Source organism: Podarcis muralis, chromosome 15 (assembly GCF_964188315.1).
Source record: "Podarcis muralis chromosome 15, rPodMur119.hap1.1, whole genome shotgun sequence".
In the NCBI taxonomy this organism is placed as follows: domain Eukaryota; kingdom Metazoa; phylum Chordata; class Lepidosauria; order Squamata; family Lacertidae; genus Podarcis; species Podarcis muralis.
In genome coordinates this window covers 6,156,584-6,228,672 of record NC_135669.1, presented here as the reverse complement: position 1 = coordinate 6,228,672, position 72,089 = coordinate 6,156,584, and positions in this window count along the sequence as shown.

Sequence of the window (72,089 nt, the reverse complement as noted above, 5' to 3'; positions counted from 1 at the left end):
GCTCCCCACAAAGAATCCTAGGAACTGCAGTGTATCCATCACAGAGCTAAAAGTCCCAGAACCTCTAAACTACAGTTTCCAGGGTCCTTTGGACAAAGTAATGTGCTTTCAATGTACTTTCAATGCATGATGTGTATGTACCTTGCATCCATTGAAAATTCCCACCATCACCACCTGTTCCAATGCTGTATTCCAGACTATCTTGATGGTTGAATTTAAGGACTCTCGGGAAAGGCAGCCTGCTACAGTAAATACCACTGAAGGGTTCTCAATGGAACAGACAAGATGAAAAGGATTTTCACATTCCAAACAAAAAGAACTGAAGAGGCCTTCTGCAATGGCAGTGTCTGATGTAGTTTAAACCCAGTCTGAAATATTTACGACAGAGAATGCTTAATAGTGGACCAAACAGATATTTGGAGAAAGGGAGGGCCACATAATGAATGCTAAAAAATATTTTGCAATGTGCCGTAACATAAACAGGCCAGGATAAATGGAGCAAAGCCATTCTGAGCCATCATGCACTCATTAAAATGAATGATTCACTAATTTCTTGTGCTACGCTAGGTTGGTACCATGACCTGTGGGATACATGGGGCAAGTGGATGTTTTTGCAGCCAACAACATGCTGTGCAACGTCCATAGAGCTATGTGCACAGAAATTAAACTCATTCAAAAGCATATTTGCCAGTTATTTTTCATCCTCAGTATCCACTGTGTGCAATATCGGTGATCATATGTAAAGTTAAATGTACAGATTATACAGGAACATGGGATGCTTTCTTATACAGAGTCAGACCAGTGGCCCATCTAATTCAATATTGCCTATACTGACTGGGAATTCTCCAGGATTTCAGACACGGGTTTATTCCATCCCTACCTGAAGACGCTGGACACCGAAACTGGCACATTCTCCATTCAAAGCAGATGTTCTGCCACTTTGCTGTGGTCCTTCTTGGCATTGTTGGCTTGCACTGCCTGGACCGGTTGTGCAGGTCCAGGAGAGCTTGGAGAACTGCAGCAGGTCAGGGTGGAAAATGCTGGATTTATTGGACATTGCAAGGCAGCTTCATATGTTCAGGTGATGGAGTCACCACTTGATGGTGGCATATGAATTCCCCCTCAGTGTCATGGCTGGTCCAGAGGCAGAACATGAGTGTCAGGGGCTGCATAAAAGCGCAGCAGGACAAAAACAACCACTTTAATGCTCAGTCAGAGTCTGAACCACACAGGTAGCCATTTCTAGCCCTAGGCCTGGCCAGGAGAATTCAATGGCCAGCCTCAGCGGGCAGGATCAGCTCACAGTCTGCAACTTTTTGCACCACCAAAAATATATTCCAAGAGATAATTATCATAACTCACCACTAAGGATGGGGGAATTTGTAAATTTCAGTTTCTCATTTCTCCAATCTTAAGTTCAACTCTTCTTATTTCAACATCAGTTTGCAGTTTTAAAAAAGTTATCCTGAAAATTCATCAGCATTTTAGTGTAAAAGGTAAAGGGACGCCTGACCATTAGGTCCAGTCGTGACCGACTCTGAGGTTGCGGCGCTCATCTCACTTTATTGGCCAAGGGAGCCGGCATACAGCTTCCAGGTCATGTGGCCAGCATGACTAAGCCACTTCTGGCGAACCAGAGCAGTGCACGGAAACGCCGTTTACCTTCCCATCGGTGCAGTACCTATTTATCTACTTGCACTTTGACATGCTTTCGAACTGCTAGGTTGGCAGGAGCAGGCACCGAGCAATGGGAGCTCACCCCGTTGCGGGGATTTGAACCACCGACCTTCTGATTGGCAAGTCCTAGGCTCTGTGGTTTAACCCATAGTGCCACCCTAATATATAAATGTATGCATGAAGTTTGTTATACACATTTTTGCAATTCTAATATAATGCATTTTTGTATGTTATTTTCACCAATATATATGCTTTTTTGTATACCAGGCTTGAATCTATGTATTTCTGTACAGATTACTCAGCTGAATAACCGAATTTCAAAATTCAAAGGAGTGCAAATTTTGAAAGATGACTTCAGAATTGAATTTCTCCCTCATTCCTAATTCCAAGCAGCCCTTGTCATAACTCAGCATATGGGGCCACCACATAGAGAACAGAAGATGCCTGGTACTGCCAGCAGTTCCAGACACTTGTCACCCACCTTTTAAACAACAAACTCTGACTTTTAACCAAGATCCCTAATTGAAATTTCGTTGTACAGCCAATTGCCTGAATGTCACCAAAGCAAAGGTCAGCAATGTGGCGCCTTCCCAATTTTCTGGAATACAGCTCCCACCATCCCCTGCTGTTGTCCTTGCCAGCTGAGGCTGATAGAACTTGCAGCCCAAAACATCTGGAGGGCACTACATTGCACAAGAGGGACAAGCTTGTGAACAAATGGAATCCAAATTACCTCTCACTATTCTATAAACTAACAGATGTCTAAAAAACAAACACAAAAAGCCAGCTTTCGTTATCCTCTCTTTTAGATTTCTCCCAATTCCCAAACTAAAACTTAAGGAAACCAAGCTTTGAACAAGCTGTGATAATGCCCTTAACAATCTCAAATACATGCCACCTTTTTTTCAAATTGGTTCGTACAAGGAAAGGGATTTACCAGCACCATCCAGGTGGTTTGAATCATCAGTATTCAGAAGAAGCACATCCTGAATCAACTCCAGATGTAACTAGAGGGCATGAGTATAACAACAGCATTTATGTGAATTTACTTCACCAGAGGCTTAACACACGCACAAGCGCACACACCAAGAGGTATCAGGGAATCAAACCCTCCTCTGAAAATGAGATTAGGCAAGTATGCCTCTATGTGATTAGACATGGAAATGTCCTAGGTGCCCTTCCTCTTAGGAAGGAGAAGAAATGCTAGCTATATGCCCTGGAGTAGTGATGCAGTTCCACACATTGTGTCATCTAGGTTCACAGGAGTTCAAAACACAAGAACGAATCAACATGATCACAAGCTGGAAGAGGAGAATGTGATGCTTTTGAATGAGAAGTACATTATGACTGTGGGGGACTGCAGTCAATATATTTCAAAACAATTGGACGCTGTGTGGCCAGAATATACCTCACACACGGCCCAGAACCTGCTGCACATAAAGCACAGTACTTGACTGGATAGATGGGACAGAAGCAGCTGAATATGGAAATGTGGCAGTTTCACAGTCTGGGGGTGCCGTCACTGGAGGTAAGTGCAGCCAGCCCAAGACATTTTGGCACTCAAGGCGAATCACAAAATGGTGTCCTACCACCTCACCAGGGAAGAAGAGATGAATAAAGATCTACATTAGGAGCAAGGATAGAATACAGATCTACATTGGGATCTGATGCCCCAGTGGATCCTGCCACCCTGAAGTGTTACAATGAGTATACAAAGCCCTTGGGACCAGTCTACCAGGGAGATCACCTTTCCCTATGTCTGATGCGTGTTGCAACAGCAAAAAAAGCTAATGCATCAACAGAAGTATCGTGTCCAGATCAAAGGAAGTAATAGCACTCTATTCTGCCTTGGTATGGTGGCATAGCATGGCATAGCGTGAGGGAGGCCACGGGGCAGTTGCCCCAGGTACAAAATTGTTAGTGGTGCAAATTTTCAACTCCTGATGCGGCCTCAACACAGTTGTGTGCTTCTGTTGCTGGGCTCCATTGAAAACAGCTTCTCCATGAGAACTAGGAAGTGACCATTTCCAGACAACAGAACAACTCATCTTTGTGGCTGCAATCTTCTCAGTGATGTGAACACTGTTAGGTACAGCGGTACCTTGGGTTAAGAACTTAATTCGTTCTGGAGGTCCGTTCTTAACCTGAAACTGTTCTTAACCTGAGGTACCACTTTAGCTAATGGGGCCTCCTGCTGCCACCACGCTGTTGCCGCGCAATTTCTGTTCTCATCCTGAAGCAAAGTTCTTAACCCGAAGTACTACTTCTGGGTTAGCGGAGTCTGTAACCTGAAGCGCCTGTAACCCGAGGTACCACTTTAGTTGAATGCCTCCCCCAGGTCTGCATGGCTCTGAGCACTGGCAACCAATGCTATGCCACTGCCTTGGTCAGATTACACATGGAGCACTGAGTCTAATTCTGGGCACCACAATTTAAAAAGAATATTGACAAGCTGGAATGGGGTGACCAAGATGATCAAATGTCTGGAAACCAAACCAAGCCAGCTGAGAGAATTTGACCATGTTTAGCTTGGAAAAGAGGAGACTGAGAGGAGATATGATAGCTATCTTCAAATATCTTAAGGGCTCTTACATGGAAGGTACAGCAAGCTTTTTCTCGAACCAATGGCTTCAAGTTACAAGAAAGGTGATTGTGATTAAAGTTCAGGAATAACTTTTTGACAGCAAGAGCTGTTTGATAGTAGAACAGACTCCCTTTGGAGGCTGTGGATTCCCCTTTCTTGGAAGTTTTAAAGCAGAGGTTGGATGGCCATCTGTCAGGGATGCTTTAGCTGAGATTCCTGCATTGCAGGGGGCTGGACTAGATGACCCAGTGGGTCCCTTCCAACTCTACAATTCTATTATTTTATGATTCTGTTTGTTCCCAATCAATCTCTTCAAATGACAAGAACTACCATTGTTACAGTTTCCACATAATACTTGTTCTTCATTTGTATGAAATTGATATATTGGTGTGGCAGCACATACACTTTGGAACTCCCTGATATCAGACAGCCACCTTCACTGTACTTTATTGGTGCCTGCTAAAAATATTTTGGTTTATACAAGCTGACTCAGATATGTAGACTGTTGACATGTGCTTTGATCTGTTTTAGTTTATTGTTGACTTTATTTTCTTAATGTTTTAAATAGCTGGTGTTAATTGTTCTCACTGATAATTTTATTGTTTTACTCTGTTTGTAAATTACTTTAAAGGGGTTTAATTAAACAAACAAACATGCAAAAAAAATCCTTCTTCATCTCCAGGTCCTTTTCAAAGGATCATCAGCTCATGTCCATGGGGCAGTGAGTGGAGGTCTAGATGCTTCCTGGATGTTATGGGAAGACTCCAAGGGCACCATTGCACCCAGAGACTCCACGTTCTGACAGGCAGTGATCAGCTGCCGCACACAGGCATCCACAATCCAATCTGTTTTGTTATTTTTTTTCCTTAAAAAGATTTCTACATTCTCTGAGCCTTTCGCATATATATGAATAGATCTATTGGACAACAGAGCTGAATGAATCTTGTGTGTTCAGAAATGACTGGTGATGTCCTGGCCTTCCATGAATTCCACCACAATTAATGGGCCAAGGTGTTTGCTGGAAATTAGATACGTACTTGGATATCATGCTCTGTCAGGCCCTCTCTAAAGAATCTCTGGTTAGCAATATTCTCTATTCTCAGTGTACGCATTACTATCCTCTGTTCGAGTTCACTAATAGGATGCTTCCTGTTTAATTTTCTGGGTAATAAAAGCATTTAAAGCATATTAATGTAGTCAGACTTAATTCACTCCATCTTTTTCTCCCCCTACCCATTCTTTGCAATCATTTTTTTTCAGTGTTCTTCTAGTAGTTCGCTATTATTTTGTAAATGAATGAGTTCATTACATTTAGTTTCAGATTTAATTGTTCCTTATTGGAAATGTCAGCTTTCACAGTTCATTAATAAGAGTTCACAGGATTTTTTTTTTTTTAAGGAAAAAACAGCGAGGGAGGTGTAAACATTGTCAGAGATGTGTGGAAGGCAATTAGGAAGCTGCAGTGAAGGTCATATGATTATAAGCACCATCTAAAACTCAAGTTGCTTCTGCATCATACAATCATGCAAATTTTAGATTCAGGTAGGTAGCCGTGTTGGTCTGACGTAGTTGAAATAAATAAAAAATCGTCCAGTAGTACTTTAGAGACCAACTAAGTTTGTTCTGGGTATAGACTTTCCTGTGCATGCACACTTCTTCAGATACACTGAAAGAGAAGTCACCAGGCCCTTATATATATAGTGGGGAGGTTGGGGTGGAGGTTTTCCCAGCAGGGTAGTAGGAGATGGGTTATTGACTCAATGGGTATGGTAAACCTGTTGACGACTGTTAACAACTGCAATTAGTCCTACAGGAAAAAGCAAGGGATAGTATGCAGATGACCAAAAATAGCTTTAGCCTTTGTAATGAGACAAGAATCCAATATCTCTGTTCAGACCAGGTCTCTCCATAGTTTTCAGTTTAGTAATAAGCTGTAATTCAAAAACTGCTCTTTCAAGTCTATTCCAGAAATTCTTTTGTCATAAGACAGCTGCTTTGAGATCCCGTATTGAATGTCCTGGGAGATTTGCAAATATGCAAATTTTAGGTCAGATTTGTAGGTAGATGGAGTATTGGGAGCACAGATTGGATTCCTTTGAGGTAGAGACTCAGTCTAAACCTCCCAGGACTCAAGTTTCATGAAAAGAGATATACAAAGATACAGCGAGGCAGAGATGAGGGGCCATGTTCAACTAAACAATTGCACTAGTGTGAGTCAATGCAACAAGTCCCACTTGTGCAATGGGACTCCCCACTCTGCTCCTCTACTTGTACCTCCCAGGCCTCTCCTCCAAATCAGCTCAGGGTGGGGATCGCGAGAAACCCCAGAGCAGTGTGTGTCAGAGGAGAGGGGAGGTAATTCCATTAGGGAAGCTGAAATGCTTGTGCTGTACAAATAGTGTGACACTAAATTACACCTGGGGAGCTGTAGTCAACTAAGTTTTACATAGTGCAGACCCACTGAAATTAATGGAGTCAAAATAGCCACATCCATATTTCCAAGGAAATTACACTGAGTTGGACTAGCATTAAATATTACTTATTATTTTTTTATTTCTATTCCACTTCTCATTACCTTGGTCTCAAAGTGGCTTACAGAAGCAAAATAATAATTACAAAATGAATTATACCTCAACAATTTAAACCCTCCGAAAAAATGCAAAACCCCAGAGATACATTCATGATGAAAAGCCCTCCTGTAACAAAATGGTTTTAACCAGGCACCTGAAACTCAGCAAGAATGGTACCTGTCTGAGCTGGGCCAACAACACAGAAGGAATGACTTCTTGTTGACATTAGTTATGCTTCTGGTCCACCAGTAATAAAGCTTCTCCACATGGTCCCCGAATACAGGCCAAGGAGCTTCCAGGAATAGGTCTGCAAGCCTTAAAATTCAAAGTGTTTAGAATAGAGATGACACTTCCAGAAGGAGGGATAATATAGAGAAAAGAATTCTAATCTAGTATATTCAGCGGTGCACCAGAACCTGTCCTCTAATGTCCCAGTTTTCTTTCTTTTTTTTCTGCTTCATTTGCAGGACGTGAACATTGTTAGAATTCCTACTCCATGATTTCAGTCATGGGATTGTTGTCTATCACATGATGGTGTATGTTTTCATTCCACAGAGTGGGAAGTGACAGAGACAGGATGTTTGTGTCCCTGTGTTCCATGGAGTAGGACTATTGTCCTTTGTTCTTTTTCTCTTTGCTGTCTGATGCTAGAGAGATAGGGAGCCATGTTGCAGTGCTCCGTGTGTGTTTATATGTATGTAATTAAAGTAGATTAGCCAAAATGCTGAGTTGCTGAGGTCTGTTACGCAAGTTGCGCAAACTCTGCAGATCCCTAAGTGTGCCGGTGTCGGTTGGCATCGGTCGCTGTGATGTTCGGGCAGAAGAAAGCTTTTGAAGCTCCCGAATGATCGACCAGGAGGGAGGAAACATGCCGGTCGGGCATGTGTCTCTGCCATGGTCCTACTCGAGTGTAGGCTGAGCTCCTGACAAACATATATTTAGAATTTCATTTATCTTACTGTTACTAGGTGGGTGAGGGTGATGTGCTCATTTTTCTTTCCATTCTCCAGCTGCAGCAGAGGCACCGACTTGGGCCCCAGACTGTGGGTGCCCAGCATATGTACAACATGACATTATGGCATCACTCGCACCATCATGTGCGCTTGACAAGATATCATGATGTCACTCACGCATCATGTGTGCGCGATGCTGGGTCCTGTGCTCAGCCACCACCCAATGCCGCCACCTTAACTCTACTATGTCTTTGCTGCTGCCATGGCGACTGGGCCAGGGTCTCTGTCTCTGCTGCAGGGCCTCCGTTGGGGCCAAATGCAACCATGGAGGTTCTTCCAGATGTTCTCCCGGCTTTTGTGGTGTGCCTGCAGCCGTGGTGGACCTCAGTGGAGGTTACTGCAGAAGCATCAGAGGTGCGGGCAGCGGACGTATTCGCCTGGTTGCCGCAGTGGCGGTGGGAATGGGGAGGGAAGGAGACTGAGTGCACATCTTGGAAGGAGGCCTCTTCTGCTCCTTCAACATTACAGTGGACGCTCGGGTTGCAAATGTGATCCATGCAGGAAGCACGCCCGCAACCCGCAGCGCCCACAACCCACAGTGCTGTGTCTGCGCATGCGGGGTTGCAATTCAGCGCTTCTGCACATGCGCCAAGCGTGATTTAGTGCTTATGCACAAGCGCCGAAACCCAGAAGTAACCCATTCCGATACTTCCGGGTTCAGCGTGATGTGCAACCCGAAATTGCGCAACCCGAAGCATCTATAATCTAAGGTATGACTGTATTGGCTTGATCCAGCAGGCTCTTTTTATACAGTGGTGCCCCGCAAGACGAATGCCTCGCAAGACGAAAAACTCGCTAGACGAAAGGGTTTTCCATTTTTTGAGTCGTTCCGCTGAGGCAAGGAAGAAGGGCTACCCCTATGCTATCCATATAATCAGTTATCAGAAACCAATATATTCAATATATATCCATATATGCTTACACAAATCAAGGATTACAGTACTTTATAATCCATATTGAATCAAAAGGGAAGCTGTGCCTTAGCTAACTGCAAACTGCTTGAAACAGCAAAGTTAGGAACCGACCTTTCCCCTAAAACATCTGTGTACCCCGGACAAAGGGGAAAGACATGAATCAGAGATTCTGGTACAAATTCCCCTCAGATACAGGCTAAATTAATCCACAGAACAGGAAGAGCAAAACCACAAAATGTCCAAGCTCCCTGTCCTGTCATAACTAGGGGAAAGGTTAGACAGAGCGTCACTGCAAGCATCGGAAAGCAGAACTAGAATCCGGTGCTTGACCAAGGGTCGGGTAGCGTGACAACAGCTTGCTGATTGGCTAATCTCGCTGACAATATTGTGAGTCCCTCATGATTGTCTCATGATCTATGATTTGCTGTGATTTACTCAGGTATAAAGACCTCTGGATTTCTGTCAATCGGGGTCCCAGTTCTTTGGAAGATATTCCAACTGGGTCCTTATTGCCTGGCAATAAACCTCACCTTCTTATTCTCCAATTGCTGTCTCTGGCTGATCCTTATTTTAAACTCTTGGCGAGTACCCACTTGCTTCACCGCAAGACGAATTTCCCTTTGGGCTTGCTTCGCAAGACGAAACATCTTGCGAGTTCTTGCGAGTTTGTTTCCTTTTTCTTAAAGCTGCTAAGCCGCTAAGCCGTTAATAGCCGCTAAGCCGCTAAGCCGCTAATAGCCGTGCTTCACAAGACGAAAAAAGCGCAAGACGAAGAGACTCACGGAACAGATTAATTTCATCTTGCGAGGCACCACTGTATTTTGTTTGTGATCATCCAGGTAATGCAATGAATATTGCAATGAATAACAGTTGTACAGTTAAGAGGTTGTAAGTGGGGCGGGCATTTGTTATATATGAAGAAAGATTGATCTCCCCCCCTTGATTGTCATCCCCCCCCCCCCCCGGGTTTGGGGCAGCTGCTGCAATCACCTCTCTCTTTTACTCTCCCTACTGGCTCTCGATCATGTGAATCACAGCTAAAGAAGCATGAGTTTTCCTAGGTGCCTGACAATTGTCGGACAGTCTTAAGAATCCTTCCTTCCCCAAACTCCTTGCTCTTGGTACCTTATAAGTGTTTCATATGCCACGAACAAGAAAAATTGAAAGAGAGCCACCTCCCTCCCTGCTTCTACCATGACAGCTGCTGCTGCAATGCAAGAAGGTAAAGATGTGTGGGAAGAAGAAAATCTTATCTGGCAAGGAATAAAACCCAAGTTGGAGAAGAACTCTCAGAGCCGTAAGCAAGTATTACAAACCTCCACAGTTCGTCTTCCAAGGCAGGCAACCTCATTTATAGACAGTATAATGCTCTATATATCTGCTGAAAATGTAAAAAAATAAAATAAAAATTAACAAGGCAACCCAGACCTATGATTTAGTTATCTATATTTGGTTTAAAAGTTGTATTGATTCTATGTGTGTTTTATTGATGCTTACCTTAGGCCTATGTGCTTTTTAAATAGTTTTGCAGATATTTAAAGTGTTTTATTGACAATTATCTTAGGCCTATGTGCTTTTTAATAGTTTTGTGGATTTTAGATGTGTTTTATAAATAATTTTATTGTGTACACTGCTTATTGAGGGTTATTATTAATCAGCATGCTAATCTTTCTAAATAAAAATAAACATAACCATGGGCAGCCTCCCTAGGGTCAGGATATACTCTATTCTGTTCTTTTGTAAGATTCCTGCTTACAAAAAGCTCAAGTCAATTAATATGGTATTCAGAACTGCATCTCTAAGCATGCCCCAAATCAGTTAATGGCGTCAGCTGCCTAGTCTGATGCATGCTGACTACACAGGTGCAAAACGGCGTATAATCTCAGAACTCATCTTGTTTTTAATTGTGGCTGTAGCAATAATTATGGAACTATGGGGTTCAACTAACAATAAAAATGAATATTTGGAGTATGGGAAATTCATATCACATGCCAGTTAATTTCAAAATGTGTCAGCATTGCTAGTTTGAAATCTAATACAGCCGTACCTTGGATCCCTAACGCCCTGGAACTCGAACTTTTTGGCTCCTGAACTCTGCAAAACCAGAAGTGATAGCTCCAGTTTGTGAACGTTCTTTTGGAACCTGAATGTCCGACAGGGCTTCCTTGGCTTCTGATTGGCTGCAGGAGCTTCCTATAGCCAATCAGAAGCCATGATTGGGTTTTTGAACATTTTGGAAGTTGAACTGACTTCTGGAACGGATTCCGTTTGACTTCCAAGGTATGACTGTATGTGAATGTAACTTCAAACAATCCAACTTTATTTGGAGAATTTGCTACACTTCTCCTTTTTGTTCACAATGCTGTGTCATAAAAAGTGGCTTGCTGTAATACATAAAAAAGTGGTCCTGAAAGGGTATGGCGCACCACCCTGGTATGGCAAGAGGGTGGCAAGTGTGACAGGGAGATTCAAGGACAATCAAAGAAACATTTAAACATTTCAGTATAGCATAGCATGGCATCAAAACAATTTTTAATTGCAGCCTATTGATAAATATCTTTTCAAAATCAAACACTGTTAGGAGATGTTTCTTTTTGTTTCACAATGCATTTCTTAAAAATTAAAACAAATTGGCATGAGCCAAGTTTTTATTCTGTGGCATGAGCAAGTTTTTATTCTGAAAGTGTCGCCAGAGGAAAAATGTTTGAGAACCACTGGTCCAAAGCAAGCCCACAGCAGAGAATTAAAAGCAAACAGCAGCAAAATCTGTTCATCTCTACTTATCATGCCCGTAATGTTGGTGTGCACTATGTAGAATTTAATGGTGGTCACTCTGCTGTCATGGAAATGATGATCAGATATTTGGTGAAATAATGAGATGGCTAATTATCACACTTGACTTTAATCTTTCCCTTCCCTGGATTCTTGGAGAGAGTGTTGTGCACATCTCATCAAAATACCGTGCTAGTTACTTGAAAGGTCAAAAGACTCTTGTATTGCGGGTTGTAATTGCAGGTAATATATTGAATAAAATTATTCCAACATCATCTTAACTCAGTGCCCCGGTGTTGCTATTAACCTGATTATTTTGAGTCTGTGTTGTGATTACAAATAGCTCTAAGGGATGCTCCCAAAATTCTACTCATTCAGATATATCCCCATATTTCAGAATTCTAAATTGACAGATCTTGCTTTTGAAGAGCTACCCATGTTTTGGAATGAAACCCTCTTTTGCTTGGCTCCCCCCCTCCTGGTTTTTTTTTTAGGGGCGGGGGTTGGGGGATGCATGTTTGATATCCTTATGGCTAGAACATGATGCCCCCAAGTTCTACCATGTGCAAGAATGCACATTAGTAGAACACAGCACAAATATAACCATGTGCAATTGTACACATGAACATGTCAAAATTGCCTCTTTGCAATGTTTTGATTACACATATTTTTAATACAGAAGAGAGGGGATGGATACAAATACACTCAAGAAAATGAAGCACTATAGTAAACTATTTGACATGAGCCAACAGTGTGACGCGGCAGCTAAAAAAGCCAATGCAATTCTGGGCTGCATCAATAGGAGTATAGCATCTAGATCAAGGGAAGTAATAATGCCACTGTATTCTGCTCTGGACAGACCTCACCTGGAGTACTGTGTCCAGTTCTGGGCACCACAGTTCAAGAAGGACACTGACAAACTGGAACGTGTCCAGAGGAGGGCAACCAAAATGGTCAAAGGCCTGGAAACGATGCCTTATGAGGAACAGCTAAGGGAGCTGGGCATGTTTAGCCTGGAGAAGAGGAGGTTAAGGGGTGATATGATAGCCATGTTCAAATATATAAAAGGATGTCATATAGAGGAGGGAGAAAGGTTGTTTTCTGCTGCTCCAGAGAAGCGGACACGGAGCAATGGATCCAAACTACAAGAAAGAAGATTCCACCTAAACATTAGGGAGAACTTCCTGACAGTAAGAGCTGTTCGACAGTGGAATTTGCTGCCAAGGAATGTGGTGGAGTCTCCGTCTTTGGAGGTCTTTAAGCAGAGGCTTGACAACCATATGTCAGGAATGCTCTGATGGTGTTTCCTGCTTGGCAGGGGGCTGGACTCGATGGCCCTTGTGGTCTATTCCAACTCTATGATTCTATGATTCTATTTACTATGCATTTATTTGTAGTACTTAATTATGCTCCTTTCAGAGCAAATTCATCCCAAGGCAGTTTCATACAAATTCAAGATAATGTAACTTCCTACACATAGCAGAGGTTCTCAGTTGGAGCTCTCTTGACATGATGAAGCGGTGCCTAAGTGCCTCTGTTTCTTCCTCTGATGTCCTATGTGGGCTCCTGGTCCGGTATAAATTTCAAAAGCTCTCGTAAGCCTAGGGAAGAAAACTCTGCCAATTTTTGTTCTCTTGCTTTCTCATTTTTCCAGTCTTAAATTCAGTTCTCCACATTTTGCAACAATGTTCTATTTTTCAAAAAAACTTTGTGAAAATTCATAAGCGTTTTCATGTATGCAGTTTTGACAAATGTGCACCTTTTGCAAGCAATTTCCCCTAACATACTGGATGTTTGTATATTATTTTACTAACATCATCATTTTTATGCACACTTTCCCCTAAAATGTGCATTTTTGTAAATGGTCAGTTGGAGAATAATTTGCATTGCAGATTATTATGCCTGTATAACTGACAGTGCAAAACGTGGCTAATTGCAAATTTTGAAAGAAACCCATTTTTTCAGTTCGCATATCGTTCCTGAAAGTGCAAATCTGATAGATGTAGCTTTCAATGTGTAGTGAACTGAATTTCTTCCCCATACCTATCTAAGACCTATTTACATTATATTAAGATGTATTAGGGGGAAATGCTTGCAAAAAAAAAAATGCATATTAGGCAAATTCCTTACAGAATGTGTATATTAGGAGAAGGGCTTCTGATATGCTGATGATTTCTTGTGAGGACTTTTTTAAAAAGCAAGCTAAGGCAGAAACGTAGAGAACCAAACTTAATATCCATTCATGCCTAATCACTACCATTGATTCCACCGTAGTACACCACTGCCATTCATTCATTAAGCAGGAAAGCTTCATGCTTGATTCCACCTTGAGTTGTTCAACAAATTCTTTCAGTGATGTGTGAGAAAGCACTGATGTCTTTGTTTCTGCTTGTTTGTCCTTATTTTAAATAGGAAAGTTGAAATCCCACCCCTAGCTCCCGGCTGCCAAGACTATTTACAACTTCCATTAACTTGGTAGTAGATAGTGCACATAAATCTCTTTGGCTTAAAGAATCATTGAAGTGATCAACAAAGGTGGTCATTAGGTTGGCTTTTAGGAAAAGAGGGAAGCTAATGAGGAATGCGTTGTGTTAGCTAACACTTTTAGCCGGTAAATGACAGGAGCAAGGAACATGCCTTTTGGCAGTTGGAGTAATAACCACGGATGCAAAGCTGGTGGGTATTTCAGAAACTACTTAAGCTGCAGATACTATATGCACATAGGTTTATTTTATTGTAATCAGATGGGGTTACATCTGAGTAGAGGATTGCTCTATGTGACATCAGTGGTCCTCTGATCAAGGCTGCTTCTCTGGCCACTTTCCACTACAGTCGTACTTTAGAAGTTGAACAGAATCCATCCCGGAAGTCCGTTCAACTTCCGAAATGTTCGACTTCCAATACGCAGCTTCTGATTGGCTGCAGGAAGCTGCGGAAGCCCCGTTGGACATTCGGCTTCCAAAAGAACGTTTGAAAACTAGAACACTCACTTCCAGTTTTTGATCATTCAGGAGCCAGAATGTTTGACTCCCAAGGCGTTTGGGAGCCAAGGTACGACTGTACATTTAAACTAGAGCCCTGTGCAAGTTGCATCAAGTGTGCCAGAGTGAGGATGAGCACTTCAAACTCTGCCCCCCCTCCATTACCATTCATGTTTTGAGAGGGGGAATGACTTTAGAAGTGGGGAGCCTCCTGTGTTCATGGAGAATATCCATATGATTTAAAGCACTGATTTTCCTCCATGAATGCAGGAATTGCTTCTCCCCTCTCCAGCTCATGAAGGGTGAGGTGGGTGGTGGTAGGGAAAGGCAAATGTCCCCATTTCTTTTTTCAGTTTTCAATTCAGTTCTCCCCACTTCCACATCAGTTTGCGTTCTTTTTAATGAGTCCTCATGGAATTTCATAGCTATTCTGGTGTAAATTTATCCCATAGGCACATCTTTGTATGCAATTTTGCCTAACATACACATTTTTGCAAAGTGATTTTCCAAAATATAATGCATTTTTGCATGCTATTTTACTAATATATGCATGATGCGGGTGGCGCTGTGGGTTAAACCACAAAGCCTAGGACTTGCTGATCAGAAGGTCGGGGGTTCGAATCCCCGCGACGGGGTGAGCTCCCGTTGCTCGGTCCCTGTTCCTTCCAACCTAGCAGTTTGAAAGCACGTCAAAGTGCAAGTAGATAAATAGGTACCGCTCCGGCGGGAAGGTAAACGGCATTTCCGTGCGCTCTCTGGTTCGCCAGAAGCGGCTTAGTCATGCTGGCCACATGACCTGGAAGCTGTACGCCGGCTCCCTCAGCCAATAAAGCAAGATGAGTGCCGCAACCCCAAAGTCGGCCACGACTGGACCTAATGGCCAGGGGTCCCTTTACCTTTACCTTATGCATGCTTATGCACACTTGAACTATGTCTATGTATTTTGTAGACATTACTCAGATGGAGAGGTGCACTGCAAAATCCAGAAATGTTTTGAACAATGGTTGTGCTTTAGTCTGCGTACTGTTTCAGATGTGTTTCATCACATCAGATCAGCTGATGGTGCAGCTCAACTCCTATATGCACAGGACTCTGTGTGTAGCAGTAGTTTTGTCCATCTTCCCTTTTCCGATTGACCCAATTTACAATGTCTAGCAGCCCTTCTCAGATGCTCCAACGCTAGGCCTGCTACATATACCTTTATAAAGGGTTGCCATATTTCAAAAAGTGAAAATCCGGACATAAAAATTATTGAGCTTTTATGTTGGGCTGCCATACATACAGATTCTCCCAGACATTTCCATGATTTCTGCAAAGATGTTGTTTACAGGGGCTGAATACCAGCTATGTCTGGATGTATGACAATCCTGTTGTTGTTTAGATGTTTAGTTGTGTCCGACTCTTCATGACCCCATGGACCAGAGCATGCCAGGCACTCCTGTCTTCCACTGTTTCCCACAGTTTGATCAAACTCATGTTAGTAGCATGCCCTTGTCATGGTGAAGGGGCTTGAATAACTCAGAGAAGCTACAAGCTATGCCATGCAGGGCTACCCAAGATGGACATGTCATAGTGGAGAGTTTGGACTAAATGTGATCCACCTGGAGCAGGAACTGGCAAGCCACTCCAGAACCCCTGCCAAGAAAACTCCATGGACAAAAGCAACAGGCATGGCAATCCTACCTTTACCTTAAACTTAGCGAACACAGTGCATTGCCAGCCACTGTGTGGTGTGCAGATGGAGCAAACATATTTGAGAGATGAAGTGATATGCTTCAGTGAAAGTCTTGCATACCAATAACTGACCTTGAACATTTACACAAAATAGTATCCAAAAAGTAAAAATAATTTGGATTCATCTAGTTGCCAGAGAAGTCATTAACTGGTGCACATTGCAGAGAAAATGAAATGCTTTTGATAATTCCCTTTCTATTCAGAGGGAAAAACGCATTTAAAAATGTATGAAATTGCCAGCCGCAGATGTTAGTTACCTTTGAACCCTTAGCCCCAACATTCCCATTTCAGTGAACAGGTGTTTATTAATTCTACTAACCTCCTCCTTTCCAGAATTGGTGGCAATATGAGCAACATTCAGGAACAAATGTGCTCTGCTTCAATTCCCACATGGGTTATTTTAAAAAAGAAGAAGTTTTGAGTGAGCTATCTGTGAATGCTGTTCTGCTCGGAAGCACATTCTCAGCTAAAGTCTGCCTGAAAGCTGCATTGCACAGAGGCTAAGTATTAAAAACTTCCCCCAAAAGTGAAAATTTATCAGCCTGCTTGCTTTCCCATTAGGTCTGGTCTAGCATCTGCACTCTGGAGCACATGCCAGGGCCCACTGTCCCAAGGCCATGAGCCAGTTGCTGGACAGATAGTAGCCACCACCTCAAATTTCCCACAGTGCCTCTAGGGCCCAGACTAGAGCATCATTCAATGTATCATTGCTCTTGGGAAATTTAAAATTGCAGACCTAACTTTCACCACCGCCAGGCAATGGGGTGCAAAGTTTCAGATTGCAAAGGGGAGTTTCAGGGCTGTGGACAATGGTACAAGACCTACCCAGATTCAAGAGCCTTGAGTTGCACAAGGAAATTGGAGGTGAGGAACTAAGCCAGATGTCTGCACTGGAGAGCAAGTCTAGATCAAAGGATTTGCCAAATGATAAAGGAATGTGCCAGAGAGAGGAAGAATTTGAACAAGGCTAAACTGGAACTGGAAGGCATCTTATAATCCTTCTTATTCAGGAGGATGTTGCTCCAACACTGGTGTTACACACACAGGCAGAGGCTCTTACTTGTAAGTAAGAAACAGATTTCTGTTCAGGCAAGTAACAGATCAGGCTGGGCAGCAGATATTGTGCTCAGGACTCATGATTCAGTGCAAGATGTTCCAACAAGGGAAGTGAAGGTATACCAACAAGTTTTCCCGCCTCTGCTGCCAGGCTCTTAAAGCTGAACTTGCAGCACTCTCTTGCCTTGTGGAAATAGATCACAAGCACACACTTCATCAGGGCAAGCGAGTCTGCAAAGGTGGTACATTAGGTGACAAGACTGCATCCTCCAGTTCGTGCTCCTTTTCAGTTGCTTCTGCCGTCATTTCAGTCACCATACTTGGCCGTTCAAAGCCCCCCCAAGCCTCCACTGAGGCTCTCCAGGAAGGCTAGAGGGAAGAGTAGGCATTCCTGTTCTCCATTCCACTGTGACTGAAGACAGGGTGGAAAGCACAAAACCTCCCTGCTTCAACTCAAGCTCATACAATTCAGCACTCCACTTTGTTTCTTCCTCCTCTGTCACAGCCCGCCAACCCAAGCCCACCTTAGGGCCCATGACCGATATAATAGCCAGCCTGGATAGATAGAGCCATTCCAGGGCCTGGAGGTTCTTCCCTGCCTAGGTTCATGAGACCACCTTTAGTTCAGTGGCTTAGCACTGAGCCAAACATAGATCCCAAGACTCTCACTTTGAGTCCCAGAAGCTTCTGACACCAATATGCAGGGGGGAGGGGAAGGAAGGGGGTGTGGGGTGTGTGGTTCACCCCGGGTGTCATCCTTGAGGGGGGTGACAAAATGGCACACCACAGGGGTCGGCAATTACCGCGGGGCCTGGCCTGCAGTGCACCCGAGCCACACATCTCTCCTGGGAGTGATGCAGTGGTTCAGGGCCCCACACTGCCCAAAATGGCAGCATGGGGCTTGCGTCTGCCAGGCGGACTCCGTGGGCAGGTCCCCACACTGCCCCCCTGGGCGGATCACCACAGCACCTCTGTGCGGCACCCCCATGGGCAGCTTGCCCACCTCCGCCACTCCAGGCGCAGGAGCACCTAGCAACACCCCTGCCAATATGCACCATGTCCCCAGAGTCTAACAGCAATCAAGATTCTGAGTCAGAGGCTGGAGAGGCTCCAGTTAAGGAGTAAGAGATGTGTGGGGCTATAAGCCTGATGCTGGAGATCAGGGAAGTACTGAGCCTGAGGCTAGTGAACCATGACTACCCCAGAAAAACCTCTCACGGAGACCAAATGCTCATGGGCACCTTCCCCTGAGGAACGAAATGCTTCCCACAAGATCTCACCAGTCCAACAGTGGAGGGAGCTCACCAACTGAGATTGTATGAAACATGAGGAATGCCAGAGACTTGCCCTTTAAGGGGGCAGAGACTGGGAGAGGCAGTCTGGTGGTAGAAACTTAAAAAGTCTTCTCTGCTCTCAACCTCTGTCTGAGGAAGTTGCTCATTCAGAGCTACCTCTGGGCCTGCCACTTCTGACCTGCCTTGCTCTGGGGGTTCTGGCATCAAACCCGACCACAGCAATGTAGGAGGGAACCCATAGAGGGCATTTGGCTAGTGACCCCCCCTCCCCAACACAAAACCTGGATAGAGGCAGCCTCTTTCACATACACCCTCCCCAGTCATCCATTAAAGATCTATAATAGCAATGATGCTAAAATTCTAAAATCAAAGGTCATGGGGAGTAAGCCTGTTTTTTCAGACAGTGTAGCTGCAAATAGTAATTTGGAATAAATTTGGAATAATAATAATTTGGAATAATAATAATTTGGAATAATTTGGAATAAATACTTTGCACATTTACTTTTCACAATATGTGACTGGGAACAGTGGTGAACTGGTGGGAGAGTTGAACAAATCCTAGTACAATATATCATGAGATGAAGACTGCACGCACACGTTATATATTGTACTAGGATATATTGTACTAGGATTATATGAACACTGAGATACTGGTTTTTTCCTACCTGGTAAAGTGCTTTATTCCACAGTGTTTTATTCCAAAAATAAGAGCTCATTGCAGATTGGTTCTGCATTACCCCACACTGTGTCCATCTGAAAATGGATCCAGACAGTTCTAGCAATGGGGGCTGTATCCACACCTGCCCAATGACATTGTGGGTAGGTATAGACTACGTTCACAATTACCACTTCGTTCACTTGGGGCATGTGCAGGAAAAGGGGGTCACATAATTAAGGGGATGGTTTTCAACCACAAGTCGAGAAATGCCACCCATTCTTGTGGATAGCAGGATCTAGAATCAATCTGGATTGAAAACAGCATGTTGAGGTTGCATGATTCCATATTGGGGGGAAACTATCATACTTTCCCATCTATTAGACGCCCCCATGTATAAGACCCCCGCATTTGGGGGGACTCCATTTTAAGAAAATGAGGGGAGATGGCCCAAAGTTGTTGAGCCTCTCTCCCACGCAACTGTGGGCAGGAAACACTCCCTAGATCATTTCCAGTGTGCAGGTAGGAAGTGTTTCCCTCGTACAGCAGCATCAAGAGAAGTTGCGCTCCAGCCAGCCAGCTGGTTGGCCGGATGGCAACTTCCCCCATGCCGCTGCGTGCAAGAAACGATCCAGGGAGTGCTTCCAGCGCGCAGCAGCATCGGGGGAAGCTCAGCACCCCCAGATCACTCCCCACTCGCTGTGGCATCGGGAGAAGCTGCCTGCCACTAGCCAACACCCCCAGATCGCTCCCTGCGCACAGTGGCATCTCCCCCCATGCCACTATCCATGTACTGGATGACCCCAGTTTTTTTACATGATTTTTGTGTCAAAAAACCTTGTCCAATACACGGAAAAATACTTTGTAATACTTTGTGTTACAAATGGATGAGCGTGCCAAATCCTGATTTGAAAGGTCCAAAGGATCATCTCAAATTAGAGTGAGATATTTCAAACTGAGACTGTTCATATGCCAAATTCATTCAATTCATACTCTGCCCTCAACATTTCCTTAGTTCACTGTCAGTTCCTGACCTCCCCAATCCGCCAATGAATGAATCCTTTAAGTGCTCTGAGTAACGACTGTTGTCACTACTATACTTAGCTCTGTATTGCATGTTCTCCTCTTGGATATTAAATAAATTTTAGCTAGTAAAGACACTTTTGCCAGAAAAAGGGAGTCATTTGCTTCTGCAGAGATGTAGATAGTTGCCCTGTCACTCACAGAAAGCAGCCAGATTCTGAAGACCACTTTAATATTTCAGAATGAAGATGCATGACTGGATTCATGCTTTCATTTTTCTTCCTCCCAGCACTTAATGCTGTTTCAAAAAAAAAAAATCTTTTGCATTTTTTTACCCTCTCGTAACAATTAATGAAACTAGAAATTGTGCTCATAATTATGAAAGGGGAGAGAAACAAAATGGTGAAAACCTCATAGGTGGGGTGCAGGGTTTCTGGTATAATTACTGTACTTTCTTTGATTTTACTGAGCATCTTGCCAGTGGTCTGAACTCTGCAACTGTCTTGTGTTTCAGTTAAAGCACAGGGTGAAATATCATAAAGCAACTCCTTCTATGGGACTTTTTCCAGGAAGTAGTGGGGAGACTGCAAATAGCTGGAAAATTATTTTACTGGGCATGGGATGGAGAGGAAACACCATCCTTGACCACCTCAGTAAGTAAAGTGAGTAAAGTAAGCTCAAAAACCTGCATTGATTGAAATTATAACAAAAATACTTAGGGACCTTGAGAATGAAACGAAAAAATTGTATCACAGCAGAAGTTACTGGAATATTTGTTTATTTATTCTATATGCCACCTTGCCTCCAAGAAGCTCAGGGTGGCAGGGGCGGAGGAAGGGTGTGTGATGGGGACAGTGGGGCGGTCCGCCCCAGGTGCCACCACTGAGGGAGGGGGTGACAAAATACCGGGCAGCACTCACTGCGGGGCTTTGCTTTACAGTGTCTGGATTCCATCTCTCTCTCTCTCTCTCTCTCTCTCTCTCTCTCTCTCTCTCTCTCTCTCTCTCTCTGTGTGTGTGTGTGTTTGTGTGTGTGAGAGAGAACCTCCAATTCCCACCATGCCCTATGCTCAGCTTTGTGTTCTAACAGCACATTGCAGGAAATGCAGATTACATTGGTTGTCTCACAGTTCCTGCTGCTGCATCAGTATCTTTACTGTTTTTTGCTTCTATATTCTTCACCATATGCACCACATCATCCAATTGTGTTCAACAACAGAACGCAGAAACATGGCATCATGTTATATGTCCACTCAAACATTTAGTGATGCCATCAAGCAATGGAATATGGAAAAAGTATACCAAAACTTGCAATTCTGGGATCATGACAAGATAGAAAACATCATAACAATTTCAATAAAGTAGTGAAAATAAACCACACAGAACTATTTCAGTGCTGTGTTAAGTAATTCAGTTTTTGCTGATTACTCCTGGTACAGGTGACATGGCTTCATGAAACCATAGATACATGCCCATTGTTATTTCTTGCTTATACTGTATCATTGAAAAGAGTTTTAGTATGCTGCTTATGCTTTGGAGGTGTTAATTATTTCACAAGGCAATAAAATACTCTGTTTTTTTATCCTTCTTTCAAGCTGTTTGGGAATAAAGCATATGTAAAGGTAAGAAGACAACTATGTTTCATCTCAAGCTATAGCCATGAAAATGATGATCACATCTCAATTGGAGCTGTCCAGCTTGTGCTTTGTAGCCTCTGATTATTCTGGAAAATATACAGAATGGTTTCTCTGTTTTGAAACCATGTTAGCCTCCTATCACAGATCTGAGCAAGGGGAGGCATAAGAGATTAAAGGGGGGGGCACGAACAATTATGGAGTACACTTGTCTTGTAAATGAGGAGCCTCTGTAGGGAATATAAGGACTCAGCTATACAGCTGCAAATAAAACGTTTTAAGTGTGTTTTAAGTGCAATATCCAATGTGACACTAGACAGTGATGATGAGCATTATGAAAAATTCAATGTATTTTTAAAAAACGCTTTTTAAAAAGGCAGTTTCACTACAGTTTTTATATGTGTGTAGATTTCAACTAAGATGATTCCATGACACAACAGTAACTTCAGGCTTAAAAATAAACTTATGAAGATGACATGGGGAAAAGGAGAATTGTGACTGGTGCTTCAAGCAACTTGGAAGAGATGGCATTCTCCTTCTCCATGTTAGCCTTACAACAGCCCTGCACGGTAGGTTAGGCTGAGAGAAACTGGGTGCCTGTTTCAGAGCATCAAAATGCCCTCCACCCCCACTGCCATCACCCATCAGCTTTATATGCATAACAGGGATAATTAGATTTGACCCTCTCCTCTATCCAGTCCACTCTTCCACAAACAAAATGGAAAAGTTATGCCTATGCAAACTGCAAAGCCCCCGTCCTCAGTGGTCTGCAAACCCTACTGATCAGTTGACCGATGAGGCTTTTGAAGCCTGATGCTAAGCAGGTAGGTGAAACCCTGATACCATTATCACTTTACCTCCATTTCATGCAAACTTTGCAGACTAAGCTCTGTGCCAGATATGGGGAATCCAATATCCTCCAGGTGTTGCTGGACTACACTTCCTATTAACCCTTGTCAGCTTGGTTAATGATCGAAGATGATTCAATTGCAGTCCAAGTCACAGCTCCCCCATTCCTGTGCTGCTCATGCAGCTGACCACAAGGGCCAATCTCTGCCCTACTTAACAGCCTGTTGTTGTTTAGTCATTTAGTCGTGTCCGACTCTTCATGACCCCATGGACCAGAGCATGCCAGGCTCTCCTGTCTTCCACAGTTTGGTCAAACTCATGCTGGTAGCTTCGAGAACACTGTCCAACCATCTCGTCCTCTGTCATCCCCTTCTCCTTGTGCCCTCCATCTTTCCCAATATCAGGGTCTTTTCCAGGGAGTCTTCTCTTCTCACTTAACAGCCTAGTCCACCTGGTTCATGGCTGCCTGGATCCTGACCCATCTTTAGGGCTGCGGAGTGGCCTGGGGGATGCAAGTGCACTTGGCAACAAAACAGCAAATGTGACACCTGTCCATATCCTGCCCATTGCGAAAAATGCCCACCCCGTCCCCATCAGTGTGCACAACTGATCTGCTAACAATGCAAACAGAAAACTACTGTCAAAGATAAACAAATGTAGAATCCTATAAACAGCCCGTGCTGAACCAATTATCCCCAAAGAAAATGTAACTGTACAGTCAGCTTATTACAGGTGCTTGTATACTCTGACAATGACAAAGTAAAGGGCTTGCCTTCGAGATGTTCACATCTATAACTGCTTGCCAGGAGAAAAGGAGGGGGGGGGAGGAACACACATTTTGCATAACAAGCTGGTTTGTCTTCTGAGGATAGAAAGCACCCAGGCCTTACGTTATGTTAAAATAACAAAACAAAACAAAACAAAACGGTGTAAGTGTAGGAAGACTGAATTTTAACAAAGCAAGTGTCTGCAAATGTTATTCATGACTTCCTTGATACAGTGATATTAAAGTGCTAACTTATTTCCTGTTCTTGATTTCAAAAACACAACCCATTTTACACTAGAAATTATTTCTTGTTTCATGCAAAAACAGTGAATACAGGAGGAGTGGGGTCACTTACAGCTGGCAATCCCAGGTGCATTTTCTCAATGTCTGAGACAAAAACAAAACAAAAACAACACTATAAAAATCTGATATACAGATCAATAGCATTGCAACAACACTTCCCTTGCAGGCTCATTCTGTAGCCCATAAGAGTGGTAAAATAACAAAACAGGACACCAGGTGTTGGTTGAAAAGCAGGACAAATCTTAGACTGAAGCAGTCTGATGGAATGGCATTCCATTAGGGTTGGCAAGCATCCAAACCCTCTCCATGGGAATCACACAGCTTTGAACCCAGTCGTGGTGCAAAGCAAGCATCCACTGGCCAATTGGGGTGAGGATTCTACCATGCAGAAGCCCCAACCCAGGCTCAGGGCATGCCATGGCTAATCCTCCTCTCACTCCCCTGCCCAATCCCATTCTGCCACAAGGAAGGACCATACTGTGGTCGGTCTCCTGCCAACTCCACCTACCTCTGCAGGTAATCCAGGAGGCCTGAGCAAAGATCTTCCAGCCAGGCATCATTCCCACTATCTGAGACATGCACTCTGTCTGGAGGAAAGAGACCTATGCTCTCAAACCTGATCAGGCAGTGACCACCCTGGAGAACCACAAAGCACACCACCACTTTGTTATTTTGCCATTGAGCCACATCCACATTGTGGGGGTCCTGATAGCACTGCAGCCATGATAACCAAGCAAGGCACACGTGTATTTGACCACTGCTCAGGCAGGCTAGGTCCCCCTTGACAGGATTTGTGCCCTTATGGGAGCACAGGTTGTTTTCTCCCAGGTCGATTACTAGCAAATCAGGGGCCCTGCTGTGCTGGAGGTGCAACTGTGTTGGAGACTGGCTAATAATTATCCAATATGGTGGGATTCAGGGAGGGTTTTTACAATAGAAGTCTTCAATAGACCTTTATTTGAGGTCTTATACTTGCCTCCTTTAGTCACACTGGAACCTTGCCTTGTTTTAAGGAGGCATTGATGCTCCTTTCACCCATTCAGCTAGTCCCCCACTAGCCCTTTTGATGAAACACGAAGGGCAAGGGTCTAGCACGCAAATGATAGCTCTCACTTTTCCAAGGATCCTGTTCACATCCTTGGGCTATACAAATGGAAAAGTACCCATTAACACACGGGACAAGTAGAGACCAATGTTACACCCACCAGACTTGTATCAACTATAGTGTCCATGTCAGAACAGAGATTTAGTTGGGGTTGTTAAGTAGTCTAAATTCTCCTCATGTGGGCCAGAGTATAAGAGATCTCTGGCCACTCAGAACAGCTCTGCTGGACAGCTCCTCGCTGATGCAATGAAGGCGGGGGGGGGGGAGATTTCTTCACTGCCCACATTGCCACATAATAGGCCTTCAAAGGGACTCTAGCCTGTGTTCAGTCTTACTCATTCTGAATTTTCTGCCAAAACCACTCTAGTCACCATCTCACATGTTTCATCATCAATAGCTCACAGAGAACCAGGGGGCTGGTTTGGCTCCATTTCATGAGACGGGACACTCAGGAGCAATCATGTCCACTGCCCTGGTCATTTGTCCTTCCAGAGATCTACCAGGGCCTTGACATAATTGCCTGTTGAGGCAACAGGAAACTCCCCAAGAGCCATCAGGAAACCATTCCAATCCATCAGCCTCTTGGGGATAGACTATCTTAATCCTTCCCCCACCCATTCAGAGACTATGAGTTCCAGTAAGAATGGGGTAGCTGATCAGCAGGGTGGACAGTACACCAACAGACTCCCTATTCTGTCCTGGTATCTTCTCATACCCACACTCAGACCCAGCAGGCTGTGGGAGAGGGCATGTACATGTCACACACACCCTGTACCTGCAAACTGCAAATTTGATCCTAGGTGCAGGCAGTCTTCTGTCAAAGCCCTTGTGCCACCCTAAAGTGCTCCTCTTTGGTGCTTCCCCCACCACAGCCCAGCTTTTATACCACCAATCCAGCTAGATGACCCAGTACAGGTAGAGGTGGAGCAACAGGTGTTGCTGGGGACTGCTCAGTCAGGGCTTCAATTCTGCAAGGAGGCAAAAAGGTCTGGCATCCCACTAGGAAGCAGGCAACCACAAACAGGTTCCTGGGTTATGCCTTTCCCTCAGGGGTGCTGGGAACAACTCCAGGAAGGTCAAATACCTTGTGAGCCCACCAACATGACAGGAGTCCAGCCAATGCTCAGTGCACCAGTGGACCCAGAAGTACACACTGAACTCCACACTGAAGCTTACAGCTGATTAAAACAGGCTCCAAAGAAGCAGCCCTGTGAATTCCACAACTGGGGTACAAACCTTGAGAAGGCACTTATTTCTGGCCAATATCAACCCTGGCCAATATCAGTCTTTGTTGGTGGTGGCACTCAGAGAAGGGCTTCTAATGAAGACCTTAAGGCAGGGATGGGGAACCTGAAGCCCTCCAGCACAGCCAGGGGTGATGGGTATTGTAGTCCAACAACAGCTGAATGGCCACAAGTCCTCCACCCCAGTCTTAATGGATATAGAAGGAGACGAGTATCTCTGAGTATTCAGACATTCACAAATTTCTCTGTGAATGGGAATGTATCAGTTTGCCACATTTCATACATTCACTGTAATATATCACATTTTCATTATCCATATCTTATTGTGAGTTCACTACTAGTACTTTGTGTTTGTTAAGCCAAGGTTGCAAATGCTGCCCACTTCCCCAACTGGTTGTGTCAAACAGAACTAATGCAGGACTTCAATTGCCTCAATTTCCATTTTCCAACAGCTATCAAAGCAAACTTTGCATTCTTATTTTTATTTTGGTCAAGAAAAAGAGTTGGCCGGGGGCGGGGGTGGAGAGACTTGCAACTTGAATGACAAAAAATTATAGGGAATTTCTAAATGCACATGAATGCTATCAAAGAAACAAATGGAGGTTATGACATTGCCCAAGCATGCTTCATTTGACGGGTGAAAACTACCAGCTTTAAGTTTCATCTCAGTCCTTGGGCAAAGCAAAGCAAATTTCTTGTCAGGAGCCAATGTTTCTCCACTTGCAATCATCTGCCGAAAGTCAAAAGTTAAGTTCCATCCAGTCTGTATTTAATATGCACTGGAATTATTGTGTTTGATATATATATCAACTTTAAATCTGTTTCAACACAACCTTGAATGCCTTTCTGGCAGTATATCACTTCATCAGCCTAGTTTAACTAGAGCTGCTTTTTTTCCTATTTTTTTATGGCCTCCATAAAATCTAGGAATGGAACACTTCGATTTTTCTAGCAGTAATTTTTATTACTTTCAGCCCCCTTTTTAAGTACTTGTCAGAGAGATACAGTACTTTGTACGGAGTATATTTTTCCAGCTTTGCATTATATTTTTATTTCAATTTATTTTAGATAGAATGTGCAACATACATCTAAATAATACCTGTGGTATTTCATACAAACCTGTTATAGATGTAATTATAATGGATATAAACCTACTTTGTCCATCAGTATTCCTATATTTCATTTGCCTGCATCAGCCGCACAGTCACTTTCAACAGGGTCTTTCAAGGATAACTCAAGTCGCAACTTAAATGTTGCTCATAAAATTGTATTACACTATGAGAAGAGTGAAAAAGAAAGAAAGAGTATATTACAATCTTTGCTTTTAAAAAAACCCGGTTTAAAATTTCTTGTTCCTTTCCTAGCACATATTCTTGAAAGCTATTGATATTTATTTATTTATAAAAGTATTCATATACCGCTGTCTCATGTGAAATATAAAGGTGGCGTACCTCAATATACGCAAGCACAATCAAACATAAAGCAGCACATAAAACAATAAAAATAGTCATTAAAATGACTGGTAAATCTTAAGAAAACTTCAACTTAATAGGCTTTGGGCATAAAAAGATCTTCAAGAGATGCCTGAAAGTTAACAGTGAGGATGCCTGCCAAAGAGTTCTCCGTGGAATGGGATCAGCAACTTCAAGCTAAGGTCAGTTGAACCTCTGTAACATGTGGGGCAACTAGCAGTGCTTTTCTAGATTATCTCAATGGATTGATCAGCTATGTAATGACTCAGATTGTCCTTAAGGTATCCTGGATCCCATTATTAAGGGATTGGTTTATTATACATATGAGGAAGTTGAACTTGGCCCTGGTACACCATATATACAGCGGACGCTGCAGGTTGCGAATGTGATCTGTGCGGGAGTCACGTTTGCAACCTGCAGCATCTGCAAGACGCAGTGCCGTGTCTGCGCACGCATGGGTTGTGATTCGGTGCTTCTGCCATTGCGCAAAGTGCAAGTTAGTGGTTTTGCGAATGTGCGAGCACCGAAACCTGGAAGTAACCCGTTCCAGTACTTCCGGGTTTTGGCGCATCCATAACCCGAAAACGCGCAACCTGAAGCGTCTGTAACCTGAGGTATGACTGTATTTACATGCTGTTGGCTGTCTGGCCCCACCAAGAGTCTATCCTTTAGCTGCACATTACATATCATTTTGTCTCATTTGGAGGAGGGGGAAATGGAACCAGCTTATCTGAAGGACTACTCCCTTTCATATAAAGTTATCCACACATTGTGATCAGAGGCAGATTTAGAGCAGCATGACTAGTTAACCCGCACATGGCACTGAGCCGAGGGGCGCATTCCTGCCTCCCCTGCAAGCTTAATGTGCTTTCTTCAGCAATGAGGCCTGAGGGCTTTGATAGAGTCTTAGAGTCCTCCTGACTCCTTCCCAAAACCTAGTTAGCACTTGCCCAGCTTTGGGAAGAAGATGGGAAAGCTCTAGTGTCCTGCCAGAGCCATTGCATCTCCTTCCCAAAGGCCAGTGCCTCTCTTACCTGACTTTGGGAAGGTGGCGGAGGACTGGGTGGAGGGTGGAGTTTGCACAGGGCACCATATTACCAAGGTCCACGCCTGCTGTGACCATCAGGTGATGTACATCCCATTGCCTTCAGAGTGGAAGATGAGGATAAAGGATTGGGCCTTCTCTGTCACAGGGCTGAATCTAATTGTTTCATTGCCAAAGAAAGTCTGGCAGGCTCTTCTCACACTGTACATGTAGGGAGGAGGTAAAAATGGCCATGGTTACATTAAAAAAAGCCTTAGAAAAATAGTTTAAGTTATTCCATGCTTTGAGACATTAGCTGGGGTGCTGCTGTTCATTTATTGTTTCAGTGATTGTTTAAAATTGTTATTGTTCATCATTCTTTTTTGTTATTTTTAATGTTTTGTTAGCCTTTCCGATGGACACTTCTTAGGTCTGAAGACACACTGATGATGATGGAATCACAGAGTCATAGAATTGTAGAACTGTAGAGTTGAAAGGGACCCCGAGGGCCATCTAGTCCAACTTCCTACAAAATTACACATTACAGATTTATTATTAATTAATTAATTAGATTTTTATACTGCCCTATACCCGCAGGTCTCAGGGTGGTTCACAGGACAAGAGGGCGGTTCACTGGACCATGCATGGAAGGAGTGTCTACAGTTCCTACTTTCACCCCCCCCCCTTACTGCAGCATCCCACTTTTCAGTTTTTTCCAAGATGATAAGGAACCATTGGTGAGCAATCTTTGGGTTCAGTCAGTCAACCAACTACAAATCTACCTAACGATTACCTCATCCAGTACACATTTTACCAGAAGATCATGGGAGACTTTGTCAAAAGCCTGACTGAAATCAAGATACACTATGTCCACTGCATTCCTCTGATCCACCAAGCTTGTAACTCTACCAAAAAAAGAAATGACTTGGCATGACTTGTTTTTTGAGTAATCAGAGCATCCTTTTCTAAGTGCTTGCAGATTGGCAGTTAAATTATCTGTTCTTTCCTGGTATCAATGTCAAGCCCGCTAGTCAGTAATTACCTGGGTCTCCTTTCCCCCTCTTTTTGAAGACGGGAACAATATTTGTCTGCCTCCAGGTCACAGGGACCTCACCTGTTCTCCAGGAATTCTCACAATTATATATAGGGGCTCTGAGATTACATATGCAAGCTCCTTTAGCACCTTGGGTGCAGATCATCAGTCCCTGGTGTTCCCTTACCACCTCTTTTCCTATCTTGGGATGCAACTCAATCCTTGCATCATTTATTCTGTTATCACCAAGTTGGACACTGCTTTGCTTTTGAGTGAAGACAGAGGCAAAGTAGGTGTTGAGCAGGTCTGTTTTCTGTCTTGTCACACAATAGCATTTCTCCATCTTCTCCATGCAAAGGACCTACTAACTGCTTGTTCTTCATCTGACTTCAACGATAGCTGAATAACCCCCCCCAAAATAATAATAATAATAATAATAATCCTGAGTTCATTCTGAGCTTTGGACCAGCTGACCTTCTCCCTGCAAATCTTCCTTTGTGATTTCTCCTTCCTTCCATTTCTTAGACTTGCCCTCCTTACATGATCATGATAAGTTGCATCCAGTACTGATTTTTGTCTTGGCGGGAATCGCTTCCACCCACATGATTGAGGGCACTCAATCCCTTCTACCCACTATAATCTTCTGTGCCATATCATTCTTAATTCTTATCTCTCAGTAACAGCTTTTCAGGGGTGGGGGTACAATTGCGACTGGGGCAACCAAAATGGTTGAACTTTTTTTGGGAGAGGCATTTTTAGGATGATAACCCTATATCCGAGGAGGGCAGGTGGGAGAAACAGTGGCTCCCATGCCCTGCAGACCCAATGTCTCCTGGTGCCCCCCCCCCGGCCTTCCTACACTACTGTGGGGGATGGGGTTATGTGGTTAAGAGAAGAATTGATGTGTAGATCATATTGCTGCATAGGCAACAGGAATTAGTAGGTACGTGATAGGATAAATGTGTGGCTAAGTGCAAGCTAAGATGTTCGTCCAACAAGGGAAATCCCCACAACACAACTTCATTTTGAAGAGCAGAGCAGGCAAGTGGCTGGAAGTCTGACAAGCCAATAGGCACTCTTTCTATAAAGTTTGTTCAAACCAGCCGTGGCATCTTTGTGTCCATGGCAATAGAAGTGGATACATGACTGGCTCAGCATCAGATCTACTCCCAGCCACAGAGGGTGATACTCCCAGCGGACAGGGGGGAGGTTCGAAAAGTATCTACATGGTGCCTAGAGAATAGCTTGCACCTAAATATTAGCAAGACAAAGGAGATGGTGTTGGACTTTCGGAGGAAAAGAGGGGAACTGGCCCCGTTGTATATCGGGGGAGTTGTGTGGAGAGAGTCTCTTCCTTAAATTCCTGGGAGTTTACCTTACTTGAAAAAACAATATAACTCAGGTGGTTAGGAAGGCCCAACTCACTTTCCTCAGGGTCTTGTGAAAGAACAATGTTAAACAACAATTGATGACCTCCTTCTACCGGTCCACAATAGAAAGTGTCCTCTCATATTGTATCACAGTGTGGTACGTTGGCTTGACAGCCACAGACAGAAAGTCTTTACAGAGGGTGGTGAACACAGCACAAGATATCATGGGTTGTCCCCTGAGCCTGCTAGATGACATCGCAAGGGATCGATGCCTTAGGAGAGCGAGAAAATTTCTCAGGGACGATTCACACCCCGGGCAGCACCTCTTTAATCTTCTACCCTTGGGCAGGAGATATAGAAGTATAATCAGTCGTACCAACAGGCTAAAAAACAGTTTCTATCTGTGGGCTGTTAGGCTGCTGAACGGAAAATAATATAGTGCAACTGACTTTCGGGGTTGGTGTGTTGTGCAACAAGCACACAGAGTGCAATGAGATTGAGTGTTTTTTTTGGGGGGGGCTTGGTTAATTTCATTGTACACAGGTTGTACATTGACAATAAAGTTGTTGTTGTTGTTGTTGTTGTTGTTGTTGTTGTTGTTGTTGTTGTTGTTGTAGGAGGCACCCAGAAAGAGGGAAGGAGCCTCCTCTGCTCTCTCACTCAAACCCTCCCCAGGGAGAGGCACTAGCCACTACTGGATAGGACAAATATGCCATTTAGTTTACACCTGCAGCTGTTTCCATGCCTGAGGCATGCTCTCTTGATGCTTTTTTGCTAAAAAGGATACAATGTGAAATAATAATAATAATAATAATAATAATAATAATAATAATAATAATAATAATTTATTATTTGTACCCCGCCCATCTGGCTGGGTTTCCCCAGCCACTCTGGGCGGCTTCCATAGAAACCAAAAACCCCACTAAAATATCATACATTAAAAACTTCCCTGAACAGGGCTGCCTTAAGATGTCTTCTGAATGTCAGGTAGTTGTTTATCGTTTTGACATCTGATGGGAGGGCATTCCACAGGGCAGGCGCCACTACCGAAAAGGCCCTCTGCCTGGTTCCCTGTAGCTTTGCTTCTCGCAATGAGGGAACCGCCAGAAGGCCCTCGGCGGTGGACCTCAGCGTCCGGGCAGAACAATGGGGGTGGAGACGCTCCTTCAGGTATACTGGGCCGAGGCCATTTAGGGCTTTAAAGGTCAACACCAGCACTTTGAATTGTGCTCGGAAACGTACTGGGAGCCAATGTAGGTCTTTCAAGACCGGTGTTATGTGGTCTCGGCGGCCGCCCCCGGTCACCAGTCTAGCTGCCGCATTCTGGATTAGCTGTAGTTTCCGAGTCACCTTCAAAGGTAGCCCCACGTAGAGCGCATTGCAGTAGTCCAAGCGGGAGATAACTAGAGCATGCACCACTCTGGCGAGACAGTCCGCGGGCAGGTAGGGTCTCAGCCTGCGTACCAGGTGGAGCTGGTAGACAGCTGCCCTGGATACAGAATTGACCTGCGCCTCCATGGACAGCTGTGAGTCCAAAATGATTCCCAGGCTACGCACCTGGTCCTTCAGGGGCACAGTTACCCCATTCAGGACCAGGGAGTCCTCCACACCAGCCCGCCCCCTGTCCCCCAAAAACAGTACTTCTGTCTTGTCAGGATTCAACTTCAACCCATTAGCCGCCATCCATCCTCCAACCGCCTCCAGGCACTCACACAGGACCTTCACCGCCTTCACTGGCTCTGATTTGAAAGAGAGGTAGAGCTGGGTATCATCTGCATATTGATGGACACCCAGTCCAAACCCCCTGATGATCTCTCCCAGCGGCTTCATATAGATGTTAAAAAGCATGGGGGAGAGGACGGAACCCTGAGGTACCCCACAAGTGAGGGCCCAAGGGTCTGAACACTCATCCCCCACCACCACTTTCTGAACACGGCCCAGGAGGAAGGAGCGGAACCACTGTATAACAGTGCCCCCAGCTCCCAACCCCTCTAGACGGTCCAGAAGGATGTTATGGTCGATTGTATCAAAGGCCGCTGAGAGATCCAGCAGAACTAGGAAACAGCTCTCACCTTTGTCCCTAGCTCGCCGGAGATCATCAACCAGTGCGACCAAGGCAGTTTCAGTCCCATGATGAGGCCTGAACCCCGATTGGAAGGGATCCAAATGGTCCGCATCCTCCAGGCGTGCCTGGAGTTGTTCAGCAACCACACACTCAATCACCTTGCCCAAGAATGGAAGATTTGAGACTGGGCGATAGTTGGCCATACTGGCCGGGTCTAAAGATGGTTTTTTAAGAAGCGGTTTAATGACCGCCTCTTTCAGCGGATAAGCAATTTCAGCTGTTCAGCTACTGAGTCAAAAGATTTAACACCGTAGTTATATCCCACATAGCTGTGTCTAGTTAGGCTCTGCTCTGTTTCCATCATTATGGCAAAAGGTGAACCTCTGTAAATGAATATGATTCATTTTCCAGCAAACGCTGATCAGATGTATCTATACAACATCCCTCAACACTAATCTCCACAGGCACCCCCCTCCCTCCCTTTCCCATTTTGTTCAATGAATATTAATAACGTCTTTAAATAATACCTGTGCTATTAGAACCACGACAGGACCAAAACACCTTACCAGCTAATTAGAGTGGATGAATGACATTGGAAAGGGTGTCAGGTTAAATCAACTTCCTTAGTAGCGGGTCGAATTAGCATAGATTTAATGCCACTGATAATTTTATGCTATTGTGAGATCAGTCATTTAATGCATTTGGCATGGAAAGGGGGGATTTTCTTTCCTTGAAAAGCCACTGAATAAACCCCTCTAATCCTTTTCTGTTAGCTCTTGTGTCCATCTATGCCTCAGCTTAATAAAAAAAAGTCCAGAAAAATCAGGATTCTGCCGTGTTTCCACAGTGCAAGCATGGGAGGATGATATGCTGTCTTAGGGTAGCTGTGGCCCAGAATCACTAAGCCCCCATCTGCATTATACATTTAAAGCAGTACCATCCAACTGTAAGTAGCCATGGCTCACACACACACCGCCCCCCCCCCATTTCCTGGGATGCAAATAGTTGTAAGGAGACCGCTGTTTCCCTCACAGAACTACAATTTTCAGAGCCAGTCCCTCTTTCCAAGGAACCCTGAAAATTGTAGCTTTGTGAGGGGGGAAGAGGGTCTCCTAAGCAATCTTCAGCATCCTTAACAAACAACAGTTCCCATGAATCTTTTTGGGGAGCTGTGGCTGATGAAAGTGTTATTTTATTTTATTTTAATTGTATTTTAAACTAATCGTTCAATTTTGTGTTTTTAATTTATTTTATATATTTGGTATTAGCCACCCTGAGCCTGGTCTCGGTCGCGGAGGGCGGGGTATAAATAAATTGTTGTTGTTGTTGTTGTTGTTGTTGTTGTTGTTGTTGTTGTTGTTGTTGTTGTTGTTATCGTGCTTTAAGTGTATAGTGCAGATGGGGCTTTGGAAGAGAAATGCCTGTGCAGAAGGAAGAAGTCTATGCTTTCTTGTGCATGTGAATTGCCAAAAGATTCCTTTTAAGTAGAAAACTATAAAATCTCTACTTGGCAGTACCTTTCCTGTTGCAGGTAATATGCCATTGGATACTAGCTGCCAGGAATCAGTGAGGAGAGCACTGTTGTGCTAGGTTTCCACTTGCAGGCTTCCCAAAGGCATTTGGTTGGCCACTATGAGAACAATGTGGGAGTAGATGGGCAGACCCTCCAAGTGTCCCTATTTCCCAGAGACATATCTGATTTAGAGAAGCCGTCCCAGTTTCTGATCCCGGAATGTACCACTTTTCCTTAGGATGTTCCTATTTTCATCAGAAAAAACATTGGAGGGTGTGGAGTTATCTGACCTCCAGGCCGTCTGATGGCAATCCTGTATAGGGAAGGTTTTTTTTAATGTTTAATGTTTTATTATGTTGGAAGCTGCCCAGTGGGGTATAAATAGTAAAATAATCATTCTAGAATGGGGCGTCCCTATTTTCATTGGAGAAATGTTGGAGGGTATGGATGAGCCTTTGGTCTGCTTCAACAGGACTCTTCTTGCTCTCTTACAGTGGTTGGATTTCAGGTCCACATCACTTTCACTTGTAGCATGTGATGGGGATAAATTTGTTTTATCCATAAATGCAAACTGTCCTAATTTGCCTTTCCCAATCTAATATGAAAGTGAAAGTTAGCTCATGGTGGCTTCCCTTGAGCTTTAACCGAAGTGCAGGCACATGGGAAAACTGCAGAAATGATTTCAAGAATGAGAGAAAATACACTCAACCACACAGAATAGCTAAAACTGAACTCCAATTAGTTTGGCTACACATCACATTGATCTTCTCTACCAGCCATGTATATTCTGACAAATATGAATTCAGCATTCATTCTGATTTGTTTTCAGGGAGGTTATACAATGTTGCATGAAACAATTGCAATCAGGCAAAGCCTACAGCTAATAAGTCAGCAAACCCTGTCCCTAGAAAATGGGGGAGAAAGTACTGCCTATTTCCTTTCCCTGGTCACATCCTGAAGGTGAGTAAGGAGGAAATCCTACATATCACCCCACCCACCAAACCTGGGGGCCTGTATTCATTGAACATTCATTCTGATTGGTTTGCTGGGAGGTTATATACAATGTTGCATCAAACAATTGTTATAATAATAATAAAAAATTATATTTATATCCCGCCCTCCCCAGCCGAAGCCGGGCTCAGGGCGGCTAACAGCAATAAAACAGTACCAAAGTACAGCATAAACAACATTCTAAAATCATTCATTATAAAAATTAATTAATTCAAGCCACTGGCAACCATTGGGCCAGAGCTCCACGAAGATTGCCGGGGGAGGGAGTCAGGCTGTGCCCTGGCCAAAGGCCTGGTGGAACAGCTCTGTCTTGCAGGCCCTGCGGAAAGATGTCAAGTCCCGCAGGGCCCTAGTCTCTTGTGACAGAGTGTTCCACCAGATCGGAGTCACAGCCGAAAAAGCCCTGGCTCTAGTTGAGGCCAGCCTAACTTCTCTGTGGCCTGGGACCTTCAAGATGTCTTTATTTGAAGACCATAAGTTTCTCTGTGGGGCATACCGTGCCCTTTTCTAGTGCAATTTCCTGCCACTTTCCTTATTGCAAAAAGTCCAGTTTTGGGAGAAGGGGGAGGGAAGTGTGGCTCCCATTTGACTTGTGGAACTTGAATTTGCCTGTATGCAAATGAAATAATGACCATCACAAAGCATCCTTAAAGTCTGCCACAAGATAAGGAGCAAAGTGTAATTAGATTTAGATCACCAGGTGGTGGTGAAAAACCAGAAAAAGATGCTGAAAACGAACTACAGTATTATATTAACAATCAGAAATGTTGCTGCATAAAGAATTTGTATGAGAGTGTGTGTATCTGTGCTGCCTCTCCTGCATCCAACTTCCATCTGGGATTAGTAAACTAAGATGGCTTTGGAACTTCTCCAAGATGGGCTCCAGTATCGAATCCTGTGTTTAAAGAGCTATTAAGATGTTAGATGGGCGATAATGGAGTCTCTTCCCACTGGTACAGCTTGAACTCCCATCTCCTGTCTGTCATTCTTGTGCACACTGTCGATCAGAAATGGTTGCAAGAGGTTAGTCAACCAAAGCTATTTCATCCAGACAAGGCTTTTTCCTGCCATATAGCAAAAGAAAACTACAAAATGCTGCCTGTAATCCCTTGAAGAGGCATTCCTGCTGGAAGAAGAAATATATATAATTTCCAGGCTAGTCTGGAGACCTTTAAGGGGGAAAGTGCCATGCAATTCAGATAATACAGCACTATCTAATTATTTTTAAGTTGACAAGCCTGACCTTTCTCACTTTAAAAATGTCACTTCCTCCACTCTTAATGTGGGCCACAAATGAAAACTATGATATGAGGACGAGAAGGCAAAAGAGAGAGTGAGAAAAAATTCTCATCCTTTTCAAGGCCATCTAGTTCTTTGACAAACAGAACCCAGAACCATGGAAGAAGATGGAAAGTGGCAGAGGTAGAAGCCAGGAAGATGGGAAAATGGGCTTGTATTGTATAATTGCTACAAGTAGGACGATCATAATTGTTGTGAATGCTCTCATCCCTAAACATTACACTTGGTGCACTCATTTTTCTGCTATCAGGAGCCAAGTTATGCAAGAGAAAAGGAAGTCAATGTCCTCAATGGCCAAGAATTTCTTTCTAGCCTTTGGAATGCCACACCTTTCAGAGTTTTATGGGAGAGGCAGGGAGGTAACTTGAATCAAATTTGAATGTGGACTGAGATAAAGGTAAAGGTAAAGGACCCTTGACAGTTAAGTCCAGTCGCAGACTCTGGGGTTGCAGTGCTCATTTCGCTTTACAGACTGAGGGAGCCAGAGTTTGTCTGCAGACAGCTTTCCGGGTCATGTGGTCAGCTTGACTAAGCTGCTTCTGGTGCAATGGAACGCCGAAACCAGAGCAGCACATGGAAACACCATTTACCTTCCTGCCGGAGCAGTACCTAGTTATCTACTTGCACTTTTCGGCATGCTTTCGAACTGCTAGGTTGGCAGGAGCTGGGACTGAGCAACGGGAGCTCACCCTGTCACAGGGATTCGAACCAGCGACAATTCGAATCGGCAAGCCCAAGAGGCTCAGTGGTTTAGACCACAGTGCCACCCGCATCCCTGTAGACTGAGATAGAGACATAGAATTGGGAGTAGTTAAGCTGGGAGTAGCCTAAGGGAACTGCTAAGGAGTTGTTTCCCCTTTAGGAGCTGGTGCAGAATGAGCAGTTGTGCTGTCCGTTTCGGATGACTGCTTGCTTCAAATATGTGGTGCGTGTGGTTGGGCAAAACCACCCTGCCGATACGGACACCACTGCTGCTTACATGGATGGGACTGGGCTGCGGGGTGGCAAGCTCAGAACCATGCAAGTGCAACCGTGGGAGAACCAGATGGGTGGGAATGTGACAGGAGTGAGCCAGCCACAAATCACATGAACTAAGTGGCATTAACTATTTATTAGGGCAAAGAAAACTGGATTCGCACTAGAGTGTCAGGCCCAATGAGCACAGCAACTCTTCTTCTGTAGAAGAAGTAGTTGTGGAGACTGAAGTTCCCCACCTTCCTACAGCTGCATAAGTCCACTCATCTCCAGGGTATTCCCAAAGGAATTGGGGACTGAGCCTCTGTGACACTAATTTCTCTGGCATCCTTTCAAGACTTAGTTTTGAGAAACTCATGCTGGGGCTTAGTAATCACAGTTTTCGAAGTGCTCACAGACCAGCTGCTGAATTGTCTGATCTAGGGCCTTTCCTGGTATCAATGTCAAGCTCACTGGTCAGTTGTTACCTGGGTCTACCCCCCTTTTTGAAGATGGGGACAACATTTGCTCGCTTCCAATCTGAAGGGACCTCACCTGTTCTCCAAGAATTCTCAACAATCATAGACAAAGGCTCTGAGATTACATCCGCAAGCTCCTTTAGAGCCCTTAGATGCACCAGGCCATGGAGATTTGAATTCATTTAAAGAAGCTAGGTGTTCCCTCACTACCTCTTCCTATCTTGGGCCACAGCTCCCTCCTTACACCATTTGTTCTGTTATCACCAGGTTGGGCATCACTTCCTTTTGGGTGAAGACAGAGGCAAAATGGGCGTTGAGTAGTTCTGCCTTCTCTTAGTACTTGCTTGCTCTTCCTCCTAAAATCATAGAATCTTAGAGTTAGAAGGGACCTCAAGGGTCATCTATCATCTAGTCTAATTCTCTGCAATGCAGGAATCTCAGCTGAAGCATCCATGACAGATGGCCATCTAACCTCTTTTTAAAAACCTCCAAGGAAAGAAAGTCTACCACCTCTCATGGGAGTCTGCTCCACTGCCAAACAGCTCTCACTGTTGCTTCGTACATATCTGAAGAAACCTTTTATTATTATTTTTAACCTCTCTTGCAAGCCTGAGCGCCTTTCTGAGCTTTAGCCAGCCTCACCTTCAACCCTGCAACTATTGGCTACTCGTGTATACTCCTCCTTTGTGATTTCCCCCTTCTTCCATTTCTTATACATGCCCTTCTTAACTCTCAGCTCATTTGCAAGCTCCATATGCAGCCACACCAGTTTCCTTAGATGCCTCCCACTTTTCTTTCTTGTTGTCTGCATTTTGGCCTTTAAGATTTCTCCTTTTGGAAACTCCCATCCATCTTGGACTCCCTTCTCTTTGAGTATTTCTGATCAGTTATGTATCATGTGCAGACTGAAACCAACAACAGCAAACACCATCAAATACCAGTCAAGTTTGCTGGATTGATTTCCACTCCGGACATGGGATGAATCAGCAAACAATTTCTGTTCCAACATCCCCAGTAGCAACTTATTCTTACTACCCGTCAATCATTTCACTGGCCACTGTTGTTGCTCCACACCAAGTGCAAGAGAAAATTATTGTGTGTGGTTTCCATTCCTTACAATTTGAAAATATTCCCCACATCCCTTTTCTTACAAGTGAAACTATTGGCAAATGTTGTCACCATACCTTGATGAAATATTGGAGCAGCTGCCTTGGGGGCCAGATCTCACTTAAAACAGGGACCACCACATTAGTGATCCCTGTGATTAAGGACACTTTACACAAAACATCCAAAACCGATTTAGAATTGCTTCAGAAACATTCCCTTTCTGGTCCTGACAGGGGACAGACGCACTCTGAAACATGCTCTGAAACTTCGTCATTTCTCAAATTTATATTTTAAAGATACAATTCCATTCTTTTGATTAAATGGCCTTGGTGATGATATGGCTATAAATACTCACTGGGGGTGGATCCGTCAGAATCCTGCAGAGTTTAGCTCTTTGGAAAATGGAAGGTGCTAATTTCAGTAAATCTCTTCTCATCTTGGATGGTTTAGATTTCTTAGACAGATGTTAATGGGTGCAAGCGTTTCCCACTCTCTATAAATTATCATGAAGCAATATGATTTATCTTGGGTTGTCCTTTCTCCTCTTGTCTGAAAGCAATATCGGCACATGTAGCAATAAAGATCTCCTGTCCTCATAAAGGGCTGCATCACATTGTTTGCACAGAGGAAGGTTTATTGCAAGAGACATGGACCACTTCTTGGGGATTATCACTAGTTTACTGGGATTCCCCCCCCCCCATTTATTTTTATGGGTATGCTTTCCAAAATCATTATTGTGCTTTTTGTGACCAACAGAGTGATACTCCACTTGAGCACCACCAAAATAATTAGAAGTGGAAAAAAACCCACCCCAAACGGCAGACAAGGTTATAAGATCACATTGTATTGCATTTCACAATTATTAAATTCGGGCTGTTGACCACGGAAATGCCAGTTTTTATGGTTAAGGGCTTGCTTTCCAACTTTATTATAGCACTTCTGACAATGATGTGTCTATAGCCTGAGTTTGGGATACATAGACCTAGTGAGTTATCAGGCAGGCAGTCAATGGTTTGAGTGGGGTTCAAAACTGATATGAAGACTTCACCATAATTGTTTTCCAGTGAATTAAGTGGGGCTGGAGGAAGAAAATCTGAGATAATTGGTGGCTGCAAGAGATAGAGATTTCAGCGGTGGGGAGCTTACTGATAGCAGCATCACCTTGGGACTAGGTTGTCTGAAAAAGTTCCACCTCCCATATGTACCTACTTGAACCTCGAGATCCTCTTCAAAGGCTCTGCACTGAATGCCCTCACCAAATGAATTAAGGTCATCAGTGTGAGGGCCTTTTCTGTAGCACCCCCCACCCCCAGTTATGGAAAAACTTCCCAAAAGAGGATAAGATGGTGTCTTCTTTATGGTCTTTTAGTGCCATACGAAAAGCTTTCCGCCCCCCAAGTCTTTCAAATAACCAGTGCTTTTTTTCTAAAAAATGTTTAGGGGTATTCTCATTTTGACTCAAGAAGATTGCCATTTTATAGTTCAAATCGGGGGGAAATAAATACATTAAATGGGCAAAAGTACAAAGATTCACAAAATGTTTAGGGGTATGCGTACCCCTGCGTGCCCCAAGAAAAAAACCACTGCAAATAACTTTGCCTCTCCAGATGTGGTAAGACTTCATTGCCCATCAAGTTTAGATGGAATAGCTAGTGGTCATTGTAGTTCAGCAACAACCGGAGGTTAAGGTTACTCTTAGGTTAATCTGGGTATCTAAAATTTAAATTAAGTACTAGTTGTATTTTAGCTTTGTTTGTTTTTACATAATTTTGTACTTTTTGTCCGCTTGCATAGTTAGTCAGCTGCCTAGAGACCTCTAGTTATGAAGCACTTATGGCCCATTTGGGGCAGAAATGGTTTGGCCACTGTTCTCCATGCTCTGCTAACTTCCAGTCTGGATTATTGCAAGACACTCTGTCAGGGGTTGCCCTAGAAGACAACTCAGAAACTTCAATTGATCCAAACTGCAGTGACCAGGTTACTGGTTTATAAGTCAATATTCTGAGGACTTCTGGGCCATGACAAGGTATTCGGATGCATATAAACCAATTAGAAGACCACAACACAAACATATATCTAATTCAGTTGGATGAAATATATGCAAGGTTGGATGGGGAGTAGGAAATTGTGCAAAAAATGTTTAAAAGATTTGCCCTTTCCAAACACAATGCCAGGCTCTTTTTAATGTTTTTGTCCTTTAAACCACACATTGTTTGCAAATGCCAAATGGATACAGCTGTTTATATATAACAGTAATAACCACCACCGTCACTCTCAAGTGGAGACCTTGTATGTCATTTTGGAGCATGAAATGAATTTTTATCACTGCATTATAAGCCAATCAAAATAGGGGTTCATAATGGAAGTGCTGACAGTTTATCATGTTGGGTTTAATTAAATGGGGCACTGACATAATTAAAGGTTTTGAGTTATTAATGCATCACTGTGGCAAACATTTAACCTTATAAGAGTGGTAAAGCCCTTATTAAAGTGGGGCAGATGAGGACTGCTAGATATCTTGTTAAAAGTTTCTACAACTTATTTGTTAAGATGGATCCATTTTAAGACTCCACTTTAGTATGCAAAATAGCTGGGGCACTAGAGGAAACTAGACATTGTGATCTAAAAATATTAATTCATGCAGCAAGTTAACTGAGTTTGACCTTGAAATAAGCAAATGTTCTTTAAGCAAAGGAAACAGCAGTGGACTTGAGCTTGGCCAAGGCAATAACTTTATGGGCCTGATGTAAAAGCCATAGGGGGAAAAGCCATAGATATTGTCTATAACGATAGGTCGGGTCTTTGCCTCGATTATAAATAGAATCAGAGTATCATAGAATTGAAGACCCCGTGGGTTATCTAGTCTGTGCTGTTTTTATTGTAATTATTGGTATATTTTAAACAGATTTTATTTATGTATATAGTTTTAATTCTCTCATAGAACCATAGAGTTGGAAGAATCATCTAGTCCAACACCTTGCAAAGCAGGAATATGCAGCAGTCCCGTATGGATCAATGTTTAATTGTTTTTTAAGTTCTCATTTTTTCAATGTTTTAGTGGTTCTTATTTTTATCTGTAAGCCACCTTGAGTATCACTGGGGATAAAAAGTGGAGTATAAATAAATATACTAAAAACAAAAACAATAATAATAGTTCAATCCCCAGCAATGAAGGAATCACAGGTAAAGAATCCCTGGCAGATGGCCATTCAACCTCTGTTTAAAACCACCACTTTACAAGGTTCTCCATTCCACTCTCGAACAGCTCAACACCAGAAAGTGTTTAGCTGGAATTTCCTTTTTTTGTTTTGTTTTGTCATTTGAATCCATTGGTTTGAGTCCTACCTTCGGGAGCAGCAGAAAACAAGCTTCTGCTTTTCTCCAGGCTGAACATACCCAACTTTCTCAACCATTCCTCATAAGGTTTGGTTTCCAGACCCTTTAGAATCTTCACAGACATCTACTATTCTGATGACAGGCCTTCTTCTGTGCCCAATAAGCACGGGACACCTTTGCCTGGCAGCGCTGTGCCCACAGATGGCAGCAAATCCTCTCTGTATGACAGGCTCATGGGAAAAAGCTGTCCCATGAGCCCTTGCAATGGGGAGGCAAAAGCCTATATAAGGCTGCTTTCCCTGGAGCTCAGGGACATTTTGTTTTGTGAGCTTCCCGCCCACCCACCCTCGGGTTAGAGCCTTCACTGAGCAATTTTGGGTTGTGGGTTGACAGGGCTGGAAAGGAATTTTTCTCTCTCAACCTGTTTGGCACTTGTTTGGGTTTTTTCACCTTTCCCTCCGTGAAATTATGGCCTTTCCTTGTTAGGTGAAGAACGTTGTTTGTATGAGGGTGGAAATGGCACTGGGCAGGATCAACATAGTATAGGGGGGGCCCATAAGGGGCCTGAGGGGAGGATTGACCACAGCACCCCAAGTTTGAGGTATCTGCCCTGGCAAGGTTCAACATTGGTCAACTCCCATGGAACAGGTTTGGGGTGGCCCAAACCCAGTGGATCCATTCTATCAACATGAGGCTTGTGGAATGGTGAACTGATCCTGGGACCCATGCCAACCATCATGCTGCTTGCTGCTATCATTAACATTTGGCCCGATTTTATCCCATCACCATTGTATAGTCTTGTTCTTTTGCTGCTTTCATGGGTCACACCAGCCAGGGCAATGTGTGCTGCATTAAGACTTCAACATTCTACCTTGATCTTTCTCAGAGGCACATTCTGCACAATAAAATGTTATTTAACTGTGTTCTACATGAGACCTATGTGATAGATCAAAGCAGATGTGGCTTGTGTAAAGTCAAACGAAACCTGGAATAGAGGACAGCTGACAGTGCTAATGCATATTTGAATTCATTTTCATCATTGCCAAAACAATCAATCAAAACCCTCTGTTTTCAGGATTTCAATGGTGGCCAATCACAACATCCATCCATGTTTGTCTGAACTTGCCAGTCCTGATCAAATTGATGTTATGACATTGTAGTGTAATCGTGAACTGTTTTTTCTTTGCTTTTTTGGAGTTTCTGTACATGCTACTAAAGACACCATATTTCATTTGATCATTTTCAAGATCCAAGCAACTTGTAAGGGTGAAGTGATTAGTGAGCTCTGGTTTGTTTCAAACCATGAGCTGTAATCTTCATTGCCAGGATCTTATCAGCTAGATAAAATTGAATTCTGCATCTTCCTTCAGCGGCCTTCATTTAAATGCAAATGGTAAGCCCATTCTGCTGTAAAATGAAATTATCAAAGAAGTGTCCCTTAGAAAAACAAATGCTAATGAGATTGTTTATTCCCCAACTTTTTTTGGGGGGGGGGAGGATATATCTTTCATAGCAGAGGAGTCTTAACCTTCTAAAATGTTTTTTTTTAACAACAACAACAACATTTGTAAGGGAGGAGCTAAGATAAACATCATAAACCATTGCAGAAGACTGGTGAAAAGATTAGCCCTTCCCCCAGCTTTACTACAAAGCAATAAAAGGGTTTACAGGCCTGCAATAGTGCAAATCAAAGTGTAGAAACAAAAGCTTTCTTCCATAGCACAAAGGGGTTAGCTGCACCATTAACTGACTGTCTCATCATATGCCTATATGCTGGTTCCTTTTAGGTAGCCTAATCACGCAGAGACACAACAGATGCTTTACAAATTTGCTGCATCTGTGCAGTTTTCTTTCTTTCATTCTTTAGCAGGACAGCACTTCTTAACTGAAGAGACTGATAATAGTGAAGTATGTGCTGTATTATTATTATTTTATTTTATTGATTTACACACTTTAGCAAGATGCAATCATTTAACAGCATTTGGGTACAGACCATAAAATATCAGCTTGATGAGAAAGGCCAGTGTAATTTTTTATCCTTTAGCCCTCATTCTCTACTGAAATGGAACATATAAACATTTTACCTCTAGGTATCTTTGACTCCATCCCCTCCTTTTGCCTGCCAACGTTGGATCGCAAGCTCTGTTGGGTAGTGAATCTGTCTTTTTCTTGCTCTGTAAAGCCCCATACATGTTCACAGCATCGCCATCACCATCATGGTGCAGTTTTCCAGCTAATTTTTTAGAATCCCATGTCAATATTAAATGAATATAACCCTATCGAATATTGTCATTTCCTGGTTCCTAGATACCGCTCTCACAGAATTTTGACTTTCCACCTTCAGGAAGAACATTGCAGATGGCATGATAATAGTTCAGACCAAATATCTGAAAGACTGCTTCCTTCTCTGTAAACCATCTCAGGTGTTAAGATCAGCAAAGAGGCCCTCTTGGTATTTTCTCCAGCATCAGAAGCTAGGCTGGGAAGGGACACTGACCGCTGTGATGGCCCTTTAGTTGTGGAACTCACTCTCCACAGAAGTACATTGGAGGCTGGAATCACACTTAACACCCTCCATTAACAATCCGGGGGGGGGGGGGGTTGGGAGCATTATACTCCCTTGTTAGAATAGCTTCCTTGGCTACCGGTCTGTTTCTGGGCACAGTTTAAAGTGCTAGTTATGTCCTACACAGCTTTGGTCCAAGCTATCTGAAAGATGGTATTCCTTCATACAAGCCTCCTTTGCAGGAGACCCTTCTCTTAGTCCTGGCATGTTTGGTGGGGGCTTGGGAGAGACCCTTCTCAGTGGCCACTCCCAGACTTTGGAGCCCTCTCCCTGGAGAACCTAGACTGGCACCCTTCTTGTTGTCCTTCTGCCAGCAAGGGAACTTGAACTGCTTTTAATTAAAGGGCTGGTGCTGTGCTGTTTTTATTATAATTATCAGTATGTTTTAAAGCATGTCCTCCCTCAAAGAGGGCACTTGTTGCGGTGAGACCTGGAGACTGAACTCCTGTGCTGTGGGTGGGTATATTGGACAGCCACAACACCCGATTGATAGGTCCCTCATTGCTGGGTTTAATCTGGCCAATGGGGTGCAGTCTATATGGATCGAGGGACCTATATATGCCTATGCACGTGACCCAGAGCTTCCTCTTTTGGCTCGTGCATTCGGAACACCCACCCACCTCTCCCTATATTTAGGGTATTTTGCAATTGACCTTGCTATGCCATTGTGTATCATCTGTCATTGGGACAGGGGCACGGCAGGAATTTTCCCCACTTGGCTGATTGGCTGTTGCCATTTGGGTTTCACCTGCCACGTAGCAAATCGTCACAACTTGTAAGGTTGTGGATAGGCTCTGGTTCAGGTGATAGGGATGGGAGAACGGTCTCGCCATCTCTATGTGAAGGGTATTCCATTAAAGGAATCCAGGGACTCAACTTGGTTTGGTCAACCCCTGAGAGGGGGTTGTGCCCATGCCTGAGTCCAGGGAAGCATCTGGGGATTGAACAGAGTCTGTTCCCCGGCTTTCCACCTACTTCAGGTGTCCACCCTAGGCTGACTTACGCTGGTGCCCTGGGTCAGCGCTGCCTGCAAGGGTGCAGGGAGCTAGTTGAACCAGAGCCTATGCAACCACTCACTTTCTGTAATCAATAAAGTTGTGGCCTAAATTCTGCCAAAACCCAAAACTAAAATTTGAGTCAATTGTGTGTTTATTTAGGGGGGAGGTCTCTGAATCAGAACACACAAACAGATTTTATGTTTGTATATATATTTAATTCCATCAGCGTTTAATTGGGTTTTTTTAATGATTGCTTTTTTGATGTTTTTAGCGGTTCTTGCTTTTATTTGTAAGCTGCCTTGAGTTCCTTCAGGAAAAAATAAATAAATCATCATCATTATGGTGGTGAAATTTTAAAATACCTTCCCACTGTGCAAAGTTCACATTGCTTTTACTCCTTTGTACAGTAAGTTCTGTCTCTTAAAAAAAGTTTGGTGGAGCTTGGTGGGATTTGTTCAGTTTGTGTCTTGTTTCTTTCAGAGTACCTTACCTGGCCATATACCTGTGTGCTTCTAATCTTTTTCCGATTAAGCCCGGTCCCATCCTCATATGCCCCACCCCAAAGAAAATGTTTGTTGTCTGTCTTAGTCTTCGTTATTTAGGGAGTGTCCCTTTCCTTACTTTAGTTTCCTTCCTTAGTTATATTTAGGTTAACTTTGCATTCTATTTACTGTTGTGTTCTGTTTTCTGTGTCTGTCATTAATGCTGTTATTAATGCGCAAGAAGCACACGTGCAACTCCCATGCGCTGACTGGGGATGATGGGAGGTGGAATCCAACAACATGGCGCGGGGCTACTGGTTATTCATTCCTGGCGTAAAGAAATGGGTCAGTCAGAATGTCCCCCCCCCCCCCGCTGTCCCCCAAAATATTACAACTGAGCCACTTCAGGGCTCCATTTAGATTGTGGCTCACTCTGATTCTAAGCCAACAGTGTGGCTTTTTTCCCTCTGTCACACAGCTAGCTTTGGACACAGGTGCATGTGATTTAGAGAGAGAATTGGGCTCTTTCTGTTAATGCTTAAAGAACGCTAGAATCCATTTAAATAGCATTAGACTCTATATTAATGTGGTCGGCCTCTGTGCCATACAGGGAAAGGTCAAACAGGCTCAGCTAAGTATAAGAATGAATATAAATATCAGAGGATGAACAAAACATCCTAAAATTATCATTATGTCAGGCTAAGTTTGCCACAATGGCTAAGTATGTCTCTAAGAGCTCAGTAGAGGAAAATTATAATCCTCCTAGCATCTTTTTTTGTCGATGCCGATGCTGAAAAGGGTCATTAAAATAAAGGCCAGAAACAGTCCTTTACTTTACACACTGAAATAATATAATCAATATTCTCTTTAAGTTGCAATGAAGGATTTAAAAGAGGCCTTATCTGTTATTATTCTGAGCCCATGTTGCAGGCTATACCTGGCGAAAGGGAGATGCAATTTAATTCAGTGGTCACCTAATAAAGAACAGATATTCTATACAGTGGTACCTCGGGTTAAGAACTTAATTCATGCTGGAGGTCCGTTCTTAACCTGAAACTGTTCTTAACCTGAAGCACCACTTTAGTTAATGGGGCCTCCCATTGCTGCCGCCACGTGATTTTTGTTCTCATCCCGAAGCAAAGTTCTTAACCCAACGTACTATTTCTGGGTTAGCGGAGTCTGTAACCTGAAGCGTATGTAACTTGAAGCGTCTGTAACCCAAGGTACCACTGTATAAGGAAGAAAATACGCTCAAGGCAGCGATTGAACAAGGTGATCAGGCGCCTGGGGTGGGGCCAGCCAGGGCAGGATGCTCTGCGGGGCCCCCGGAGTCTGCCTGCCTCCTCCCACTCAGTCGCCCTACAGCTGGGGGGGGGGAGGCAGCAGGTGGACCGTTTGGGGCAGCGCGGAGCCTGTGAGAACTCAAGCCACATAATCACTCCCAGGAGAGACACGTGGTTCGGGCGTGCTGTAGGCCCCACAGTGAGTGCTGCCCAGCATTTTGCCACCCCACTCAGTGGTGACACTGCACCCCCCTTCCTCCGCCCCTGGCTCAAGGCTAATGCTCCTGTTCTCATACCAATAAGCACTGCCTGAGCCCTCCCATACTTCTTTACCCATCCATGCAAGAAAGGGGCATTGCTGCAGTTAATTGCTCAAGGGCCACATTCACATCAGATGTATATTTAAAGCACTACCATACCACATTAAACCATATGGGCTTCCCCCAAATGAGAGCTATAACTTTGTAAAGGGTTCTGAGAGCTGTTACGAGACTCTTATTGCGCGGACAGGCAGAGACCCCCCAGGCCCCAGGAGACCCCCGGGAGGAATAATGACACCGGACAAGATGTTGTTGTTGTTTAGTCGTTTAGTCGTGTCCGACTCTCCGTGACCCCATGGACCAGAGCACGCCAGGCACTCCTGTCTTCCACTGCCTCCCACAGTTTGGTCAGACTCATGCTGGTAGCTTCGAGAACACTGTCCAGCCATCTCATCTTCTGACGTTCCCTTCTCCTTGTGGCCTCAATCTTTCCCAACATCAGGGTCTTTTCCAGGGAGTCTTCTCTTCTCATGAGGTGGCCAAAGTATTGGAACCTCAGCTTCAGGATCTGTCCAGTTTAGGCCAAATCTTCCCTGGGTAATCATACAACCTAGTCTCTCTTTTTTCAGGGTCTTTCAGTATTAGCCCTTCTTGAAGAGAAGTGGTGAGCTTTTCCATGATTTTTGGGAAGCATCACAGCCCTGGAGAAGGCACATACTGTATGTTGTTGGATTCCACTTCCTATAAACCTCAGCCCATAAGGACTATGCTTATGAATTGTAGTTCAGCAACATCTGGAGGGCCCCAGGTTTCGCATCCCTGATATAGAGGAAGAACTCTCTTGGCTTCTCAGAACCTTCTCCAAGAGCTGTATCTTTGGTTATTTACCCATGAGGTGGTCCCTAAATATATAAGGAAGCCCTTCTGCTCTTTTGAGAGATTCAATTTCTAGAGGTGAGAAAAGACAGCCATATAAAACACTCAAGATTTTTTAAAACAATCAGCGACAACAACACACCTTTTTGTTGCATTTAATTGTAGTAAGCCACTTCGGAGAACCTCCTTGTCTGAGAGCAGTGAGTATCAGGTGGACTCTAGACACATATAATGAATGCTGTGAAAAAAACAAAAATTGAAAAATATATGGAATTTGCCATAGCTCACCATTGTCATCTAGTGTCATATTTGTATAATGCACTTAAGACATTTTATTTGCAGCTGTATAACTGAGTCCTCAGTCTAAAGAATAAATGAATGAATGAATGAATGAATGAATGATAGGACACCTCTGATGCGTCCTTGCAGTGAGATCAGAAGGAGGCTGCTTATCCTGGAGCTAATGCTATATGGGTTTTTCACTGAACACTCATTTTGAATCGGGAACATGAATTTGTATGAGAGTTCAATTCTACCAGCACCAAGGAGGAACAAAGCAGTTCTAATCCCCAGATACACTAGCTGGAGGAGATGATGATTTGTGGGGCCACATTTGCTATATAGGTCATCCTATGCTCATAGAAAGCTCCAGACTGGTAACATTTCCATTGGAAATATCCATTGTTATGCCTCAACATGGGGAATTATGGGGTTGGAGGATTCAGCAGAGATCCCCCCAATTGTTTTTTAATGGACAATGAGAATTGTATTCATTGTACAGTGGTACCTCGGGTTAAGTACTTAATTCGTTCTGGAGGTCCGTTCTTAACCTGAAACTGTTCTTAACCTGAAGCACCATTTTAGCTAATGGGGCCTCCCGCTGCTGCTGTGCCGCTGGAGCACGATTTCTGTTCTCATCCTGAAGCAAAGTTCTTAACCTAAAGTACTATTTCTGGGTTAGTGGAGTCTGTAACCTGAAGCGTATGTAACCTGAAGCATATGTAACCCAAGATACCACTGTAGTGCTAGTCACAGTACTTGTTCTGCTGGCAATATGTTTTATACCAGTGGAACATGGTTGTCCAAGTAAATGCTGGTGACTTTGTTTTACAATAGATTGTGCCAACCATTGTTGTTATTGTTATTATTATTTATTCAATTATTTATTCAATTAGTATACTGCCCTTCATCAACTCACCCGCCCAGTAGTGCAAGAGCACCTTGTGCTAGCAGACAGAGAATATTGGATACAGATTTTAAGTTTCAGGGGAGGAGCAAAAAATAATCAAATCATTCACCAACACCTCCTTCCCTGTCTGGCACAAGCCAGCAGAGCTTCAGAGGTGGAACAGTGCCATCTCTTCAATCCTCCACCTCCAAAATTTAAGAATGCTCTGCCATCCCATTGGCCACAAGAGAATTTCATTCTAAACAACCATGCATAGGACTGTACTGCATTTTGCAAAGCAATGTTTAAATCGTGCTCAGAGTTGTGCTCTGATTTGAGATGTGGTAACAGTTTGGATCATTTCTTAAAATGAACAAATAAATCTGATTTCAGTGGCCTGCCTTGTCTGATCATCACTTGAGAATCATTGTGCTAAACTAGTTCAAGCTAGACTTATTCATTTTCCTGGGACCAGGACTGTGACTTAGAATTGCTGTCTTAAATAGTTGTGAAACGACTGATGAAATCCCCACAATTGAGATTCATACTAATAAAATGCTTAACAGGCTTTCTTATAATCTTGCCATTGTGGACACATCAGAGCCGCATTTCTAATCACGGCAGCGCCCTTGATGGAAAGTGTTCTGAGAGGTGCTTCTCTATACACTGCCATCATTTTGCTTTTGAACTAAGCAGAGGAGATCTTCTCTCCAAATCTTTTGGTGCCTTACAAAGGGTTTATCAGTTCTGCTGTGCTGCTTCTGTGTGAAGAAGAAGAAGAAGAAATCTCATTATGTATTTCCAAAAAGAATGCAAGCAATGTGATTTTCAGGAAGCGTAATTACATTTATAACTGAAAGGTATGCTTCCTTACAACATTTGACCTTTCTAATAGGCTAGGCAGGACTTGTAATGGATGCTCAGTCTTTAATGGTCTTAGAGGAATGAGCAAAACTGACCTTTAAATAGGGATCTTACTTAGTGATTGCACCAAGAATGTATTTGGCACGGGAGCATTTATAATAGGGATCCAGACTAACCCCCCCCCCTTACATCTCATTAAAGATTTGTAGTAGAATCGAAGTGTTCAGGCACCGAAAGAGACACAGGCTGATTGCATGCCAGCTGGCTGATAGAAGAAACCCAGGCAGTCACTCCCTTCTTCCTACTTACTATCCCAAACTACTTTAAAATAAATGGGAAGAAGAGAGCATTAGAGATGAGCAGAGCTGGGTCATAGCTCTTGGTACTGGGTCATAGCTCTTGGTACAGTATCAGTTTTGCATGCAGAAGGTCAAAGTTTCCAGCCATAGCATCTCAAGGTTGGGCTAGCAGAGACACCTCTCATAAACCCTGGAGAGCTGCAAGCCTGAGGTGTGAGCAATACTGAGCTTCATAGACCAAAAGTTTCTCAAAGTTTCTTATTTTTCGAATCCTCAGTTCGGTTCACCCAATTTCTGCATTTGTTTTTCTCATTCCCTTCCCTGGCACAGAAAAGAATGGTGGTGTTTTTCACACTTTTTCACACTCCTAATATACACTTTCCCCCTAATATACACAATTTTGCAAGCAATTTCCCCTAATACAGTGCATTTGTTTGCGTCTTATTACCACTAACATACACAACTTTAGCATGCAGTTCCCCCCGATATGTATATTTTGAATGTATGTGTGTTTTGGTTGTACACAGAGAACTGCATATTATGAAGGATAGCTGTGTTTTGGTTTAGTAGGTTTGCATTAAAATTGAACTGAAAAAAAGAAACAAACTCTTCTTGATCCTTAACAATGAGTTCATTCTGTCCTTCATTTCACATTTCCTTAATTCCAGTTTACCTAAGGCCAAAATCCTATATGGACTTACCTGGGAGTAAGCCCCAACTGAATGCAGTTGCACTTTTGCACTGTGAGATAATTTCTAAAATTGCTGGTAAATATGGAATTGGGACATGTACAGTTTGCCACAGTTTTTCATCCTGTTAATGCATTTGAACCTTCTACCCTGCTCCCAACATTTACTGATTCACAAGCATGCATTTTTCAAAAGAAACTGCACAAAAAGTAAAGCCTTTGCACTTATAATTGAAGTGATGCTATTTCTGAGTAGTGTGTGCAGGTGGAAGAGAAGAGCACCACACCCAGTGTGAAAAACGTTGGGGAGGAGGAGCTTGCTCTTGGTGTTTTTTTTATATGAAACTGATATGAATAATTTGAATTGGTTTTCCCCCATGTGTGTGTGTTCAGTGGACTTTTTTTGAAGCACTTTTGAGTTTGTTTTAGAGAGAAAAGGGGGGCATGTGTTTTAATAATAATAATAATTCAATATGTGCAATGTATTTTAACACTGTTAAATCGATTCCAATATTAAATGAATAGAAGCACTGCAGGAACCATTTTGGCATCAGAGTTGTTCAAAATTTGTTTTTTAAATACAAATCCTATTCAGCAATTTTTCATGGATTCCTGCTGCAAAGTAAGGGAAATGGTCAGAGTCAGGAAGCACTGCAAAAAAATGTGCTCTGTTTCTCTTTATCTTTCTGATTACTGAGATTACTTGAATGTTAATAGCCCACGAAACCTCTGCTCTGCTTTTAAATAATCCTGGTTTGCCATCAACAAGGTAAACACCTAACTGAATCTGACTGGCTATGCAATGTTGTGATGAGCAGTCCATGATCCATAATTGGATATAAACTCTCCATAAAGGAGCAAGGTAATTTGGAATTCCTAAATCTGTGGAGAAATTTGGGCAAGCATTTTTCATGCATTCCACAGACACAAAGGTTACTTCAGACTCCCTTCAACGCCCGGGGGGAAATCTCAAAGCTACAAGAAATTATAAATGTTTCAATATGAACAAATCCTTCTGCTGCCACCTGTTATTCTTTCTGAAACATCAGGAGAAACCCTGCCAATAATAACACCAGTCTTCCAGAATATTAGCAGTCAGCAGCACTCCAAGGCTTCAGTGCTGCTAATATTGGCAAGCCTTCCCCATATGGAAGAAACAAGTACTTGGGAGTCGTATCATATGCCGCACGACACAAAGATTACTTGACAAGTATTTTAAAAATGTCCCCAGCAGAAAATTAATCAGACCTGTAATGTGTGTTTGAATTCATTTATATTGCTGTTGGAATCCATATCTCTTGAGCCCACAACAGATGTGTGAAATTTGCTAGCAAGCAAAGAGCTCTCAGTGGATTAGAAGAGGCTTCTTTGCTAGCAAGCAAAGAGCTCTCAGTGGATTAGAAGAGGCTTTTTCAAGTTCCTCCTCTTTCTGTTTTCTGCTCATCTCCTCCCCCTCCCCCAACACATTGAACAATGAACATTGAGTGGATCCTCATCTTTGCACCATTTTTGAACTTATCTTCCTTTGCTGGACCCCCCAGCAGTGAATCCCATTTCCAACCTGTTGTATCCAAAGGAGTTGATTATGTGATCTCTAACTGCCATGCTCTCAAGTGCAATTGAGTTTTCTGCCTAGTGAATTCTTGAGCTAGTTCCATCTGTTAATGGAACATAGCTGTAGAAGCCACCATTTGGAGAAGACTAAAGTTCATCCTTCTTAGAACGATTGTGGTGAGCTCAAAATGCTTAATCATGAAACCAAGCACAGGCATGCAGTGCTGTGTCCCCCCCCCCCAATTGCAGTAATTTGTAAAGAACATCTAGGCCTAGGCAAATCTGTCAATTATGGTTTCTCTCAGGTTCTAGTCTTAAATTCAGTTCTACACATTTCTACATCAGTTGGATTTTTTTTAAAAAGACACAAATTTCTATATAATTTTGCCTAATATACACATTGTAGCAAAGTAATTTTCCCCAATATAAAGAATTTTGCATGTTGTTTTCCCTGGCATATACATTATTATGCACGCCTTATCCTAGGATATGCATTATTTGTAAACATTATTTGGCTGGCAAGCTGCATTGCAAAATTCAGAAAAGTGTGAATTATATATATTAGAGAAAACAATACACAGAGAGATTTTTTAAAAAAAAAAATGGATGATGACTACTCTTCAATTCACATAGTGTGAATTTGGCTACATTTGGCTTTAAATGAAAACAGGGACACATTTATTCCCCCACCTGTGACAATTTCCTTACATCTCTTGAAACACACACAAACACCCCACTTTCTTTCCATTTTTCAAATCATTGGCCATCCTTTGCTGTATTTAGCTCCCATCAAAAAATTTAAAACCAGCCCAGAAATCATATGTACGTGCTTTCATTTTTAGCTTCATATAAAAAGATCAAGTCCTTCAAAAGAAGTTGGGGTGGGGAAAATCAATTTGATTTTGGCAGCTGCCTCTATAGCACCTGCCAATCACCAAAGTATCTGGGCTATTTTGAAGTCGCCTGAAATCAGCTTGCATTAAGGCAAGAGCTGTGTTTGGATCGGAGCCCAGGATTCTATCAATATAAAATGATTTGTTGCAACTTTAAAGATACTTCATCCCTATTCTCTCACTTGTCATTTACATTTTAAACCTTCATTGAAATGAGGATCAACAACACAAATATGATCCCCCCCCCCACCAAACACATACACTTTATTTCTTCCTTCCTTTCCTGCTTCTAGTTGTTTTCATAAAGAATTCCTTATACCTTGCAATTTTAGTCTACTCTTCATAATGCGGGGGGGCATTCATCCCCATGCATGAAACGAGAAGAGACTGGCTGTCTTATATGAAACTGTGGTTGGTCTCCATTGCCACAGTGTATGAAGTACACTGAAAGAACTTATTGCCAGCCCAAGGTGACAATGATGGTTTATTGCAGCTGTTCTGAATTGGATTTTGTCCACTTCCTTAAAAGAAACAAAGTTAACTCAATAAAGAAACAACCAAGGGTCCTTACAGGCCTAGAGTCTTTTTTATGGGCGAATCAGTCAATTTCCCTTTATGTAATGCATTTTTGTATGGTATTTTCACTACTACCTACATTCTTATGCACCCTTTACTCTAGCATATGATTGATATGCATTTTTGTTCACACTGCTTGGTTGGAAAGCTGCATTACGGAATTCAGAAAAGTGCAGATTTCGAAGGGTGGCTGTTTTGCAGTGATTTAGGGCGAGTCACTTATAAATGGGAACTGGATCAAATTTCCCTACTGTTCTTTGTCCCATTGCATAGGGACCTTGTCCCACAGAAACCAATATTAACACAAAACAGGCAAATCAGGACTGAGGATCAGCAAATAGGAATTTTAACTGCATTAGAGGTTTTATGTTACCTGGCCTGTTTTCCAAATGCATTCTTTTTGTTGTATGGTACAAGCATGTTTGCTCAGCCCTATGTGAAAGTGTTGTGCTGAACATTTTTCTTGCATTTTTTCAACCAATCTCCATTACGGCTCAGGACTGCAATCCCTCAAGGATTACCTCTCCCCATATAAACTGACCCAGATTCTGTGTTCATCAACTGAGGCCCTTCTTCGTGTGCTTCCTCCACGTGAGGTCCGGAGGGTGGCAACACGAACACGGGCCTTTGCTGCAGTAGCTCCCTGTTTCTGGAATGCTCTCCTCAACTTGTTCCTTTTCAATCAGGCCTTGGGCTGATTAATATTATACAGCCTTTGAAATGTGCTTGTGGGAGGGCGGCGGCTATTGGTTTGTTGCCTTGGTTTTTTTATTTATTTAGTTGTGTTTTTTCTTGTGAACTGCCCCGAGATATCATGATGAAGGGCGGTATATAAATCTAATAAATAATAATAATTACTTAATGGGAAAATAAGGGACGCGGGTGGTACTGTGGTCTAAACCACTGAGCCTCTTGGGCTTGCCGATCAGAATGTCAGCGGTTCGAATCCCCACAACAGGGTGAGCTCCCGTTGCTCGGTCCCTGCTCCTGACAACCTAGCAGTTCGAAAGCACGTCAAAGTGCAAGTAGATAAATAGGGACCGCTCCGGTGGGAAGGTAAATGGCGTTTCCGTGCGCTGCTCTGGTTCGCCAGAAGCGGCTTAGTTATGATGGCCACATGACCCGGAAGCTGTACGCCAGCTTCCGTGGCCAATAAAGCGAGATGAGCGCCGCAACCCCAGAGTCGTCCGTGACTGGACCTAATATTCAGGGGTCCCTTTACCTAATGGGAAAATAAACTGTTCAGAAACATACAAAATGCAAGAGGGCAGCATTGATTAAGTTATCCTGAGTAGGATGCAGGATTTTGGCTGCACTTACTTTAGTTTCAAGATGACCAAGTAATGTTTGTGAGCATCCTTTCTTTCATTCCTCAAAACATCTCACCAGCAGTGGACACCTTGCAGCCTTCCAGGGAGCACAGGCTTACAGGAAACCCCAGCAAAAGCCATCATGGGGTTTTGAGAAAGCAGAGGGTGGGCAGTCCACAGACTAACAAGACACAACAGTACAACTGAAAAGGACACTCGCTCATATGCACCTTTTGGCCTCGTCGGAAGGTGAGCCCAAACTGTACAAAAATGGTGCGGGGGTGTGGATTCTCAAGTGTCCTGGAACAAAGGCAGAAGGGGAAACCCTGCCTCATTCAAATGGTGTGAAGATTATCTGGAAATCTGAGGGTACGTTTTGGCATTAAACTACTTTGAGATGACTATTCCATGCATTGTACAGCATTAAGAAACTCAAATCCGAACAGATTGGTCTTTGTATCTTGTTTTATCAGTGCAGATGCATCAGCAACACAGAGGGTGAACAATGCAAATGAACTGAAGGAGCTGAAAATAGTGGCAAAGTTTGCATCCTAGAAGTCATTTTAAAATTTCTACAAGAAAAATATCAGGAAGAGTGGTAGAAAAGCAGAGCAAATCAGACTTTTTTATATATAAAAAAGTCATTTCTTTTGCTCAATTCCTCCCCGCCCCTCAATCTCCAGAAAATTAGAAAGACCATGTTGCAGATTTTTCTCCAAATTTCTCCATTTTTGGAAGCAGACACCATTTCTTTCCCTAGGAAGATTCTATGTCCAGAGCATTTTGGACAGGGATGGCCAGATCAGTGATAATTCACTCATAGTTCTATGTGAATTTTAAAAATTTAACTTGTACACAATATTACATGCATTGCTACATGTGATGTTTGCATGGATTTTCATCAAAATATATATTTTCAAAGCTTTTCAGTGCATTTTCCCATAAAATGCCCACTTTAGTGGTAAAATACACATTATTATAGTTACCTTTTTACACTGAAACTGCATTGCAAAATCTGGAGAACTGCATCATGTGATCAAGAGTTGTTTTCTGATCCACAGTCAAGTTCAGGATTGTCAAATAAGCTCAGTTTGTGGTGAAAAGTGAACCAAATAAACCCCTTCCCCTTGGATAATTGTGGACAATGCAAATAGGTGAATAGGCAGTGAATTACTGTAGGTGCTTTTAAAATCCATTCTATTGTTGTTTAGATTCCTGTTGTGAGTCACCTTTGGTCCTTTACTGTTATAAAATCTGTGGGAATGTTTAGGGAGGCAGGGGGGGGGATATATTGTCTGATTATATCCTTCCCAACATGTGTTAACAAGTTTCATCATTTAGTGGAGTAACATTCCCCTTTTAAAAGTAACACAGCAGATAGGTGCGCTAGGCCTGTATAAGCCTTTAAAATAACTCTCCTGGTATTTTCCCCTTATTCCCTTTTCAAAAGAATAGACACGACACAGTCTTCTATAAAAGTATAAAAAGAGTTTACTCACACATTCTGTTCACAATTGGATCCCAGAAGGCAGACTTAGCTTAGAAAAGTAATATACCTGGAAACTATTCCATAAGGAGACAGCTCCTTTGTCCTCTCTTGGCTAGAAGCTAAGCAGATGCTGCTGCTTCGACGAATGTGGTCAGAGAGAAAGATATGGCGACCAGTCCTATGCTTTTGTTACCTGCACAGGTGAGGCCACGCCCACCTCTAGTCACAGCAGAGGAAGTCTGTCCCAGCTTAGGAGAAACAGGAAGTTCCGACTGGCTGGTCCAGACATCCCCTTTTATGTCCACTCTAGGGATGTTGTACTTGACTGCTCTTGTGTTTCACATCCCACAAAATCAATAAATAATAATTTGTCCAGTTTCTCTGTCCACAAACAGGTTAGAGAATTTCAAGAGGTCATTTGCACAGTTCTACAATAAAGCTAGGGAACAGGGGAAATGTTGTTGTCTCTACTTAAACAACTGCAAGTGCCAAGTCCTCTTGACTACAGAGAAAATAATGGAAAGGGTGTATTTATTCATTTATTGTCATTACACATATATTCTGCCTTTACTCTAGGAAGCTCAAGGGGGCATATATGGCTTTCCCCCTCCCCATTTTGTCCTGACAACAATCCAAAGAGGTAGATTAGACTGAGGACAGAGATTGGCCTAAGGTCACCATGTGAGCTACATGGGAGAGTGGGGATTTGAACCCTGATCTCCAGATGCTGTCCAGCACTCTTAACTGCTAGACTACACTGCCATAATACATGCAAGACATGCAACTTTCCTTGCTATCTGGAGCAGATAAAGTTCTATGAGTGTTGTAAGTTTTTTCTTTGTGAGTCTATTGTTCAAAGTTGTCAAAAAAATAGAGCAGAATTCCCATATGTGTGCCTGGTTTGCAACGTATATTAAACAATATCATCTCCACAGAGGCCTAACATGTTTTCAGTACATTGTATAAATAATGATGAGTCTATTGGCTCCCAATACTATAATATGATTATTTAGATGTTTTAATTATTATTCTCAGTGGCCCTGACTTGTCATGTGAATCCATCACTGAGATTTCTGGAATAGAAGTTGCAGATGGTTGAAAGTGAATATTTGTTGGGCATTAAATTAATCTGCCATTCAACTTCTTTGCACAGTTGCATTGCATCTGGCAACATTGTAGGAGGAGGAATGGATCTTCATTGGGCTTCAGATACCTTCAATAATTCCTGGCAGGGATTGGTTAAATGCTTGATTTGATTTTCTGTTAACCTGTGATGAAAGTGTAAAGACAAAGTTTTAGGAGTGCACAGAACACACCAGAAAACACATTTAAGAGGCCACAGGATGTTACGCAGCCTGGCACCTATAATGAATGCACCAGGTGAGCCTCCTTTCATGTCTATAGGGCATTTAGCATCCTCACTTCTCCACATTTACTGTTAGCTTCCTCCTATCTATAGCATATCCGTATAGTTAAAGCCATGGTTTTCCCAGTAGTGATGTATGGAAGTGAGAGCTGGACCATAAAGAAGGCTGATCACCAAAGAATTGATGCTTTTGAATTATGGTGCTGGAGAAGACTCTTGAGAGCCCCATGGACTGCAAGAAGATCAAACGCATCCATTCTTAAGGAAATCAGCCCTGAGTGCTCACTGGAAGGACAGATCGTGAAGCTGAGGCTCCAGTACTTTGGCCACCTCATGAGAAGAGAAGACTCCCTGGAGAAGACCCTGATGTTGGGAAAGATGGAGGGCACAAGGAGAAGGGGGCGACAGAGGACGAGATGGTTGGATAGTCTTTTCGAGGTTACCAGCATGAGTTTGACCAAACTGCGGGAGGTAGTGGAGGACAGAGGTGCCTGGCGTGCTCTGGTCCATGGGGTCACGAAGAGTCGGACACGACTAAACGACTAAACAACAACAACAAAATCTATAGCAGATTTCTGCTTCAACCAAAGAACTGAGCAATCTTTTGTTTCTATTAGCACTTGTATTCTACTTTTACAAAGTACAACACAATACAAAGCATTTCTTTGTAATAGATCCAGCAGTTTCTATTTACCTTATTGCAGTCTCTGGGAGCTCATGACCAGAACTTGGAAACAGGGACGTTTGTGTGAGTGATTTGAGAGGGAGGCCCCTCACATTGCACATATGACCAAGAGACATGGATGATGAAGGAGTCGCTGCTGTGACCTGCATCACCTGTGCCATGTTTGTCTTTCTGTCTGAGAAAGTGCAACACTACACCTGCACAAGTGTAAGCTGAAAGCTCAGGAACTTGAAGCCTTTCTGTCCGAACTTCAAACAAAATAGACTGCTCTGGAACAGTGATGCAGGTAGGATTTCCCTAGGGAGGAAGATGTTCACCTATAACAGGATACGAATCCCTAGAGGAACATGACACAAAAAAGCAGGGCTGTCTGGAGTCACTGGAACTGAAAAATGGATTCCATGACCTCCCATCCAACATCAGTTCTGGGTCAGAGGAACAAGGACAGCAGTTGCAGACCTCAGAAGACACCAAGGTGTCTGTGGAAGGTGAGGTGTACAGAACAGTTCCTGCCATTCTCCTGATCAGGAGAGCTTTAAATGAAATCCTGAAGGGGAATGAGACAATATTACAGATGGCAGAGAAACACATGGTACTGGGAATAATAGCTTCATTGATACACGCTAAACTAAGATGGTGCTTCAGAAATCTGCTAAAGGGCAGGAAACTACAGAAAAGAAGCAGCTGGAGGGAACGACTTGTGGTTTCAGTTGTCTCTAATGTATAGGAAACAAGCAAGATGAATTTGAGCTCATAATACATCATGGCAAATATGACATAATAGGCATTACTAAAACCTGGTGGGATGAGACCCATGACTGGAATGTAAGAAATAATGGGTATAGACAAAACAGGAAAAGAGGAGGAGTAGCATTATTTGTAAATTGCATTTTAACCTGTATTTTTAAATTGGGGTTTCTCCCCTCTCTTTTCCCTCTATTATGTTTTTACTGTGATTTTTTTGGTGTTAGCCACCCTGAGCCTGACTCTGGCCGGGGAGGGCGGGGTATAAATAATTGTTTTATTATTATTTATTGTTTATTGTGTGTACACTTGTGAAGAGATCCATGACCTGGAGCACTGTTATGTACTGAGCTGAATAGGATTCAGAATGCAGCAGTCTGATTGGTCCTAGAACAATGTAGCAGTATGATTGGTCCGCAGGAGCCACCCAGCTCCAGGTGGAAGTGAATCCACAACCTGATTGGCCTACAGGAGAATCCCGAATAAGCCTATCATGTGCAGCCCATTGTGTAAATAATGTATATAAAGCAGATATTTTGGGGCAACATTCATTCCTCCTAACCACTATGAGCTGAATAAAGAGCATGAAATCCACTCTCAGCGCTGAGTATATTCCAAGCATGGAAGGCAGATTGAGAGTATATGAGTAAAAATTGTAGGAGAGGGAAACAATAGTAACCTTACTGTGGGTGTCTGCTATAGACCTCCAAGCCAGTTTGAGGACCTTGATGATGCCTTCCTACAACAGATTACCCAACATTCAAAAGGTGAGATGTAGTAGGCATTGGAGAATTCAAATTCCCCAGTATTTGTTGGAACTCAAACTCTGCCAAGAATGTAAGGGCCAACGAATTCCTCCATTGCCTCCCTGGCCATTTCATTTCCCAGAAAGTGGAAAACAACAAGCGGATCTTGAACCTGATCCTCACCAACAGCAAGGAACTGATAGAAGAACGGGAAGTACTGGGAACCTTGGAAGGAAGTGCTCCTGTCTTCCTGGGTTTCATGATACAGAGCCAAGGGAAAGCTGGGTATACTTGGACATGCACTCCGGACTTTAAGAAGGTGGATTTCAGAAAGCTTAAGGAGCTACTGGGTGAGATCCCATGGTCAGAAATACTCAAAGAGAAGGGTGTTCAAGATGGACAGGAGTTTCTTAAAGGTCCAAATGCAGACTATTCCAACAAGAAAGAAAAGTTGGGTGTAGCTAAGGAAACTGGTGTGGTTGCATATGGTGCTTACAGATGAGCTGAGATTTAAGAAGGGCATGTATAAGATTTGGAGGAAAGGGGGAATCACAAAGGAAGCATAAGCACGAGTAGCCAGCACTTGCAAGAAGACAATCAGCCAGGTCAAAGCTCAGAATGAGCTCAGGCTTGCAAGAGAGATTAAAATAAGGATAAAAATATTTTGTCAGCAATGTTTAAAGAAAGAGGAAGAACAAACAAGTAGATCTCTTGCATGGAGAAGATGGAGAAATGCTATTGGGCAACAGAGAGAAGGCAGAACTGCTGAACACTAACATGGCCTCTGTCTTCACCCAAAAGGAAAGCAGTGCCCAACCTTGTGATAACAGAATAAATGATGCAACGAGTGAGCTGCAGCCCAAAGACAGGAAAATTATTGCCAAAATTCGTAACTCTTGAATGAATAGCCAATAATCCCTACAGAAGGCATCACCACAGGACCCTTGCAAAAGCTTCTCTGGAATTTTACAATTCCCACACAGTGTTGTCTTAAGAAAACCAGATGTAAGAAACTACTATGGGATAACAGGATAGAAACACTCCATTTTTCTGTGGGCCTGGGATAATTTAAAGGAATGCTGATCATGTAAGGAGCACTGATGCAAAATCGTAATCATCTTCCATGATAAGTCAATATAGAAAGCTCCAAAGCTGTGTCAGCCACCTGACACACCAAGGGCAGTCCAACCACCTTTGGTTTCTCCACCATCACCATCTTAGGATAAGGCTGCCATCCTGCAAAGTGTTCATATGACGGCCTTGCCCTTTACTCGGAGTGCTTTTACAACCTTTGCAAAAATGGCTTGTGATAAAAGCAATTGCACTGCTTTATATGGGAGTCTTGCTCTCATTCTGCCACTCTATAACTTTCAGCCTCATTAGTATTTAAATCAGTTTGTAAGTATTTGGGCTTAAATAAATTATATTCTTGATCAATGTAATGTCATGATCTTATGTCTCTTTTAAGTCCTTTTGGAGTAAAGCAGCCTTATGATAAATACTGGAGATGTGGGCAGAGGTTGATTAAATTAGCTCCCACAAAGTATGTTAGGTAATCATGCAAAAAAGGCATAAGAATGAAAAAATCAAGACGGGAGATTGAAAAATCCTAAATCTTCCTATTAACGGATTCAATCTGCTGTCAAAAGAAAAACTGAAAGAACTTTAAAAGACTATCCCACTCCAAAAAAATAGAAAGGGAATTAACAAAGACTTTTCTCCCTGAAAATGTCAGCATTGCAACAGTGCTGTAACAATTTTCACATCATCTGAAGTTATTTTATTTTTAGAGTTGCAAAAGCAGAGAGAGTGAGAGAGAGAAGGTGAATTCTCCCTCACCCCTAAAATATTTGAAACTATTTCTCTTTTAATAAGAATATGTTTCTGTTGTATATGGGTCTAGAACATTGTAGCTCAGGATTGTAGCTTTTTCAAAGGTCAAGATCCTTTATCTTCCCTTCCAGCTATCTTTTCTGCTTATTTGGGGAAAGAGGAGGGCAGAAACTGCTCCCAGTGTGAGGGGAGAACCCAAAAAGTACACCCTCATGGCCTGATGTAGTGCACCTGTGGATGAATGACGGGTTTACTGGCAATGGCAGGCAATGCGCAGCAGCAGCACTATGATCTATGGCAGGTGCCTGCAAGCCACTTTCCATTTTAAGTTTTCCACATCCAGGGCTGACTCTGCCATTGGGCAAAGTGAAGTGGTGACCTCAGGCAGCAGATGATGGTGGCAGGACAACAAGGGCAGCCCCCTGGTAGTCTCTGTTGCTCATTGCCCTCCATTGGAAGGAAGACTTTTATATGCTGTACCACCTGTCCTGCCCCTACTAAACTAGCCCTCTGTCTTAGGTATAGCAGAGAACATTCTCCAGTCACATTGAATGAATTTAAGTGGCCAATCGAGTTGGCTTCTGTACATGGAATGAAGGGGATGCATCTTGTTCCTCACCCCAGGCAGCAAGATACCTTCAGCTGGGCCCTGCCCACAGTGCCGCAGTGTAGGATTGCCCCAGAACAATGTGGGAAATTCAAAATGGTGGGCAGTGCCTCAGACCCATCAACTGCTGCTATAAGTCAGGGGAAGAAGTAGGTGGGAGGAAGGAATGTTCATAGTGGTGGTCTCACCTGAGATACCTGGACCCCAGCAGCTGCGTGATGGTGCCACTAACTCTACTCTGATATACCTGATAAAAGGTTGGGAAACTACTGCTTTTTGAAAACATTATGATATATTTAAGTTGTCAGAGCAGTACATCTTTGAATACCAACAGCTTTGAATCCCAAGTGGGGAGATTGCTATTGCTCTTATGTCCTGCTTCTGGGCTTCCCATGGGTATCTGTCTTTGGCCTGATCCAGCATTCAAGTTCTTGAAATGTTTTTACTGGGGCCATGACAAGATATTGATTTAACCGTTCCCTTTACCATTTTTTCAGTACAAATCCACTCCGAGCTAATATTTGTCCCATGGCTTACAGGGGCCATACAATCTCTCACTTTTTTAACATTTATAATTTTATTGAGATTATTATTGTAAATTAAAGTAAAGAAGAAAGAAAGAACAGAAAGAAGGAGGAAAACAAATACATTAAAATGTTTTCAAAAGCAGAGGATAACAGCAATAACAAAATAACCATAAAATATAATTTGGGCTGAAAACTATATTGCATATATGTAGATGGGTAAACTTATTGTAGTCCCAGTCGCAGAACCACCCTTCCTCATGGCTAATGTATAATGAACAAACTCAGAAAATGATCTGGTTTAGAAATGGTTTAGCCACAACTTTATTGATTCCAGATGTAGGTGGATTTTGGCTCAGGCACTGAGTGCATATCTGTTTTGGTCTCCTGCTAGAGGACTGAAACTTTTCAGGGACATGCCAAGTATTATGGCCTCCACAAGACACCAGTCTACCGAGAAGGTCAACCAGGGTGGTCTGGCTCAGTAAAAGGCAGGTTCCTATGGTTGTGTGAATACGCCCGGCTAGCCCCACATCCTAGGTGCTGAGCTGCAAGCTGGCCACTCCCCTGGCTGCCACATGATTGGTAGAAGTGTAAAGGAAGCCTACCCACTTACAGATGTACATATGCAAGGCATCCAAAGGGATGCAAAGGGTAGATCAAGGTTCACATACCTATGGAAGGAGCCCTTCTGATGCCAAGTTTGCATTGGCCATGGGTGTGACCAATGGCCATATCATGGGCAGGCCCTTTTATGCATTCATAATGACACCTGAAAAGGGTGGTTGCCCTGTACTTTATGTTCTGTGACAGTCTTGAGTTTTAAAGTATATCACAAGGGCAAAAATCACATGCATATTCATTACAGAGCAACTTTCTTCTTCTTCACTGGCCCTTTCCTCTGTGCCTCTTTCTGCAACTTGATTATTGCCAGCAATAACAGGTGATATAGGCTATTCCCATAAAATGACATGATTCATAGCAATCAAAGTGATTTTAAACAAATTTAAGAGATCAATATTAAACTAATTGTCACATAACCTTACAAGGCAGTTGGCTTTGTAATTGTCACCATTTCATAGCAAAGAATGTGGTTTTTCATGTAATGAGTTTTTAACTTGTGTGTGTGCATCTAGAAAAACAGCCAGCTTTGAGGGTCTGGTCTGCTGAAAACAAGATCCAGCAAATGCAAAATCTCATTTTTACATTCCAGGTGAGTGAGAGAAATTGAATTGGGGGTGCAGGTGGCAAGTCACTTGATTCACAATACAGCCAAATATTACAAGATGGACAAATTTGTGTCTTGAACAAGATAATTACAAAATGTTGGGGACATCACTATCTGGAATAGGCTGTTGAAAGTGCTGAAACAACACTTTCAGTTCCCCAAATTAGATTTATCTGAACAAGCTCTCTGTTTATACAGGTTTTCAACAAGACAGCAATGCCCTAGAGGGCATCAGGGTGGCTTACCCCCCCTCCCATTCTTTAGTTTGTGCAAACTGATCATATTTGCAGTGTGAAATATTGACAGAGCAGAGATGTGGAACCCCACTGTGAGATTGCAAAAACACAATTTTACAAGGGAGTACTACTTTCAGAAAAATGCCGTATTGTGGGATTTGGTTTTTGGAAAAAAGACAGGCTGTCACTTGAATTGTTTCAACTTCTATAAGCAACAAGGGGAGACCACACACACACACACACACACACACACACACACACACACACACTTAAGTTAATGCCTTCAGAAATAGTGTTGTTCCACTACCCTCTCCATTTGACACGGAAATCTCAAAGATTAGGGCCTTGCAGAGATGACTTCTGCAGTTGAAGCAAGTTTCAAGGCATCCCATACCTACAGTACTCAATCATATATTTGCTCTATCATTAAACCATATGTGGGATTTGAAAATCTTATTTACAGAATCTATTCAGCAAAGCCGAAGCAGCACAGCACAATCTGGAAATAGCAGAACATCACCGCAGTACATTGCATTTGATTGTAATGTTATTTTCCGGTGTGGGAGACGATTGAAGGCTCTACAGGACAATGAGGAAACCAATCAAAATGCTCCTGCCCAGTGTCGCAACAGGCAGCAGATGGCGAAGGACATAAGCATACAGTGCAGCAATGCAGATGAAAATATTCTCTAAATTATCTAATGTCATTTGTGCTATTATGCACAGGCAGGCGAGGCACGGGAAAGCAAAAATTCCTACCCTCTTGCACTTTAGCTTTTATTCGGCACTCCTGACTGAGTGCACAATATGCAAAACTGGATTACACTGTGGCTCTGGTTGCAGGGCTATGTGAGAGCAAGCCCTTGCAATGAAAACACCAGCTGATAAGCTCCAAAATGACAAAAAGTTACATCTGTTAAGGGCCACACCCTTAACAGATGGGTTTTTAAGGTAATATTGATATGGTATGCTGTCCTATGGTTATTTCTAGCTTCACCTTGGAGCTAGATGGCTGTCAGTGGCAGAGTCTTAGTCCCATATTGTTCTCTTCAGTGGAATAGACACATGCAGTCTATGCAACTCAAGCTATCCTACAACTGAACACCCCTACTGTGGTGTAGTGGTTAAGAGCGGTAGACTCATAATCTGGTGAACCGGGTTCGATTCCCTGCTCCTCCACATGCAGCTGCTGGGTGACCTTGGGCTAGTCACACTTCTCTCTGAAGTCTCTCAGCCCCACTCACCTCACAGAGTGTTTGTTGTGGGGGAGGAAGGGAAAGGGGAATGTTAGCCGCTTTGAGACTCCTTCGGGGAGTGATAAAGCGGGATATCAAATCTAAACTCTTCTTCTTAACTTTCTCACACAAGTTTGTACTGAGCATGTGCAGCAAGAATCCTTATGCAAAGGGATTAGAAGCTTCCTTCAAGTCTCAGATGTTCCAACTGTGACTGTGCAACTGAATTTCTGGACTAAGACAGGCATCCTAGGAAATCATCCCAGCCCAGAAATGGTTGCTAAATCACAGGTCAGAGCATCCTGTCAACATCTGTTGACAGATGTTGGGTAGCAACCATCTGGCACTCTGCACACTAGCAAGCTAGTTCAAGAGGAATGGCAAGTAATAAGCCAGCACATGCATGTTTTATTTGGAAACAGGCCCTGCTTCATTTCATTTCCAATTAGAGAGCATGCGTGCCAGGTTGGTTGTTGTCATCTATCTGTCTCAAGAGACAATGACACATGCCTCCAGGGGTGAAGTGAAACCTCTGTGATTGCAGAACCAAAGTCACCTCCCCAGAGTGCAAGCCGGGGCAGTGTGTATGGAGTTCCTGAGCTGCCAAGATGCTAAGACACCCTCTCCCCCCAGCAGGAAAGGAAAGGAGAGCAATGCATTTGGTACCAGCTTGACTGCAAGAGTTGCCAGAAGGAGGTGTACAAGGCGCCATCCAACCATCTTGGGGACTCCACTCCCACAAGGCAGCAGAGGTTTAGGATCAGAGTTTTCCTTCATCTAGACCTTCCCAGGTTGATGAGCCCCATCTGCCCCTCACTTCCCTCTACAACATGTGCAGAAACAACCTTCTTGACCGTTGGACCACTATTGATCTCGTCTGTTCAATCTTCACATAGGAGAAGTCCCTAACTCACCAAAGGTTTCAGACCCATCAGCTACCCTCACCTGGTTTAGTCAGCCAGTCAAAGCCGTTTCCTGGGGTGTGGCCCTGAAAGTGCAAACGCATCTAGGAACCACAGGTGAGAGCTCGGTACAGGATGGGACAAACTACCCCAGAAGGAGCACAATGTGTCCTCCACCAGATGTTCTCCTCCTCCCCTAACATCCTAAACAAACCATATACTCCCTGACTGGAGTATATTTTGATTTGGCTAATTGGGTTATTGATTTGCAGATCCCCAATCTTGTTATATTTTAATGAATATATATTTTACAAAATCTCCCAAGCTTTTCTGTGGAGTCTTCTTTCAAGGTGTGTTGGCAAATGTCCCATACGTGTGGTGACATTTGTCAGCCAAACAGAAATATCAGTAGAAGCAATTAGGAAAATGTTGCACACTCTGCTTAAACAGTAGGCACAATTTGGGCTCGGGATTAGTACTGCTGTAAACTCGAGATGCAGAGGAAAAATGAATGTAATGCAACACAGGGAGAAATACTTTCTACAACATTTCCTTTAAAATATAGTCTTTCATGCCAATGTAATGTTCAAGAAATGGTTATAAATTCTCTCCTGGAGACTTTTTTACCCCTATTGAAAATTGATTGAATTTTTTTATGTAACTGCCTTTGAAGACTATAAACAATTAAAGTTTATAAGAAGGAGTCATAAAAGATTGTTCCTCTTTTATATTTGCATTTATGGTGGTGGAACAACCAGAATAATTTACTATTTGAGATGTTTGTTCAGCAAGTAATAGTGGCTTAAAACTTTTTGCTCTGGAATCCAAGGAAGTTCAATGTTTGTAGTGAAGGGAACTGCATCTGCAATATAGTTTTCAATGAGGTATTTGTACCAAAACCCACAAAAAGCCTCCAAAACAGAGTAAAGTGCAATGCTACACATGTCTACTCAGAAGTAAGTTCCATATATATATATATATGGATGCAGCAATTCCTATCCAGTTCTGTGTTTGTCACAAATAGCCATTCTGCTAAAGTTTGATTTCTGCTAAAACCTACATTATTTGTCTTGCTACCCACTTTTGCAGAAACAAGCATAATTAATTTCAATATAATTAACTTTAATACATTTCAACAGAAGAGAAACATCAACAACAGTGCAGGGGGGAAAATGTCCAGTAGCACCTTAGAGACCAACTAAGTTTGTTCTGGGTATAAGCTTTTCTGTGCAATTTCTAAATTTATTTCTACTGCGTCAGACCAACACGGCTACCTACCTGAGTGCAGAAATTTGTGTGTGTGTGTGTGTGTGTGTGTGTACTTTTTGTGAACTAAAAAACCCCTCAACAGTGAATACCACTCGCACCCACTTGTTTCTGTTCTTGACCATGCAAGAACATGCAAATAGTGGCAATTTTTGCTCCCATTTCCATGGATATCTCTGAAGTCCCTGCTTCCAGGTAAATGTGTATAGCAGGGGTAAGAAATCTTTTTGGGGACTAAGGCCACATTTTCTCAGGGGTAAATAGCTATGGGATGCATGAAACCAAACCCACCCCCCTCCCCCGCAATCCTCTCTCTCCTCTCCATCATCATCCACCATCAGTTCCAGGGGTCTCCTTTGAAGGGAAAATTGGGATTAAATCAGGTCATCCTACCTAGGACCACTGTTTATTTTGTCTGACTTAGGAGATAAATTGTGTGTGGACTATGTAGAAAAAAATAAAGTACTCAGATTCTAGAATAAAATGTTGTTTCCTCCTGCCCTACAGTAGATGTCCACAAAATGGTACAAAGCAACCAAGGAGCAGCTTTTTGCCAGCTGATTTGAGGATTTAAAGACCAATTGCCCCACTGAAAAGGATGACTTCTCTACATGCAAAATCATAGGGGTGGACAAGAAAATGTAAATGCCCCCAGGTTGCTGTTGTGTTTGACTTCCAGAGAGGTTGCAGTTTCATTCTGAAAGTCATTTGCTGTCAAGCTGCATTAGCTTGGAGGGAGGGAGGGAGAATAATGTGTGTTAGAGACATGCAACCCTAATGGTGTTGATGAGCAGGGTGGGGGGGGGGGAGCAGGTCCGAAATGCAAACTCCTGAATGGACTTTCATGGGAAAGTTTAGATTGGAAGTCTTCAGGCGGGGCCCATTTATGTATTTATTCATTCTCTGTATAATATTAGGCACCTTATAAATAAAATAATAAAGAGGAGGAGGAGGAGGAGGAGGAGAGGCAATGAGGCAAGGATTACACTAAGGGCCTTTCAAGCAGATTGACAATCAGATGCAGGTTTGGCACCCGCATGAGAATTAAGCAGGGAAATTCTGAATTAACTCCAGCAAGTGGAGGCACTACTGTTTAACTCAATCATTCTATCAGAACAAGCATTTATTCTTGTCGGATGCGTTCTGCTAGTGCACCAGAATCTGGCCCACCATTTTCATTTCCCCAAACCAACAATTTCATTCCCCAAGCCTGAAACAGGTGACTGTCCTCTGACAGCTGTTCCAATAGGGGACTGTCCTCTGTAAAGCAGGTCAGAGGGACACCCTGTTGAAGTTACCAAATAGGCAAGTGACAATTGTCAACTTGACTTTCCCCAGGGGGATTATTGGGGTGAGCATGTTCTAGTTGACCTGCTTTCCCACCTTGCAATCTGAGGTCACCCATTTACAGTCTCACGTGGCTGAATGGGTCTTAAGTTAATTTCAGATATGAGGGCTGGGCTTAACCAGGAATTGCCAGAAGCATTGCAGCAGCAGTGGCTGGTGCCCACTGAGGCCAATAGGATGGAAGGCAGGGAGGCTGACAGTAGGTGGCATCACAGTCAATGACAATCAGAGCCAACAAATTCTACTGTCCTGCTTGCCCAATTCTTCAAGGCAATTGCCCAATTCTTCAAGGCAACACTGAGGCTGCATTCCCTTGTGGGGTTTATTGTGATAGTTTAACTGTTTACAAGGCTAAAACTTCTGTCACATTTCCAAACGTTCCTTTCACTCTGCATATGCCTGTTCCATCACCTATTGGCTGCCATACTGCCATGTTGCAGTAAATGTCATTCACACACCAACAACAAGCAACAGATGTCAACTGTTATGCAAACAGACATGTTGGTTCCATGACCCACCCTGAATGCACATGGCCATTGCTTTTCCCTCATGGTTCATGATACATCTCTCCATGCTGTCCCCCTCCCTGGACATCCTGCCATTCTTCCAGGCTTTACCTTTTCAGCAATACTTTTTTCCCTGAAATACTAGCACATTTCTCATCCGCCAAAAAAGGTGCAAGGCTTGAAATGGGCAGGGAATGCACTGCATGTCAGGATGAGATCTCACAATGCAACACATAAAAAAAGGTGGAGAAATTGCTGTGCAAAACTTCCATGATTTTCTGGGCTGAGGAGCCTGAAAACAAGACCCCCCCCCCGAATCAAATGACACAGAAGTGAGCACTAAACTTGTGCTGTATTCTATTGCATTCCTTTAGTTTTCTGGAACTGGTTTTTACATTGTGTGAAAGTTCAAATATAATGCACAGAATAACAGTTAGGGAAATGTCAGGGAAATGAAAAAACGAAAAACGAAACTGCAGCATGAATACAGCCTGAGATTAACAAAGAGGAAGATGATGCATTGGGTATTACCCAATGCTAGTCATACTCAGAGTAGACCCATTCATATCAATAACCATGGGAAACCTAGGTCCATTAATTTCAATTTAAATGCAAGTAGAAGCTACTTGGATACAACACACAATGCCACCCACTGAGCTGGTTGTATGTAAGAAGGAAGGCAGATGTGGGTCTACTGAAGTCAGTGGGCATCTATATGCCC